General features: G+C 42.1%; 1 long non-coding RNA gene across 1 annotated transcript; it reads left to right on the top strand.

Annotated features, from left to right (window-relative positions):
• The first annotated feature begins 24989 nt into the window (after nucleotides 1-24989).
• LOC129476759 (uncharacterized) lies at nucleotides 24990-31366 on the top strand. Its single transcript, XR_008655067.1, has 3 exons — nucleotides 24990-25091; nucleotides 25442-25564; nucleotides 31259-31366. It is a non-coding gene; the product is annotated as an uncharacterized lncRNA (long non-coding RNA).
• The last annotated feature ends 29582 nt before the right edge of the window (nucleotides 31367-60948 follow it).

Here is a 60948-nt window from a genome sequence, read left to right as displayed (position 1 = left end):
TGATGTTTATTCAGGCTGGCTCACACCTGTCCCCTCCTAGGATCATGTGACTATCCTGTGGATCCCACAGAGAAGAGAGGCAAAAGTTTACTGCTGATACAACTTAATGGATGTCTTCTTCTCTGCTGAGCTGCAGAGACTTGTGTCTAGGCAATGGTGACTTTCATTGTGATGCTAGCCACAGTTCACAAGCAGGCCTGGTGCCCTGATACTAGTGCACACACATTCATGATGCAGTCTCCAGTGTTTGGCTGTCAGGGCTGTCAGCCTGCCTAAGAAGAGGAAAATGATACAGGAAGAGCTGTCTTGGTATTGGGAAAAATACTGCCTGCAAAAACCCATCGTGGGCCCCTAAAATCCTCAACCTCAGGGCACATTCTGTCTCCATGGTCAGTCTTCACTGAAAAAGAGGCATTTCAAGACTGTGAGGTGGTAGCTGAGAACTGTGCTTCTGACTCCATTTCTGAAATAGGCTGTGTGCAAGAATCAAATCCCATGGGGATTGGAATATAGTCTGGTGTGTTGTTTAGGGTTCTTTGGGTGATAGAATCATACCTGAGACCCCAGAAGTGTCGGGGGAATATGGCTTGGGCACTTGACCTCCCACCTTTCTTCATCCTGGGTCTTTCAGGGGTTATCTGGGAAAAGCAGGAAAAACATCAAAGGCAAGTTCAAGGTGGAGCAGTGCCCTAACACCTGGGACTGGCCACTCACTGGTGCAGGTGGGTTTTAGACAGTGTCTAAGAGGCCTTCTGTTGCAATGGCAAGCCTGAAAAGGGTGTTCAGTAGTGCTTTTGAGGGGCACTTTGGATTTCCCATGAAAGCAAAGAAAAATCAAGGCTCACCTGAGAGAACAAACTGTCTTGTGGTGGAGTTCAAGCAAGGTTCAATGATTCCAGTCAGAGAACCCAAATGCCTCCAGCAAAGTGCAAATTACCTCAGCCTCCACAATGAGAAAATGACCCAAAACCTGGAGTGTAGCAAGCCTACCAGAAGTCCCTTTTCATCTCTGAAATCCCTGGCAGCTAAACAATCTCTGGGGAGATGCAGTCTTATCCAGCAACAGCCCAATGAAAAAGCACCTACACAATGAGAAGGCCATGCAGATGAAATGAAACAGAGGCTACATTGCCAGGCAAAAGCCAGACACAACCTCCTGCTTCTTATCCTACTGGAATCATGCCACCCTCTAATAAAAGTGGGAGAATAAGAGTTTTTTTTGCTGGTGGCTGTTACAGGAATTTACAGTTTTAAAATTATCAAAACTGCCAAGTTATTAAAGCATAAGAGTGTTTAGAAACAAGTACTCACGGAACAGATTCCCATGACGGTCATTCTCTGTGAACTGGGAAACATTTATTGTGGAAATCCTTGAGCTAGGTCCAGGAAACTCTAGGCTGAAGGCGAACATGGAAGTCAGGGAAAGAAGAGGCAATTGTAGGGTCCACATCCCACACAGCCGCAATTCATTTCCCTCCCATCTGGCTCTGGGTATGAAAGCCCTCAAATCAGGTGTTTGTTAGGGTTATCCCTATTTGGACTCCAAGGGTTTATTGCACATTGGAGTACTCTTACATGAGCAATGGTCCATTGTGTGGACTGGTTGTACAATTAAGAAAATGCGGGGATGGAATTGGAAGCAGCTTCTGTATCATCTGTCTTCATTTTTCTTTTCAGGTGAAGATGTATCGTCACCCCTATCTGACCTTATTGGTGCTCACACTCTATGTCCCAGGATGAAATCTCAAGACGATGGAGGAGTGCCCCCTCATGATGTGAAGCACCTGCTTGGTTGGGAACCCAATTTGGGGTAAATTTAAGGGGTCTTGGAAACAGGGCTTCTAGTGTCTTTTTCTTGGTTGGTTGCAGGACAATGAAACATTGGGAGATGTCAGTTGTTTGGATTGGATTATTCCTCTTCTTTTTTAGGAGATTGGATTTTTTTGCAGGGAGAGATGCTTTGGAAGCTGGATGGTCCTGGCATGCCTCCCAATTCACCTTGGATTCATGATCCACAGAAGCAAAAAGGACATGGATCCCCAAAGCGCAAGCAGAGCCACAGAGACAGGCCATCAAATAGTTGGGAGATTTAAAAAAAAAAAAAACACTGAAGTGCATTAGCCACATTTTTTTTGAGATGGAGTCTTGCTCTGTTGACTGCTGGGTTCTGAGTGTTTTTCTCTCACATGGGATTCCAGAACACTGCTTCTGGGTTAAGAGTGTTTGTCCCTCACATAGGATTCCAGAACACTGCTATGAGATTGTGAATGTTTGTCCTTCAAAAAAGATTCCAGAACGCTGCTGCTGGGTTCCGAGTGTTTGTCCCTCACTTAGAACTCCAGAACATTGCTGCTGCATTCTGTTTGTTTGTCCCTCACAAATTATTACAGAGCACAGCTGATTGATACTGAGTGGTTGTCCCTCACACAGGTTTCCAGAACAATGCTTCGAATGTCTGAGAGTTTGTCCCACACAAAGGATTTCAGAACACTGCTGCTGGATTCTGCAGGTGTGTCCCACAAAAAGGATTACAGAGTACTGCTCCTGGGTCCTGAGTGTTTGTCCCTCACATAGGATTCCAGAACACTGTTGCTGGGTTCTGTTTGTTTGTCCTCCATAAATTGTTACAGAGCACAGCTGCTTCTTTCTGAGTGGCATTTCCTCACACAGGATTCCACAACACTTCTTCGAGTGTCTGAAGGTTTGTCCCACCCAACGGATTCTAGAACACTGCTGCTGGGTTCTGAGTGTTTTTACCCCACATGGGATTCCAGAACACTGCTGGTGGGTTCTGAGTGTTTGTCCCTCAAATAGGATTCAGGAACACGGCTACGAGGGTCTGAAAGTTTTTCCCTCACAAAGGATTCCAGACCACTTCTGCTGGGTTCTGTTTGTTCCTCACAAAGGATTCTAGAGCACGGCTGCTGGTTTCTGAGTGTTTGTGCCACACAGAGGATTCCAGAGCACTTCTACGAGTGTCTGAATATATGTCCCTTAGATAGGACTCCAGAACACTGCTGCTGGGTTCTGAGTGCTTGTCCCGCACATAGGATTCCTGAACACTGCTGTTGGGTTCTTACTGTTTGTCCCTCACCTAGGTTTCCAGACAACTGCTGCTGGGTTCTGAGGGTTTGTCTCTCACATCAAATTCCAGAACACTGCTGCTGGGTTCTGAGTGTTTGTCCCTCAAATTGGATTCCAGCACAATGTTGTTGAGTTCTGAGTGTTTGTCCCTCACGTAGGATTCCAGAACACTGCTTTGAGTGTCTGAAGGTTTGTCCCTCACATAGGATTCAAGACACTGCAACGAGGGACTCAATGTGTGTCCCTCACATAAGATTCCAGAACACTGCTGCTGGGTTCTGTTTGTTTGTCCCTCACAATTTATTACAGAGCACAGGTTCTGGTTTCTGCGTGGTTGTCCCTCACACAGGATTACAGAACACTGCTTCGAGTGTCTGAAGGTTTGTCTCATGCAAAAGATGCTGGAACACTGCTACTAGCTTCTGAGTGTTTGTCTCATACATGGGATTCCAGAACACTGCTTCTGGGTTCTCATTGTTTGTCCCACACATAGGATTCCAGAACACTGCTATGAGGGTCTGAAAGTTTATCTCTCACAAAGAATTCCAGAACACTTCTGTTGGGTTCTGTTTGTCCCTCACAAAGATTCCAGAGCACTGCTGCTGGGTTCTGAGTGTTTGTCCCTCAAATAGGATTCAGGAACACGGCTACGAGGGTCTGAAAGTTTTTCCCTCACAAAGGATTCCAGACCACTTCTGCTGGGTTCTGTTTGTTCCTCACAAAGGATTCTAGAGCACGGCTGCTGGTTTCTGAGTGTTTGTGCCACACAGAGGATTCCAGAGCACTTCTACGAGTGTCTGAATATATGTCCCTTAGATAGGACTCCAGAACACTGCTGCTGGGTTCTGAGTGCTTGTCCCGCACATAGGATTCCTGAACACTGCTGTTGGGTTCTTACTGTTTGTCCCTCACCTAGGTTTCCAGACAACTGCTGCTGGGTTCTGAGGGTTTGTCTCTCACATCAAATTCCAGAACACTGCTGCTGGGTTCTGAGTGTTTGTCCCTCAAATTGGATTCCAGCACAATGTTGTTGAGTTCTGAGTGTTTGTCCCTCACGTAGGATTCCAGAACACTGCTTTGAGTGTCTGAAGGTTTGTCCCTCACATAGGATTCAAGACACTGCAACGAGGGACTCAATGTGTGTCCCTCACATAAGATTCCAGAACACTGCTGCTGGGTTCTGTTTGTTTGTCCCTCACAATTTATTACAGAGCACAGGTTCTGGTTTCTGCGTGGTTGTCCCTCACACAGGATTACAGAACACTGCTTCGAGTGTCTGAAGGTTTGTCTCATGCAAAAGATGCTGGAACACTGCTACTAGCTTCTGAGTGTTTGTCTCATACATGGGATTCCAGAACACTGCTTCTGGGTTCTCATTGTTTGTCCCACACATAGGATTCCAGAACACTGCTATGAGGGTCTGAAAGTTTATCTCTCACAAAGAATTCCAGAACACTTCTGTTGGGTTCTGTTTGTCCCTCACAAAGATTCCAGAGCACTGCTGCTGGTTTCTGAGTGTTTCTCCCTCACATAGGATTCCAGAACACTTCTACAAGTGTCAGAATATTTGTCCCTCACATAGGATTCCAGAGCACTGCTGCCGGGTTCAGAGTGTTTCTCCCCCACATAGGATTCCAGAACAATTCTATGAGTGTTGGAATATTTGTCCCTCACATAGGACTCCAGAACACTGCTTCTGGGTTCAGGGTGTTTGTCCCTCACAGAGGATTCAAGAACATTGCAGCAGGGTTCTGAAATCGTTAGTGAGGGACAAACATTCAGAACCTTGTAGCAGTGTTCTGGAATCCTATGTGAGGGACAAACACTCTAACCCAGCAGCAGTGTTCTGGAATCCTATGTGAGAGACAAACACTCCTAAACCAGCAGCAATGCCCTGGAATCCCATGTGAGGGAGAAACACTCAGAACCCTGCAGCCATATTTAGAATTCCAAAACACTGCTGCTGATTTCTAATTTTTTGGCCCTCACATAGGATTCCAGAATAATGATGCTGGGTTCTGAGAGTTTCTCCCCCACAAAGGATTCCAGAACACTACTACAGGGTTCTGAGTGTCTTTTCCTCACATAGTATTCACCAACACTGCTACGAGGATATGAATTATTGTCCGACACAAAGGACTCCAGAACACTGTTACGAGTGTCTGAATGCTTTACCCTCATAAAGGTGTGTAGAATATTGTTCCTGGGTTCTGAGTGTTTGTCCCTCACATAGGATTACACAACACTATTACGAGGATCTGAATGTTTTTCACTCACAAAGGAGTCTAGGACACTGATGCAGGATGCTGAGAGTTTGTCACTCAGATAGGATTCTAGAACACTGCTGCTGGGTTCGGAGATTTTGTCCCACACATGGGATTCTAGAACAGTGCTGCTGGTTTCTTAATGTTTGTCCCTCACGTATGATTCCAGAATACTGCTACGAATTTCTGAATGTTTGTCCCTCAGAAATCATTCTAGAACACTGCTGCTGGGTTCTGAATCTTTGTACCTCACATGGAATTCCAGAACACTGTTAGAGGATTTTGAAAGTTTTTTCCTCACAAAGGATTCCAGAGCACTGCTGCTGGTCTCTCAGTGCTTCTCCCACCCATAAGTTTCCAGAGCACTGCTGCTGGGTTCTGAGTGTTTGGCCCTCCCATAGGATTCCAGGACATTTCTACGAGTGTCTGAATATTGTCCTTCAGATAGGATTCCAGAACCAATTGGCTAGGTTGAGTATTTTTCCCTCACATAGGATACCAGAACACTGCTCATGGATTCTGAGTGTTTGTCCCTCATATAGGATTCCAGAACATTGCTACTGGGTCCTGTGTGTTTGTCCCTCACATAGGATTCCAGAACACTGCTTCAAGGGTCTGAATGTTTGTCCCTCACAAAGGAGTCTAGAACACTGCTGCTGGTTTCTGAGTTTTTGTCATTCACATAGGATTCCAGAACACGACTGCTGGCTTCTGAGTGTTTGTCCCTAACATGGGATTCCAGAACACCTCTGCTAGTTTCAGAATGTTTGTCCCTCACATATGATTCCAGAACAATGCTATGAGGTTATGAATGTTAGTCCCTCACAAATCATTCTAGAACTCTTATGCTGGGTTCTGAGTCTTTATCCCTTGCAGGGGATTCCAGGACACTGTTAGAAGTTTTTGAAAGTTTTTCACTCACAAAGTATTCCAGAACACTGCTGCTGGGTTCCGGTTGTGCCTCAGAATGGATTCCAGAGCACGACTGTTGCTTTCTGAGTCATTCTCCCTCACATGGGATTCCAGAACACTTCTAAGATTGTCTCAATGTTTGACCCTCAGATAGGATTCCAGAACACAGTGGCTGATTTCTTAGTGTTTGTCCCTCATATAGCATTCCAGAACACTGCTGCAGGGTTCGGAGTGCTTGTCCATCACATAGGATTCCAGAATACTGCTGCTGGGTTCTTTTTCTTTGTCTCTCACAAAGGAATACAGAGCACTTCTTTTGGGTTCTGAATTTTTCTCCCTCACATGGGATTCAACAACACTGCTTTGAGTGTCTGAAGTTTTGTCCCTCACAAAGGATTCTAGAACACTGCTGCTGGTTTCTCAGTGTTTGTCCCTCACATAGGATTCCAGACCACTGCTGCTGAATTCTGAGGTTTTGTCCCTCAGATAGGATTTCAGAACACTCCTAGGAATGTCTGAATGTTTCTCCATCACAAAAGATTCCACAACACTTCTTCTGGGTTCTGTTTGTTTTTCCCTCACATAGGAATGCAGAGCAATGCTGCTGGTTTCTGAGTGTTTATCCCTGATATGAGATTCCAGAACACTTCTACGAATGTCTGAATGTTTTTCTCTCATGTAGTATTCCAGAACACAGGAGCTGGATTCTGACTGTTTGTCCCTGACATACCATTCCACAACACTCATAAGAGGTTCTGAAACTTTCTCCCTGACAAAGGATTGCAGAACATTGTTTCTGGGTTCTCCTTGTCACTCAGAAAGGATTCCAGAGCACTGCTACTTGTTTCTGAGTGTTTTTACCTCACATAGGATTCCAGGACACATCTACAAGTGTCTGAATGTTTGTCCCTGAGGAAAAATTCCAGAACACGGTGACTGGGTTCTGAGTGTTTGTCCCTCACATGGGATAGCAGAACACTACTGCTGGGTTCTGAATGTTTTTCCCTCACATAGGATTCCAGAATATTCCTTTGAGGGTCTGAAAGTTTTTCCATCACAAAGGATTCCAGAACACAGCTGCTGGGTTCTGTTTTTTTATCCCTCACATAGGAATCCAGAGCAACACTGCTGGTTTCTGAGTGTTTGTCCCTCATCTAGGACTCCTGAACAGTTCTCCAAGTGTCTTGATGTTTGTCACTTAGGTAGGATTTCAGAACACAGTGGCTGGGTTCTGAATGTTTGTCCCTCACATAGGATTGCAGAACAATGCTGCTGGGAACTGAGTATTTGTACCTCTCATAGGATCCCAGACCACTACTTCAAGTGTCAGAATATTTATCCCACACAAAGGAATCGAGAACACCGCTGTTGGGTTCCTAGGGTTTGTCCCTCACAAAGGATTACAGAGTATGGCTGCTGGGTCCTGAGTGTTTGTCCCTTACATAGGATTACAGAACACTGCTTCGAGTATCTGAAGGTTTTTCCCTCACAAAGTATTGTAGAACACTGCTGCTGTCTTCTGAGTGTTTGTCTCTCACATAGGATTCCAGAACTCTGCTACGAGGGTCTGAATGTTTGTTCCTCACATATGTTAGCAGAACACTACTGCGGGGTTCTGAGTGTTTGTCCCTCACATAGGATTACAGAACACTGCTGCAAGTGTCTGAATGTCTTTCCCTCACAAAGGAGTCTAGAACACTGATTCAGGGTCCTGAGTGTTTGTCACTCAGATACGATTCTAGAACACTGCTGCTGGGTTCAGAGACTTTGTCCCACACATGGGATTCTAGAACACTGCTGCTGTTTAAAGATTGTTTGTCCCTAACATGTGATTCCAGAACACTGCTACGAGGTTCCCAATGTTTGTCCCAGAGAAATCATTCTAGAACACTGCTGCTGGGTTGTCAGTCTTTGTCCCTCACTTGGGATTCCAGGACACTGTTAGAAGTTTTTGAAAGTTTTTCCCTCACAAAGGATTCCAGAACACTGCTGCTGGGTTCTGGTTGTCCCTCACAAAAGATTCCAGAGCACCGCTGTTGCTTTCTGAGTGATTCTCCCTCACATAGGATTCCAGAACACTTATAAGATTGTCTCAATTTTTGACCCTCAGATAGGATTCCATAGCAGAGTGGCTGGGTTCTTAGTTTATCCCTCATATAGCATTCCAGAACACTGCTGCTGAGTTCTGAGTGCTTGTCCATCACATAAGATTCTAGAACACTGCTGCTGGGTTGTTTTTCTTTGTCCCTCACAAAGGATTACAGAGTACTGCTGCTGGGTTGTGAGATTTTGTCCTTCACATGGGATTCAACACACTGCTTCAAATGTCTGAAAGTTTGTCCTCACAAAGGATTCTAGAACATTGCTGCTGGTTTCTCAGTGTTTGTCCCTCACATGGGACTCCAGAACACCAGTAAGAGGTTCTGAAACTTTCTCCCTTGCAAAGGATTCCAGAACATTGCTTCTGGGTTCTGTTTTTCCCTCCCAAAGGATTCCAGAGCACCACTGCAGATTTCTGTTTGTTTTTCCCTAACATGGGATTCCAGAATGCCTCTGCATGTTTCAGAATGTTTGTCCCTCACATATGATTCTAGAACAATGCTATGAGGTTGTGAATGTTAGTCCCTTACAAATCATTCTAGAACACTTATACTGGGTTCTGAGTCTTCGTCCCTTACATGGGATTCCAGGACACTGTTAGAAGTTTTTGAATGTCTTTCCCTCACAAAGGATTCCAGAACACTGCTGCTGGGTTCTGGTTGTCCCTCACAATTGATTCCAGAGCTCCGCTGTTGTGTTCTGAGTGATTCTCCCTCACATAGTATTCCAGAACACTTCTAAGATTGTCTCAATGTTTGACCCTCAGATAGGTATCTAGAGCACAGTGGCTGGGTTCTTAGTGTTTGTCCCTCATATAGCATTCCAGAATACTGCTGCTGAGTTCTGAGTGCTTGTCCATCACATAGGATGCCAGAACGCTGCTGCTGGGTCCTTTTTCTTTGTCCCTCTCAAAGGATTGCAGAGCATTGCTGTTGGGTTCTGAGTATTTGTCCCTCACATAGGATTCCAGAATACTCCTACGAAGGTCTGAATGTTTTTCCATCACAAAGGATTCCAGAACACTGCTTCAGGGTTCTGTTTGTTTTTCTCTCACAAAGATTCCAGAGCAACGCTGCTGGTTTCTGAGTGTTTGTCCCTCATATAAGATTCCAGAACACTTCTACGAATGTCTGAATGTTTTTCTCTCAGGTAGTATTTCAGAACACAGGAGCTGGATTCTGACTGTTTGTCCCTCACATATGATTCCAGAACACTGGTGAGAAGTTCTGAAACTTTCTCCCCCACAAAGAATTCCAGAACATTGCTTCTGGGTTCTGTTTGTGCCTCACAAGGGATTCCAGAACACCGCTGCTGGTTTTCTGATTGTTTGTATGCCACATAGGATTCCAGAATATGTCTACGAGTGTCTGATTCTTTGTCCCTCAGGAAAGATTCCAGAACACAGTGGCTGGGTTCTGAGTATTTGTCCCTCACATGGGATTGCAGAACACTGCTGCTGGGTTCTGGTCTTTTTCCCTCACATAGGATTCCAGAACATTCCTGTGAATGTCTGAAAGTTTTTCCAGTGCAAAAGATTCCAGAACACTGCTGCTGGGTTCTATTTGTCTATCCCTCACATAGGAATCCAGAGAACACTGCTGGTTTCTGGGTGTTTGTTCCTCAACTAGGACTCCCGAACAGTTCTACGAGTGTCTCAATGTTTGTCAGTGAGGTAGCATTCTAGTACACAGTGGCTGGGTTCTGAATGTTTGTCCCTCACATAGGATTGCAGAACACTGTTGCTGGGATCTGAGTATTTGTCCCTCACATATGATCCCAGACCACTAATTTGAGGGTCAGAATGTTTTTCCCACACAAAGGATTCTAGAACACTGCTACTGGGTTCCTAGGGTTTGTCCCTCACAAAGGATTACAGAGCAGTTCTTCTGGGTTCTGAATGTTTGTCCCTCACATAGGATTACAGAACACTGCTTCAAGTGTCTTAAGGTTTTTCCCTCAAAAAGTATTCTAGAACACTGCTGCTGGGTTCTGAGTGTTTGTCCCTCACATAAGATTACACAACACTAGAACGAGGGTCTGAATGTCTTTCCCTCACAGAGGAGTCTAGAACACTGCTGCAGGGTTCTGAGTGTTTGTCACTCAGAAAGGATTTTAGAACACCTCTGCTGGGTTCAGAGATTTTCTCCACACATGGGACTCCGGAACAGTGCTGCTGGTTTCAGAATGTTTCTCCCTCACATAAGATTCCACAACACTGCTATGAGGTTCTGAATGTTTGTCCCTCAGAAATCTTTCTAGAATACTGCTGCTGGGTTCTGAGTCTTTGTCCCTCACATAGGATTCCATAACACTGTTAGATGATTTTGAAAGTTTTCCCTCACAAAGGATTCCAGAGCACTGCTGCGGGGCTCTGAGTGCTTCTCCCTCACATACAATTCCAGAACACTGATGCTGGGTTCTGAGTGTTTGTCCCTCCTGTAGAATTGCAGAACATTTCTATAAGTGTCTGAATATTGGTCCCTCCGATAGGATTCCCGAACCAATTGGCTGGGTTGAGTATTTGTCCCTCACATAGGATACCAGAACACTGCTACTCGGTTCTGTGTGTTTGTCCCTCACATAGGATTCCAGAACATTGCTAGTGGGTCCTGTGTGTTTGTCCCTCACATAGGATTCCAGAACCCTGCTTCAAGGGTCTGAATGTTTGTCCTTCACAAAGGAATCTAGAACACTGCTGTTGGTTTCTGAGTTTTTGTTATTCAGATAGGATTCCAGAACACGACAGCTGGCTTCTGAGTGTTTGTCCCTAAGATGGGATTCCAGAACAGTGCTGCTGGTTTCAGAAAGTTTGTCCCTCACATATGATTCCAGAACAATGCTATGGGGTTCTGAATGTTATTCCCTTACAAATCATCCTAGAACACTTCTGCTGGGTTCTGAGTCTTTGTCCCTCACATGGGATTCCAGGACACTGTTAGAAGTTTTTGAAAGTCTTTCCCTCACAAAGGATTCCAGAACACTTCTGCTGGATTCTGGTTATCCCTCACAAAGGATTCCAGAGCACCACTGTTCATTTCTGAGTGATTCTCACTTACATAGGATTCCAGAACACTTCTAAGATTGTCTGAGTGTTTGACCCTCAGATAGGATTCTGGAACACAGTGGCTGGGTTCTTAGTGTTTCTCCCTCATATGGCATTCCAGAACACTGCTGCTGGGTTCGGAGTGCTTGTCCATCACATAGGATTCCAGAACACTGCTGTTGGGTTCTTTTTCTTTGTCCCTCACAAAGGATTACAGAGCACTTCTGCTGGGTTCTGAGTTTTTGTCCCTCACATGGGATTCAATAACACTGCTTCGAGTGTCTGAAGGTTTGTCCCTCACATGGGATTCCAGAATCACAAAGGATTCTAGAATACTGCTGCTGGTTTCTCAGTGTTTGTCCCTCACATGGGATTCCAGGTCACTGCTGCTGGGTTCTGAGGGTTTGTCTCTCAGAGAGGTTTCCAGAACACTCCTATGAAAGTCTGAATGTTTTTCCATCATAAAAGATTCCAGAACACTGCTTCAGGATTCTGTCTGTTTTTCTGTCATAAAGGATTCCAGAGCAACACTGCTTGTTTCTGAGTGTTTGTCCTTTATATAAGATTCCAGAACACTTCTACGAATGTCTGAATGTTTTTCTCTCAGGTAGTATTCCAGAACACAGGAGCTGGATTCTGTCTGTTTGTCCCTCACGTATGATTCCAGAAGACTGCTATGGGGTTATGAATGTTAGTCCCTCACAAATCATTCCAGAACACTTATGCTGGGTTCTGACTCTTTGTCCCTCACATGGGATTCCTGGACACTCTTAGAAGTTTTTAAAAGTTTTTCCCTCAGCAATGTGACAAGGGGCAATTTTACATGACACTGACACCAGAATGCAGCTGATGTAAAATCTTGGCTTGAGCCCTGCCTACAGACAGCACTGTGGCTTTTTTCTAGGTCCATCACATAAGTGAGGTGACTTCTTTCTACTGCCTTGGCACTGTGCTTATGGTGCACTGTGACACATAACTGGGTACTGCACACAGGTAATGTGACTCATTTTTTTGTGGTGTTCTGCCAATAGAAAGCTTTGTAACAAAACACTTGGTTCAGCACCTAAGTGATGTTTTTCTCTCTTGCCTGAGCTCTGAAATGTTGCTGAACCCAGCACCAAAGTGAGGATACTCTCCTGCCTTGGCCCTGCACATAGGGGATATTGTGACATATCTCCAGGCCAATTGCTTAGGTGAAGTTTGTCTCTTTTCCTGCCTAAGCCCTGTCCTTAGGGTGGATTTTGATAAATCACTTAAACCAGCATCCAGGTGATGCGACTTTTTTCCAGGAGTCGTGCCCACAAGGAGGACTGTGATATTTTACTGGACCAGCACCCACTCAGGTGATGTGACTTTCCTTTCTTCTCCTTGCCAACAGGTGAAATTGTGCCATATACCTGAGACAGATCAAAGGAATAATAACAACTTTATACCTGGAGCCAGGATGTGCAGAATAGTGGCTCTCATTCCTGAACATTTCCACCAGTGTTATTGTGACATACACCTTTGTCCAGCTCCTTAGTGATTTAATAATCCTGCCTAATTATAGCCTGCATATGACATTTTGACATGTACCTGCACCTAGAACCTTGGTGATTTGACTCTCCTGTCATAGAGGGTCCTTAGAAAAAATTATAACATATCTATGGGCCCATCATCTAGGTAATGTGATGTTCTCCATTTGTCAGAACCTCCTTTCAGTGAAGAGTGTAGCATTTCTAAACACTGCATCCAAATGACATGACTCTCTTGCCTGGGCCATTTCAACAAGAGGCTTCGTGTCATATCTCTGGGCCCATCATTTTGGTGATATGACTCTGCTCATCTGCCTGGACACTGTCCACAAGAGGCATTATGTGATAGAGCTGGGACTAGAACCAAAATTTTCTGACTTCTCAGTTAGTGCCCTGCTGACAAAGACAAGGTTGTAATACTTCTGGCTTAGAATGTAGGTGATGTGTTTTTTCTGTCTCTTTTATAACCAAAGACGGGATGGTGACAAATAGCTAGGCACAGCTAATAGGCATGATAATGACTCTCTTATGTGGACCCAGCCAATAGAATAAATTTTGCCTCTTATAACTAGGTTTAGGGACATGAGTGATGTAGAATCTCCTTCTGGTAAAAAGGTCACAGAAGATTGCAACACTCACACATATTTTTTAACACGCTTGTGTTGAATAGAGAGTGTCACAAAGCACCTAGCACACAGAATAAATTGTGAGTATTGTATGCAAACTCAGCTGACAGTAAGGAATTTCACCACCACAGGTGGATGAAGGCAACTGTCCTACATGAAAAGAGGACACATGTGGTATTCTAAATCTAATCCCCAGAATTTTATTCCTTCAAGACTGTGGTGTAAATCTTTGCCAATTACCGGTGTGATTTCACTCTTCAGACTGGTTCAAGCCTGCATATGGGATTTTGATATTTACCTGGGCCAACCTTGACATGATGTTATTCTTCCGCCTGGGCCCTCCTCTCAGAATTGTAACATCACTGGATCCAGCACCCAGGTGATGTTACATTCTTTCCTGCACCATGACACATACATTATTGTGACATATTACTGTGTCCCTCACTTAAAAGAAGTAACTCTCCTCTCTAGAATGGGCCCTGCACACAGGGCAGGATAGTGACATATTCCTAGGACTGGCATAGAGATGATGATACTATTTTGAGAGGGCCATGCCCAAAAGAGGGCATTTTGAAATATTTCAGGACCTATCATAGAGATGATATGTCTCTTCTGCTTGGGACCTGCACACTTAAAGATTGACACACACAAAGGGGATGGTACTCTTTTGCCAGGGACATGCTTTAAGGAAAGCTTTGTGACATATTTCTATGCCTATCACCTAGGTGATGTGACTTCCTGCTTGGCCCTGCCCACATGGAGCATTGTGACATAAGTGTGGGACCTGCACCTAGGTGATGTAACTCTCCTGACTGGGTCCTTTTCTAAGGAGTGCTTGCGAATATCTCAGGACCCAGGGCTAGGTGATGTGGCACTTCAGCCTGGATTCTGCCCACTTAATAAATTGCCTAGGTATATGAAATGTACCTAAACAATTGACATATTGTGACATATTGAGCCCACCATTTAGGTAATGTGACTCTCGACATGTTGCCGAACAATGCCCATGAACAGGCCTTTTGCCTTATTTTAGGGCTTAGCACCCAGATGATGTTACTCTTCTGCCAAGGTCATGCATAAAGAGGGAATTATGGCATACTGTTTGGCCCAGCACGCTAATGATGTGATTCTCCTCCCTGTGCCAGAGCCACAGAAAGTATATTGACATATCTTTGGCCCAGTCTGTAGGTGTTATGGCTCTTATCACTTTGCTTGCTTTCTTCCACATGTGGTTGTATCATATTACAAAGCTCCATCCCCCAGTTAATGTGACTCTCTTTACTAGCCCCTGCCTAATGAGGCATTGTGATATATTGCTTTGCACAGAACCTAGGTGATGTTAAACTTCTGCCTAGGTGTTGCCCACCAAAAAAATTGGATTATGACATATACCTTGCTTCAGTACAAGGGCATGATGATCAAGCTTATATTGAGTCAATAGGACATATTTTTCCTCTTGTCACTAGGCTTAGGTCAATAGGTAAGGTCTTTCATTGGATATTTGTACAAAGCTCGCAGAAGGTTACAGTACTAACTCATATCATAAATACTTCTTGTGTGGTACAGAGTTTCATAACACAGCTCATCAAAATATTAAGATTGTGACTCTCAACTACACATTGAGGTGACCATTCTATATTTACAAAGCTCATTGTTGTGGTCCTCAGTCTAACAAGTGAATACAGTACAAAATTAGAATTGTAACTTTCATAAGTGAATCTGGCCACAGGTGGGATGGTGACTCATTTCTGGAGCCAGCTCACAGGCATAATAATGGTCTCATCCCTGAAGCCAGCATATAGGAGAGATGTGGACTGTCATACCTTGGTTTAGGAAAATATGTAATATTGTGAGTCCATAGAAACATGTAGGCCTCAGAATTGTTTGCAATGCTCATGCATGCTGTTTAAAGCCTTCAAATGTTGTAGTTGCCCAGGAATCATGTGAGATTGTGACTCTCATATACACAATGAGCTCACAGTTAATGGTGTCACCCTCAAAGACAAAGAGATTTGCCATATTACTAGGCAGAGTACCAAGGTGTTGAGACATTTTGGCTTATATTTCTTCCCATGGGTGCATTGTGACATATTGCTGGGTTAGAATCATAAAAATGTGACTCTTCTGCTTGGACCCTGCCAAAAAACTATAGTATCACGTATCTCTGGACCTATAAGCTTGGTGATTTGTCTCTTCTGCCTGTGCCCTGCCTCCAGAGGACATTGTAAAATATCATTTGGCTTAACATCTAGGTCATGCTACTCACCTATCCTGTCTGGTTTCTGCTCACCAAGTAAATTGTAACATACTGCTGGTTACAAAACCTAGGGAATATGACTCTCCTTCATATTCTTTGTTAAGAGAGGGGATTATTACATATTGCAGAGTGCAGCACCTAGGTTGAGTGACTCTTCTCTTTTTCTGTCAATAGCAGGATTAATGACACACTATTTCAGTCTGTATCCAGCTGATGTGACTCTTCAGACTACGCCCAGCCTACAAATGTGATTATACTGTATAACTGGCTAAGCATCCAGGTGGTGTGACTCTCCTGGCTTCTTCCTGTTCATAGGTGGAATTGTGACAAATGCCTAGGTTAAGCACTCCTGCATAACAATAACTCTCATAGCTGGACACAGCCAGTATGTTGTGATTCACTCAGGTTTGTGGCAGAAATATTAAAAGGAATTATGGGGAACATTATAAGGAATAGTCACAAAGTTTTTGCAAGGCTGAAAGGTTACATAGCTTGTAATAATTGAACAGGCTTAAGGTGTCCAGTTCTTACTTGAGAATATTAGGTCATAGGGTAAAATTAGGGACAATATAGGCTTCCCCAGTTAAGTCTGTTTATTTTACCTCCATTAACCAGTCTTTGAACCAGATAGCTCTCTCAGTGGGGAGCTCGACCAGGAAAGTTGCTCCCTAATAGTATTTACTTTAGACCATGGTACCTGACCTTAATCATTTGTAGAACTACTTTCTTAACCATGTTAATTATCCACAACTGTGTTTACTCAAAGCTTCTGTTGTTAATTCTATATTAAAGAAATGCCTGGATTGCAAGCTGCTTAGTGCCAAGTTTGTCATTCTTTACAGGACTCTCTTCAGAGTCTCAGTGGCCTAGGACCCTCAGCTTGACTGGCAAATCAAAATATCTGTGTGTCAGTATATTTTATTTTTTTGTCACCAGGTCAGGGGTCTGCAAGGGACAGACTCTCCGCAGCTAGTGCCCCCACAAAAGGAGTGCAGCCTCACCGGAAGAGATATTCTGACTCTTACAACCACTTTGAATCATTGGTAAAGTCCTGGGTTTTTCACTTGTATAAAGTTCATGAAGAATTATAACACTCAGGTATAGCATGTAAAGCCTTAAGGTACAAAGAATGTCATAACAGAGACCAGCAACCAGGTGAGAACATGACTCATGTATGCAAAATTAGCTGACACAATTGTCATTCTCACACATGCACAGGGCCTACTAATTTAGGCCCTGAATCTCACATATAAAAAAGCAGTCAAAAGTTGAAATAGTTACTCTCATAAAGGAATCTGATTCACAGGTGGTTTGGTAACATATGAAACATGATTCAGCATACTGTGGTGCTGTGACTCACCAACTGAAACACAATCTTCAAGTGAGAATGGGCTGTCATATATGAATATGGCTGATTGTTGAGATTGTGACTCCTCTGCTTCAACCCGACACATAGAAAGTGTTTACGCACATACAGGAAACCAGGACTTGTGTGAGATGTGAAACTTATTTTTGAAACTTTTTGAGAATGTGATTGGGAAAGGTAACTTTGCACAGCACATGAATAATTTGGATCTCTTTTATACACCCAGATCACAGAAGAAATTGTGCCATATGTGGAACAAGCATCTAAGCAATATATAACACATTCTTTAGCTCTTTCTGCAAACGGCACTATTATGTATCACTGGGACCGTTACCCAGGTGATGAGAATCATCTGCCTGAAAACTGCCTAAAAGAGAATTGTGTCTTATATCTAGGTCCATCATTAATTGACGTGACTCCCTTCTACTCCTTTGGCCCTGCATTACAGTGCATTGTGACACATAACTGGGTACTGCATGCAGGTGAAGTGATTCTTCTATTATGGTTCTGCCAACAGGATTTATATGACATATTACTTGTTTTACCAACTAGGTAATGTTTCTTTGCTTTTGCCTGGGCCCTGACCAAAGGGAGATTGTGACATATTGCTGGGCCCAGCACCAATGTGAGGTGACTCTCCAGCTTGGGTACTGCACATGAGGGCCATTGTGACAAACATCCGGAACAATTGCCTAGGTGAAATGAGCATCCTCTTTTGCCAAAGTCCTGCCCACATAGGGTGTTTTCTAATGTCACTGATGTGAGCATCCAGGTGATGTAACATTTCTGCCAGGATCCTGCCCACAAAAGGGATTGTGACATCTCACTGGACCCCCCACCCACATAGGTGATGTAACTTTCTTACCTTCTCTCTGGCCACAGGTCATATTGTGCTTTATACCTGAGCTCATAACAAAAGCCTAATATCAACTCATATATCTGGAGCCAGGACATGTGCAGTATGATAAGTCTTATTATTAAACCTTTCCACAAGTTTAATTGTGACATATACTTTTGCCCAGCTCTTAAGTGATTTAATAATTTTGCCTAGGTATAGCCCCAAAATGAGATTTTGACAAATATCTGTGCCAGCCACCTTGGTGATTTGATTGTGCTATCTTAAAAATCTCCTCAGCGGGAATGTCACATATTTATGGACACACCTTCTAGGTTACATGACTCTCTTCTTTGGCCTGTACCCAGCTTCCTTTAGTAATTGTAGCATTTGTAAATACTGCATCTAAAAGAGATGAATGTCTTTTCTGGATCCTGTCAATAGGAGGCACTGTGACATATTTCTGGGCACAGCTTTTAGGTGGTATGTCTCTCCTCTACTGCCTGGTCACTGGCCACAAAGACATTGTGCCACAGAGATAAACCTAGCACACAAGTTTGGAGACATTTCTGAAAAGACCTTGCCTACAAACAGAATATTGGAATATTTTTTGCCCACCATTTAGGTAACATTGTTCTTCTGTCTGCTTCATAACCACAGACGGAATTTTAAGATATACCTAGGCATGACTATCAGGAATGACAATGACTCTTATATGTTGATTCAGCCAATAGAGGATATTTTGACTCTTATGACTAGGTTTACGGAAATGCATGATGTCCTGAATCACCTTCTTGCACAAAGGTCACAAAAGATTACAACATTGACACATATTTTACAAAGTCCTTGGGTTATACAGGAGTCAAAGCAGGTCTCAGAATGCAGATAAAATTGTGAGTCTTGTGTGCACATACAGCTGACAGTAGGACTGTTATCATCTCACATGGATGAAGCCAACTGTCACACTCAAAAAAGGATATGTGGGGTATTGTAAATCTCATATTCGGAATAGTTGGACAGTGTGATTGTGATATCAATGTTTGCCATGTACCTGCATAGTTTGCCTCTCCAGGCTTGTTCCAGCACATACAGGGCTGTTCTCTAAGTACGGATTGTAGTATATCACTGGATCTTGCATCCAGCTGATGTTACATTGTTGCCTGAACCATGGCCACAACAATTGTGACATATGCCTGTGTCCACCTGATAGATGATGTAACTGTCTTCTCTGGAATGTTCTCTGCACAGAGAAAGAATAGTGACATATTGCAAGGCCAGGCACAAAGGCATAGATGCCTTTTGCCAGAGCCATGCCCAAAAAGGGCATTGTGACATATCTCTGAGCCTATCATCTAGGTTATGCTGCTTTCCTGCTTGGGCCCTGCCAAACTGGAGACTGATATATTTCTAGGCCCAATCATACAGGTGATGGTACCCTTTTGCCTGGGCCATACTTTATAGAGGACATTGTCACATATCTCTAGGCCTATTGCCTAGGTGAAGTGACTTGCTTCTTGGGCCCTACCCCTATGAAGCATTGTGGCATAAGCAGAGAACCTACTCCGAGGTGATGTAAGCCTCTTGCGTAGGTGCTGTCCTAAGAGAGCCTCATGACATGTCGCAGGACCCAGCACCCAAATTATGTAGTTCTTCTATAAATCCTATAACAGGTTCTTCTATAAACAGAAGCCAAATTATCTGGTTTCTGTCCTTATGTTACCCTGTGACATATTTCTAGGGAAGCACCTAGGTGATATGACTCTCCTAATCTGCCTGTGCCGTGCCTAGAGGGGCTATTGGGACACATGTCTGAGACCAAGACTGAAGCGATGTGACTCTTTTTTTCTGCCTGGGCCTTCAAAACAAGGATACTGACTCATTGTTGAGCAGGGCACTCAGGATATGTGACTCTCCTCTTTTTCCTGAATGATGTCCACAAAAAGGAATTTTGACCTATTGCAGGGTCCAGCACCCAGGTGATATTACTCTTCTAACTGGGTTCTGCATAAAAAGAAAATTATGGCATATTGCACATTGTTGGACCCAGCATTTTTATAATTTGACTCCCTGCCTGTGCTGGAGTCAATATTTTGATGTATCTTGTGCCCATTAGGTAGGTGCTTTGGCTCTCATAATTTGGCTAGGTTTTTTTTTCCACATCTGGGATGGTGTCTTATTGCTGGATCCAGCACTCAGTTAATGTGACCAAATTTCCTATACCCTGCCTAGAGAAGGTGTTGCCACATATTGCCTGGCATAGCACCTAAGTAATATTACCCTCTTGCCTAGCTTTTGCTCACAAAAGCGATTATGACATATACTTAGGTCCACTTCACAGCCGTGATGATGAACTTTATATTGGGATTCACCCAATAAAACATATTTTGCCTTTCATCATTAGGCTTAGTGCAATAGGTTAAACCCTGGGTTGCATATTTGTACCATGCTCATAGAATCTTTCAACAGTAACTTGCATTGTATAAACTCTTTGTTGGTAGAGAGTTTCATAACAGAGCCCAGCAAAAAGTCCAGATTGTGACTCTCACTTACACAACTGGTTGAAAATTAAAGTTGTCACCATTCCACATTTACAGTGCCCACTGTTGAGATCTTGGGTCTAACAAGTGAATACGGCACAAAGTATGAATTGTGACTTTTATATGTGGATCTCGCCACAGGGAAAATGATGATTCATTTCTGGATCCAGCTCACAGGCTTAATAATTGGTCTTCCCCCTTAACCCTGTCTATAGGAGAGATGTTGACTGTCAAACCTAAGTTCAGGATAGTATGTATGACTGTGAGTCCCTATGAGCATGTAGGCATCAGAGAGGTTTGCAATTCTCATGCAGGTTTCATAAACCCCACGGGTAGAGAGTGTAATATATTGGCCCAGCATACACATGAGATTGTGACACTAATACACATGATCAGCCAAAATTTAAAGGTGTTACCCTCAAAGATGAAGATATTGTGTCATATCACTAGGACTAGTGCCCAGGTTTTGATAATTTTTGCCTCAAATTCCTTTTCATGAATGTATTGTTACATATCACTGGGTCAGAATCATAATAATGTAATTCTTCTCCTGAGCCCTGCAAACACTGGATGTTATCAAACATCTCTGTATCTTTCAGCTAAGGAATGTGTCTCTCCTGCCAATGTCTTGCCCACAGGGAACATTTTGACATATTGCTAGGTGTAGCATCTATGTAATGTGCCTCTTGCCTCCTGACTGGATCCTTCCCATTGAAGAAGCTGTTGCAGAACACTGATCACAAAACCTAGGTGATATGATGCTCCTCTTAGTTATGGACACTGCCAAAAGAGAGAATTATAACATGTTATTGAGCCTAGCACCTAGGGGATGTGACTATCCACGATTTATTCAATCCTGTATACAGTGGACATATTGACATATTACTTGAGACTGTACCCAGGTGATATGACTCTTATGACTGGGTCCTGCCTAAAAGGAGATTATACTGTTTCCCTGATTCAGGACCCAGATAATGTGACTCTTCTCTTTTCTCTGCCCAAAGGTGAAATTGTAACCTAGACCTGGATTCAGCTCATATGCACAATAATAACTCTCATGCCTGGACACAGCCAGGGGATTTATTTTTATTCCCTTAGACAGTCTTTCTACCACGTTTAAATTCCTCAATCTCACATCTGTAAGAATTCATAGAAAAGTGTCCTACTCTGTCATATCACATAAAGTCTGAATGGTACAAAGGATGTCATAAGAGACACCAGCGACCAGGTGCTATTGAGAATTTGGACACACACCCAGCTGAAACAGTTGTCATTCTCACACATGAACAAAGCCTACACATCAGATATTAAATCTCACACACATAAGCAGTAGAAATTTTTGTTACTCTCATACATGAATCTGATCCACAGGTGGTTTGGTGACATTCAAAGCATGACTCAGCAGACCTGTGGTGCTTTGACTATGCTACTGGAACACAATTTTCAAGTGGGATTGGGGCTTTTTGTTGTTGTTGTTTTGAGACAGAGTTTTGCTGTTATTGCCCAGACTGGTGTGCAGTGGTGCCATCTTGGCTCACTGCAACCTCCACTTCCTGGGTTCAAGCGATTCTTCTGCCGCAGCCTCCTGAGTACCTGGGACTACAGACACCTGCCACCGTGCCTGGCTATTTTTTTGTATGTTTAGTAGAGGTGGGATTTCACCATGTTGGCCACTCCTGACCTCAAGTGATCCACCCACCTCAGTCTCCCAAAGTGCTGGGATTACAGGCATGAACCACAGCACCTGGCCAGAGTTGGGGCTCTTATACATGGATCTTGCCCATTGTTGAGATTGTGATTCCCGTAATTTGTCCAGAGTGATAGGAGGTGTTAACTCTCATTCCTGAAAGCAGGAGTAGTGTGGGACTGTGAAACTTACTTTTGAACATTTTTGAGTGTGTGATTGAGAAACATGGCTTTGCCCAGCCTATGAGGGTTTTGCATCTCTTATCTAGGCCCAGAGGACAGTTGAAATTGTGACATACATTCACCAAGCACCTAAGCAATGTATAACACCTTTTTGGCAATGCGACAGAGCACACTTTTGCATATCTGTGGGACCAGCACCCAGCTGATGTAAAATCTTGACCTGAAACACACCTACAAAGAGCATTATGGCTTTTATCTAGCTGTAACATGTAAGTGATGTCATTTCCTTCTACTGCCTTGGTTCTTCACTTATGGTGCCTAGTGACACATAACAGGATACTGCACCCAGGTGATGTGACTCATTTTTGGGTGGAGTTCTGCCAATAGAAATATTTGTAGCATATCACTTAGCTCAGCACCTAGGTGATTTTTTTCCTCTCTTGCCTGAGCCCTGACCACCAGAGAGATTGTAACATATTGCTGAACTCAGCACAAAGGTGAGGTCATTCTCCTGCATTTTCCTGCCCATAGGGACAGTTGTGACATAATATCCAGCCCAGTTGCCTAGGAGCAGTTTTTCTCCTCTCCTTCTTATGCCTTGTCCACAGGGGGAATTTAGATATATCACCGAAATTCAGCATATATCACTGAAATCAGGCAATGTGAAACTTCTTCCCGAGTCCTGCCCACAAGAAGGATTGTGAATTTCACTGGACCAGCACCGACTCTGATGATGTGACTTTCCTCTCTTCTCCCTGCCCACTGGTGATATTGTGCCATATATTTGAGAGAATATAAAAATTCTAATAACAACTCTGGTACCTGGAGACAGAACATTTGCAGGAAGGTGACTTTCATCCCTGAACCTTTCCAAAGGTGTTGTAGCATACACCTTTGCCAAGCTGCTGAGTGATTTCATAATCCTGCCTATTTATAGCCCAGAGATAACAGTTTCATATATATGTTGTCCAAAAACCTTGGTGATTTGACTTGCCTGTCTTAACAGTGTCCTCAGAAGGGATCGTAACAAATCTCTGGACCCATCATTTAGGTTATTTGACTTTTCTCTCCTGCCTGAACCCTGCTTCCAGTGAAGAGTGTAGCATTTCTAAGCACTGCATTTAAATGACATGACCCTCTTGCCTGGGCCCTTTCAACAGGAGGTATTGTTACATTTCTCTGGGCCCATCATTTAGATTATATGACTCTCCTCTCCTGTGTGGACACTCTCCAGCAAGGACATTATGCCAATGACCTGTGAAATTTACTTTGACCTATGACCAAATTTTGTGGCTTTTCTCTTATGGCCCTTCCTGCAAATAAAATATTGGAACATTTTTGGCTCATGGTTTAGGTGATGTGTTTTTTCTGCCCATTTAATAACCACAGAGGGCATGGTAGCATAAACCTAGGCACAACTAACAGCTATGATAGTGACTCTCATATGTTAACCCAGCCAATAGGAGAAATTTTGACTCTTATAACTAGGTTTAGGAACATAAGTGATGTCAATGATCTCTTCCTGGTAAAAATGTCATAGAAGGTTACAACACTCACACATATTTTGTTACACCCTTGTGTTGATAAAGAATGCCATAACAAGGCCTAGCATACAGAGAAAATTCTCAGTCTCATATGCAAACCCAGCTGACAGCAGGAACTTTCACCATCATAGATGGATGAAGGAAACTCTTCTACATGAAAATAGGACATGTGTAGTATAGTAAACCTAATTTCTAGAACTTTATTCCATCGTGACTGTGATATAAATCTTTGTCAGGTACCATTGTGATTTCATTCTTAAGACTGGTTCAAGCCTACATGTAAAATTTTGAGATCTCCCAGGGCCAACCTTGAAGTAGTTTGACTCTTCTCCCTGGGCCCTGCTCTCAGTAAGAATTTTGACATCACTGGATGCAGTAACCGGGTAATGTTATATTCTTGACTGCACCATGACACAGACATCATTGTGATATATTACTGTGTCCATCATTTAAAAGATGTAACTCTCCTCTCTGAAATGGGCACTGCACGTAGGATAGGACAGTCACATATTCATAGGCCAGGCACACAGGTGATGATACTTTTTTTTTTTTTTTGCCAGGGCCATGTCCAAAAGAGGGCATTTTGACATATCAAGGGGCCTATAATTCAGGTAATATGGCTGTTCTGCTTGGGATCTGCCCACTTGAAGAGTGACATATTGCTAGGCCAGACACAAAGGTGATGGTACTGTTTTGCCAGGGAAATGCTTTAAGAAAAGCTTTGTGGCTGGGTGTGGTGGCTCACATCTGTAATACCAGCACTTCGGGAGGCTAAGGCAGGCAGATCATGAGGTCAGGAGATTGAGACCATCCTGGCTAACATGGTGAAACCCCATTTCTACTAAAAATACCAGAAATTAGCCAGGCGGCATGGCAGGTGCCTGAAGTCCCAGCTACTCGGGAGGCTGAGGTTGGAGAATGGCATGAACCCAGGAGTGAGAGCTTACAGTGAGCCGAGATCATGCCACTGCACTCCAGTCTGGGCAACAGAGTGAGACTCTGTCTCAAAAAAAAAAAAAGAAAGAAAGAAAAGAAAAAGCTTTGTGACATATCTCTATGCCTATCACCTAGGTGACGTGACTTCTTGCTTGGCCCTGTCCACATGGAGCATTGTGACATATGTGTGGAACCTGCACTTAAGTGATGTAACTCTCTTGACTGGGTCCTTTTCTAAGGGGGGCTTGTGAATATCTCAGGACACAGGACCACGTGATATGGTATTCAGCCTTGTTTTTTCCCACATATTAAAATGTGACATATACCTAAAGAAGCACCGAGGTGATATGATTCTTTTTCTGCCTGATCCCTGCCTACTGGTGACATTCAGCCATATCTCTGAGCACATAACGTATGTGATGTGACTCTCTTATTCTGTCTGTGCTTTGACAATAAGAAGATTGTGAAATGTTGATGAGCCCAGCGCTTGAGTAATGTAACTTTTTTCTGGTTGCTGAACAACCCCCACAAACAAGACTTTTGCTGTATTTCAGGGCCCAACACCTGGATGATGTTACTCTTCTGCGTAGGTCATGCATAAAGAGGGAATTAGGGCACATTGCTTGCCCCAGTCCCCTAATGATATGACTCTCCTGCTCGTGCCAGAGCCACAGAAGGTATGTTGATATATCTTTTTTCCCTTTTTGTATGTGTTTTGGCTCTCATAACTTTGCTAGTATTCTTCCACATGTTGTTGTATCATATTGCTGGTTCCAGCCCCCAGTTAATGTGACTCTCTTTCCTAGGCCCTGCCTAGATAGAGTATTGTGACATATTGCTTGGCACAGCACCTAACTGATATTAACCTTCTGCCTAGATTTTGCCCATAAATGGGATTATGACAGATACCTTGATTCAGTTCAAAAGCATGATGCTTATGTTGGGATTCAGCCAACAGGAGATATTTTGCCTCACATCGCTAGGTTTAGATCAATAAGTTAGTCCCTTCATTGCATATTTATACAAAGCTCAGAAAAATTTACACCACTGATTCATATCATAAAACCTCCCTGGGTGGTACAGAGATATTTATAACAGATCCCAGCAAAAAGTTGAGATAGTGAATCTTCACTATACATTCAAATGAAAGTAAAAGTTCTTATCTTCTCACACTTACAAACCTCATTGTTAAGGTCCTGAGTCTAACAAGGGAATCCAGGACCAAGTTGGAGTTGTGATTTTCAAAAGCTAATCTTGTCACTGGTGGGATGGTGACTCATATCTGGTCACAGGTCACAGGCTTAAAAATGGTCTCATCTCTGAAGCCAGCCTAGAGCAGAGATGTTGAGTGTCATACCTTGGTTTAGGGCAATATGTAAGATCGTGAGTTCCTATAAGCATGTGGGCCTCAGAGAGGTTTTCAACTCTCATGCATGTTGTATAATGTTCTCAGATATTGCAGAGAATGTCGTACAAGGGTCAGCACACACATGAGATTGTGACTGTCATATAAACAACTAGATAACCATTAATCGTGTCACCCTTAAAGGTGAAGAGATTGTGTCATATCACTTGGCATCATACCCCAGTGTTGAGCTATTTTTGTTTAAATTCCTTTCCAAAAGGGCATTGTCACATATCACTGGGTCAGAATAATGATAATGGGACTCTTCTGCCAGGGCCTTGAAAACAAGGGATATTTTCACACACCTCCAAGCCTATTGTCTGGGTGATATGTCTCTCCTGCTAGTGCATTGCCCACAGGGGACATTGTGATTTATCACTAGATACAGCATCTAGGTAATACTCCTGCCTGGAATCTGTCCACCAAATAAATTGCGACATACAACTGAGTGCAAAACCTAGGTGACATGACTCTCCTATTTGTCCTGGACTCTGCCAAGACAGGGAATTACTACATATTGCTGAGCCCAGCACCCAGGTGTTGTGATTCTTTTTTTTTATTTTTATTTTTCATCAAATCTGTCTACATTGGGCATGGTGACATGTTACTTGAGGCTCTACCCAGGTGATGTGGCTCTTCAGCCTGATTTCTGCTCACATGTTAGATTGTGACATACAACTAGGAAAGCACCTAAGTATATGACTCTCCTTTTCAGCCCATGCCCTGCCCTGCTGGGAGAGTGGGATCTATCTCTGAGCTCAAGACCTAAGTGAAGTGACTCTCTTCTTCAGCTTGGTCTTTGCAATGAGGGCATTGTGACATATTGCTGAGCCCAGCACTCAGATTTATTGACTTCTATTTCTCTTGAACCATGCAAACCAACAGAAATTTTGACTTATTGGAGGGCTCAGCACTCATATAATGTTATTCTTGAGAGGTGACAGTGTGCTGGCAGTCCTCGCAGCCCTCACTTGCTCTCAGCGCCTCCTCTGCCTGGGCTCTCACCTTGGCGGTACTTGAGGATCCCTTCAGCCCACCGCTGCACTGTGGGAGCCCCTTTCTGGGCTGGCCAAGGCGGGAGCCAGCTCCCTCAGCTTGCAGAGAGGCGTGGAGGGAAAGGTGCGAGCCGGAACCGGGGCTGCGTGCGCGCTTGCAGGCCTGCTGGACTTCCGGGTGAGCGTGGGCTTGGCGGGCCCCACACTTGGAGGAGCCAGCGGGCCCTGCCGCCCCGGCAATGAGGGGCTTAGCACCCAGGCCAGCGGCTGCCGAGGGTGTACTGGGTCCCCCAGCGGTGCCGACCCACCGGCACTGCGCTTGATTTCTCATTGGACCTTAGCTGCCTTCCCTAGGGGCAAGGCTCAGGACCTGCAGCCTGCCATGCCTGAGCCTCCCACCCCCTCCATGGGCTCCTGTAGGGCCGGAGCCTCCCCGACGAGCGCCACCCCCTGCTCCACGGCGCCCAGTCCCATCAATCACCCAAGTGCTGAGGAGTGCGAGTGCGGGGGTGCGGGAGTGGCGGGCAGCTCCACCTGCAGCCCCAGTGCGGGATCCACTGGGTGAAGCCAGCTGGGCTCCTGAGTCTGGTGGAGATGTGGAGAACCTTTATGTCTAGCTCAGGGATTGTAAACACACCAAGCAGCACCCTGTGTCTAGCTCAGGGTCTGTGAATGCACCAATTGACACTATCTAGCTGCTCTGGTGGGGCCTTGGAGAACCTTTATGTCTAGCTCAAGGATTGTAAATGCGCCAATCAGCACTCTGTATCTAGCTCAAGGTTTGCAGACACACCAATCAGCACCCTGTGTCTAGCTCAGAGTTTGTGAGTGCACCAATTGACACTCTGTATCTAGCTGCTCAGGTGGGGCCTTGGAGAACGTTTGTGTTGATACTCTGTATCTAACTGATCTGATGGGGACGTGGGGAACGTTTATGTCTAGCTCAGGGATGGTAAATGCACCAATTAGAGCCCTGTCAGAACAGACCACTCAGCTCTACCAATCAGCAGGACGTGGGTGGGGCCAGATAAGAGAATAAAAGCAGACTGCCCCAGCCAGCAGCGGTAATCCACTCGGGTCCCCTTCTACACTGTGGAAGCTTTGTTCTTTCACTCTGCAATAAATCTTGCTACTGCTCATTCTTTGGGTCCACACTGCTTTAATGAGCTATAACACTCACGGTGAAGGTCTGCAGCTTCACTCCTGAGCCACCGAGACCACAAACCCACGAGAGGGAAGAAACTCCGAACACATCCGAACATCAGAAGGAACGAACAACTCCAGATGCACCACCTTAAGAGCTGTAACACTCACCGCGAGGGTCCGCGGCTCCATTCTTGAAGTCAGTGAGACCAAGAACCCACCAATTCCGGACACACTCTTTTGCCTGGATTTTGCATACACTGAGAATTATGGCATATAATAATATATAATAATAGCACACTAAAATGTGACTATGATGCTTTCCTGCAGCTACAGAAGGCATTTTGATATACACTGAGCTTATTCTGTAGGTGTCTTGGCTCTGATTTTTTGCCCGTTCTTCTTCTACATATGGGATTGTGTCATATTGCTGGGTCCAGTACCCAGTTAATATGACTTTAATTCCTATACACTGCCTAGAGATGGCATTGTGACATAATGCTTGGCACAGCACAGTGATGTTAAACCCCTGCCTAGTTTTGGCCCACCAATGGGACTATGGCATATACCTTACTTCAGTTCACAGGCACGATGGTCTAAATTACACTGAGAATCAGCCAAAGGAGATATTTTGCCTTTTATCACTAGAACTAGGGCAATAGGTGAGGTTGTGTGTTACATATTTGTACCAAACTCAAAGACCTTTACAACACTAACTCATAATGTATAAACATGTGGAGTTCAGAAAATTTCATGACAGGGACTAGCAAAAATTCAAATTGGGACTCTTGATTACACAACCAAGTAAAAGCAAACATTGTCACTATTCCATATGTCCAAACCTCACTGTTAAGGTCTTGAGTCTAACAAGTGAATACAGTACAAAATCGGAATTGTGACCTTCGTATGTGGATCTGGCCATAGGTGGGTTGGTGACTCATTTCTGGATCCAGCTTACAGACATAATAAAGTGTCTCATCCCTGAACCCAGACTACAGAAGAGATGTTGACTGTTATACCGGAGTTTAGGGTAATATGTAAGATCATGAATCCATACAAGCATGTAGCCTTCAGAGTGGTTTACAACTCCCATGCATGCTGTATAAAGCTTTCAAATGTCATAGAGTGTCAATCAGCCCAGGAAACACATGAAATTTTTATGTTCATATACACAACCAGTTCACAGTTAATGGTGTCACCCTGAAAGGCAACAAAATTTGGTGTATTACTAGGCCATGTACCCAGCTGTTGAGACATTTTGGCATAAATTCTTTCCCACGGGTGCATTGTGATGTATCACTTGGTTCATATCATTACAATGTGACTCTTCTGTCTGGACCATGCCAACAGGGGATATTATCACTTCTAGACCTACAAGTAGGGGAATTTTTCTCTCCTGCATGTTCCCTGCCCCCAGAGGACATTGGAAAATATTAACTTAACATCTAGGTCATGTGACTCTACACTCCTGCCTGAGTCCAGCTCACCAAAGAAGTTGTGACATACTGCTGATTGCAAAATCTATGTGATGTGGCTTTCCTTCATATTCTAGACTCTGCCAAGCCAGCAGATTATTACAGTTTGCAAAGCCCACCACTTAGGTAGAGTAGAGTGACACTCCTCGTTTTCTTTTTTTCCTGTCAATAATGTGCTTGGTGACTTAAACTTTGAGGCTGTCACATCACCAAGATTATATTGTATCACTGGACCAGCATAAAGCTGACACTTCTGACTATGTCCAGCCTTCAAATAATACTACACTGTATAAATGGCTCAACACCCAGGTAATGTGACTTTCCTTTCTTGTCCCTGCTCACAGGTCAAGTTTTAACATATATCTGGGTTAAGCACACATGCAGAATAATAACTCTCATACCTGGACGCAGCCAGTAGAGATAATTGACTCTTATAGCCAGTCTCATGACAGTGGGTTATGTCCTGGGTTTTTCAATTGTATAAAGTTCACAAAGGATTATAACACTCAGGTGTATCATATACAGCCTTAACTGTACAATGAGTGTCATAAGAGAGATCAGAAATGAACTGAGAATGGGACTTTTAAATGCACACCTAGCTGACATGACTGTCATTCTCACACAAGAACAGGGCCTAGGAATGAGATACTAATCTCATACATAAAAAAGCAGTCAAATGTTTAAATAATTACTCTTATACATAGATCTGATTCACAGGTGGTTTGGTAAAGTTTGAGCCATGATTCAGCACACCTGTGGTGTTGTGTCTTCCCTACTGGAACACAATCTTCAAGTGGGATTGGGGCTCCTATACATGAATCTTGACCATTGTTGAGACTGTGACTCCTCTGCTAAGGTCTACCTCATAGAAAGCGTTGACTCGTACAGGAAACCAGGTGTTGTGTGGCAGGTGAAACTTATTTCCAAACATTTCTGAGAGTGTGATTGGGACAGGTAACAATGTCCAGCACATGAATAATCTGACTCTCTTTTCTAGGCCAGAACACAGATAAAATAGTGCCACATGTTGAACAAGCACCTGAGAAATATATAATACCTTCTTTGGTCTTGCCTGCAAAGGGCACTTTCATATATCACTGGTACCATCACCCAGGTGATGTGAATTATCTGCCTAAAACCTGCCTAAAAGAAGAATTGTGTTTTAGATCTGCATCCACCAGGAATTGATGTGACTCCCTTCTACTGCCTTGGCCCTGCACTTACAGTGCATTTTGACACATAAGTGGAAACTTTGTCCAGGTGATCATTGTCCTTTTTGGGTTCTGCCAACAGGAACATTGTAGCATATCACTTAGCTCAGAACGTAGGTGATGTTTCTTTGCATTTTCCTAGGCCCTGACCACGGGGAGATTGTGACATATTTCTGGATCCAGCACCCTTGTGAGGTCACTCTCCAGCCTTGGTAATGCACATAAGAAGCATTGTGACAAATAGCTAGGCCAATTGCCCAGGTGAAGTGAGTCTCCTCTCTGGCAAAAATCCTGCCCAGAGAAGAGGTTTTGATATTTCACTGATACCAGCATCCAGGTGATTTGACTCTTCTGCCAGGGTCTTGTCCACAAGGTAGACTGTGACTTCTCACTGAATCCATACCCATGTGGCTGATGATATTTTTTTGTCTTCTTTCTGGCCACTGCCGATATTGTGCCTTATACAAGAGACCATAATAAAAGCCTAATAACAACACATATATCTGGAGCCAGGACATGTGCAGAATGGTGACTCTTATTCTTAAAGCTATATACAAGTGTAACTGTGACATATACCTTTGCCCACCTCCTTAGTGATTTAATAATTCTTCATAGGTATAGCATCAAAATGAGATTTTGACAAATCCTTGGTATAAGCATCTTCATAATTTGACTGTGTTATCTTAATAATATCCACAGGAGTGATTGTAACATATTTCTGGCCCATCACATAGGTTACATGACTGTTCTCTCCTTCCTGTACATGATTTCCTTTGGTAACTGTATCATTTCTAAACACTGCATCCAAATGATATGACTCTCTTGCCTGGGCCCTGTCAAGAGGAGGCATAGTAACATATTTTGGGGGCCATCATTTAGCTGATATGGCTCTCCTCTCCTCCCTGGACACTTCCAACAAGGGACATTGCTTCACAAAGCTGTATCTAGCACACAAGTTATATGGCATTTCTACAGGATCCTGCCTACGAGGAGAATATTGGAATATTTCTGGCCAAGAATTTAGGTGATGTGGCTATTCTGCCTGCTTTATAACCACAGGGAGTACTTTATATATATATATAAAGTCTGAGACAGACTCACAGGTGATGTTACTCTTTGACAGAGCTATGCTTCATAGAGGTTATTATGACATATCCCTGTGCCTATCACCTCAGTGAAGTGGCTCCCAAATTGGGACCTACAGACATGGAGCATTTTGGCATAAGCAGAGAACATGCACCTAGGTGATGTGAGACTCTTACCTGGGTGCTGCCCTTAGATAGCCTTGTGACATACATCAGGACCCAGCCTCCAGTGATGTGGCTCTTCTGCCTGGCTTCTGTGCACAGGTTACACCGTGACATATTCCTACAAAAGCACCTCGTTGATATAATTATCCTCATCTGCCTGAGCTCTGCCTGCTGGGGACATTGGGACATATCTCTGAGCTCATGGCCTAAGTGATGTGACTCTCTTTTACTGCCTTGGCCTCACAATAGGATTATTTTGACACATTGCTGAGCCCAGCACTCAGGATAAGTGATTCTCCTCTTTTTCCCAAACCATGTCCCCCTAAAAAGAAATTTTGACCTATTACAGGGCCCAAAACCCAGATATTGTTACTTTTCTGCCTGGTGTCTGTAAAAAGAGGAAATTATGGCATATTTCCTATTGCTGTGCCCAACACCATTATGATGTGACTCTCCTGTCTGTGCTGGAGACACTGAAGGTATATTAACATGTCTTGGGTCCATTATGTATGTGTTTTGGCTCTCATAACTTTTCTGGCTTTTTGTCACATGTAAATGGTGTCATATTGCTGGGTCTAGCACCCAGTTAATTTGACCCAATTTTCTTTACCCTGCTTAGAGAAGGCACTGAGACATATTGCTTGGCACAGCATCTAACTGGTGTTACCTTTCTGTTTATTATTATTATTTTTATTTCTTACAAATGGGATTATGACATGTACCTTGATTCAGTTGACACACATGATGATCATGTTTATACTGGAATTCAGAAAATAGGAGATATTCTGCCTCTGATCCTTGGATTTAGGGAAATAGGTAAGTCCTGGGTTGCATATTTGTATGAAGCCCAAAGAAGATTACAACACTAACTTATATTGTATAAATTCGTTTGTGGTAAAAGCTTTCATAACAAGGCCCAGTAAAAGTTCAGATTTGGACTATTGATTACACACCCAGGTAAAATTAAAAGTTGTCACTATCCTACATATAAAATGCCCACTGTGGAATACGGCACAAAGTTGGAATTGTGAATTAATATGTGGATTTGTCTGGAGGTGGGATAATAATGGGTCTTCTCCTTTAACCCTACATATAGAAGAGATGCTGACCATCAAACCTGAATTGAGGGCAATATATAAAATTATGAATCGATATGAGCATGAAGGTCACTGAGAGGTTTACAACTCTCATGCAGGTTTTACAAAGCCCTTGGATGTAAAGAGTGTCATACGTTGGCCCAGCATACATGTGAGATTGTGATTCTAATATTCAAGCTTAGCTGAAAGTTAAAGGTGTCACGCTAAAAGATGAGGAGAGTGAGTCTTATCACTAGGCCCGGTAACCAAGTGTTGAGAATTTTGGCTTAAATTCTTGCCCATAGGTGCATTATGAATTATCACTGGGTCAGAATCCTAATAATGTGAAACTTCTTCTTGGACCCAGCCAACAGGGGATATTATCATATATCTCTGGGCCTATCAGCTAGGTGATGTGTCTCTCATGCCAGTGCCCTGCCACAGAGGACACTGGGACATATCACTATCACAGTATCTAGGTAATGTGGCTCTCCACTCCTGCCTGGATCCTGGCCACTGAAGAAATTATGACATATCACTGAGTGCAAAACCTAGGTGATGTGACTCTCTTCTTTGTCTTGGACCCTGCCAATGAGCTTTGTCTTGGACTCTGGTAATGAGGAAATAATAACATATTGCTAAGCCCATCACCTAAGGGCGTGACAATCCTCTGTTTTTCAACCCAGTGTTTAGTGGTCATGATAATATTATCTGAGACTGTATCCAGGTGATATGACTGTTCTGACTGGGTCCTGGCTGAAAAGGAAATTATAATGTATCCCTTGCTCAGCACCCAGATAATGTAACTCTTCTGTCTTGTCTCTGTCCAAAGGTGAAATCATGATATATACCTGGATTCAGCTCATATGCACAATAATAGCCCTCATACCTAGACCTAGCCTGTGGGAGATATTTGACTTTCACAGGGAGTCTTAAGGCCATGAGTAGAGTCCTAGATCTCCCACCTGTAATAATTCACAGGAAATTATACTACTCAGGCATATCATATAAAGCCTGAATGTTACAAAGAGTTTCATAACAGGTACCTGCAACCAGGTCCTATTGTGACTCTTAGATGCATACACAACTGACACGATTTTCATCTGCACAAATGTACAGAGCCTACAAATAAAGTAGTAAATCTCACACACATAAGCAGTTGAAGCTTGAAATTGTTACTCTCACACATGAATCTGATCCATAGGTGGTTTGGTGATGTTTGAACTATGATTTAGCCAAACCGTAGTACTTTGACTTTCATACTGGAACACAATCTTCAAGTGGGATTGAGGCTTTTATATGTGATCTTTCCTATTTTTGAGATTGTGACACCTGTACTTCAACCCAACTTATAGGAGGTATTGACTCTCATACCCAAAGCCAGGACTTGTGTGGGACTGTGAAACTTATTTCTGAACATTTTTGAGTGTGTAATTGAGAAGTGTAACTTTGCACAGAATCTGAGTGCTTCGACTCTTCCTTCTAGGCCCAGAGCACAGTTGAAATTGTGACTTATGTGCACCAAGTACCTAAGCAATAAGTAACATCTTTTTTGATAATGAAACATAGGGCACTTTTACATATCACTGAGACCAGCAATTGGCTGATGTGAAATCTTGGCCTGAAGCCTGCCTACAGAGAGCACTGTGGTTTTTATTTAAGTTAATTACTTATGTGATATGACTTCCTTCTACTGTCTTGGTCCTGCACTTCTGGTGGATTGTGACACATAACTAGGTACTGCACCCAGGTGATAATGACTTTTTTGGGGGATGAAGTTTTTGCCAATAGGAAGCTTTGTAACATATTACCGGCTCAGAAACTAGGTGATGTTTCTTTTCTCTTGCCTGTGCCCTGACGGCCAGAGAGATTGTGACATATTGCTGAACCTAGCACCAAAGCGAGCTTATTACCCTGCCTTGATCCTACACATAGGGGCCATTGTGATATATATTCAGGCCAATTGCCTAAGTGAAGTTTGTCTTCTCTCCTGCCTAAGTTCTGCTCAAAGGGGGTATTTTATATATCACTGAAACCAGCATCCAGATGATGTGAATATTCTTTCAGAGTCCTGGCTGCAAGGACAATTCAGACGTTTCACTGGACCAGCATCCACTAAGGTGATGCAACTTTCCTTTTTCTCTCTGCCCACAGGTGATATTGTTCCATTTACCTGAGACCAGATAAAAAGCCTAATGATGATGCTTGTCCCCAGAGCCAGGACATGTGCAGGATCATTACTCTCATCCCTGTGTACTATTGTGACATACGCCTTTGCCCAGCTCCTGAGTGATTTAATAGTCCTGCCTTGTTATAGCCCACAGATGACATTTGGACCTATACCTTTGCCAAGAACCTTTGTGATTTTACTCTTGTGTCCTAATAGGTTCTCAGAAGTGATGATAACATATCTCTGGAGCCATTGTCTAGGTTACATGACTCTCCTCTTCTGCATGAACCCTGCTTCCAGTGAAGAGTAGCATTTCTAAGCACTGCACCCAAATGTCATGAGTCTCTTCTCTGGGCTTTTTAAGAGGGGAGGCTTTGTGATATCACTCTGGGCCCATAATTTAGGTGACATGACTCTCCTCTACTGCCTGGACACACTCCACAAAGGGCATTATGCCATAGAGCTGAGCCTAGCACCCAAGTTTTGTGACATTTCTGTTAGGTCCTTCTCTACGAAAAAAAAAAAATGGAGTATTTCTGGCTTAGGATACAGGTGATGTGGTTTTCTGCCTGTTTAATTACCACAGATGAGATGGTGCCATATATGTAGACACATCTAAAATGCATGATAAGGACTCTCATATGTGAACCCAGCCAATAGGAAGTCTTTTGACTCTTATAACTAGGCTTAGGGAGATAGGTGATATCGAGGATCTCCTTCTGGTAAAAAGGCCACAGAAGATTACAAGATTCACACATATTTTATAACATCCTTGTGTTGTATAGAGAGAATCATAACAGGGCCTAGCACATGGAGAAAATTGGGATTCTCATATGCACATTCATATGACAGTAATGGCTTTCACCATTACAGATGATGAAGGCAACTGTCCTACATACAAATAGAACATGTGTGATATCGTAAATCTAATCCCTAGAATTTTATTCCATCATGACTGTGATATAAACCTTTGCCAAGCAACTGTGTGAGTTCACCCTTCAGACTGGTTCCAGCCTACCTATGGGATTTTGATATCTACCTAAGCCAACCTTGAAGTGATGTGACTCTTTTGCCTGGACCCTCCACTCAGAATTATAACATCATTGGATCCAGCACACAGGTTATGTTACCTTCTTGCTTGTGCCATGCTCGCAGATATCTTTCTGACATATTACAGTGTTCATCAGTTAGAAGATGTCACTCTCCTCTCTGGAAAGGGCCTTGAACATGGGGCAAAATAGTGACAAGTTTCTAGGCCAGGCACACAAGTGATAATGCTCTTTGGCCAGGGCTATCCCGAAAAAGGGCATTTGACAGATCACAGGACCTATCATGTCGATGATATGGCTCTTCTGCTTAAAACTTGCCCAATTGAATAGTGACATACTGCTAGGCCAGGCACAAAGGTGATGGAACTCTTTTGCCAGGGCCATGCTTTCAAAAGTGCTTTGTCACGTATCTCTGGGCCTATCACCAAGGTGATGGGACTTCCTGCTTGGTCCTGCCCACATGAAGTATTGAGATATAAGTGTGGGATCTGCACCGAAGTGATGTAACTCTCTTGCCTGGGTCCTTTTCTAAGGGGGACTTGTGAATATCTCAGTACACAGGACCATGTGATGTGGCTCCTCAACCTGGCTTTTGCCCACATATTAAATTGTGACATATAGCTAAAGACGTATCTAGGTAATATGACTCTTCTTCTGTCTGAACCCAGCCTACTGGTGACATTGGGCCATATTTCTAAGCCCATGACCTAAGTGATGTGACTCTATCTTTGTCTAGGGCTTTACAATGGTAAGATTATGACATATTGATGAGCTCAGCACTTAGGTAATGTGACTCTCGTTTTGTAACTGAACAATGCCCACGAACAGATCTTTTGCCATATTTCAGAGCCCAGTACCCAGATGAAGTTGCCCTTCTGCCTAAGTTGTGCATAAAGAGGAAATTGTGGCATATTTCTTGGCCTAGAACCCTAATGATGTGACTCTCCTGCTTGTGCCTGGACAACAGGAGGTATTTTGACATATCTTTGGCCCATTTTCTAGGTGTTTTCGCTCTTACCACTTTGCTGAATTTCTTCCATGTGTGGTTGTATTATATTGCTGACTCCAGCCTGCAGTTAATGTGGCCCTCTTTCCTAGGCTTTGCTTACAGAGGGCATCATGACCTATTGCTTGACAAAGAACCTAAGTGATGTTAACATTCTGCATAGGTTGCTAACAAATGGCATTATGGCAAATACCTTGCTTCAGTCCAAAGGTATGATGATCAAGCTTATGTTGGGATTCAGCCAATAGGAGATATTTTTCCTCTCACCACTGGCTTTAGGTCAAAGAGTCAGGTTATTCATTGCATGTTTCTACAAAGCTTGCAGTAGTTTACAACACTAACTCATGTAATAAAAACTTCCTGGGTGATACAAAGAGTTTCTTAACAGTGCGCAGCAAACAGTTAAGATTATGATTCTTGACTACACACTCAGATGAAAGTAAGTTTTTACCATCCTACATTTACAAAGCCCATTGTTGAGATCCTGAGTCTAAAAAGTGAATACACCTCAGAGATGGAATTGTGACTTTCACAAATGAATATGGTCACAGGTGGGATGGTGACTGATTTTTGGAGCCAGCTCTCAGTCATAGTAATGATCTCATCCCTAAAACCAGCCTATAGGAGAGACGCTGACTGTCATACCTGGGTTTAGGGCAATATGTATAATCATAATTCTGTAAATGCCTGTAGGCCTCAGAGAGGATTGCAACTCTCATGCATATTGTATAACATTCTCAGGTATTATAGAAAGTGTCATACAATGGCAAGCACACACATGAGATTGTGACTGTCTTATATGCAGATACCTAACATTTAATGGTGTCACCCTTAAAGATGAGGAGATTTTGTCAGATTTCTTGCACTAGTACCTGGTGTTGAGAACTTTTAGTTTAAATTTCATTCCATTAGGGCATTGTTACATATCACCAGATCAGAATCAAAATAATGTGACTCTTCTTCCAGGGCCCTGCAAACAGAGGATATTTTCCGATATCTCCAGGCCTATTGGCTATGTAATATGTCTCTCCTGCCAGTACCTTGCCCAGAGGAGACACTGTGACATATTGCTAGATTTAGAATCTAGGTAATTTGACTCATCCCTCCTGCCTGAATCCTCCTCACTGAAAAAATTGTGATATACCATTGAGTGCAAAGCCTAGGTGATGGAAGTCCCCTTTTCTTCCTGGACTCTGTCAAGAGAGGTAATTATTACATATTGGTGAGCAGAGCACCCACGTGGTGTCATTATCTATTTTTATAAGAAACCTATTTATACCGGGGATGGTGACATGTTACTTGCAGTTGAACCCAGGTGATGTGGCTCTTCTGCCTGGTTTCTGCCCATAGGTAAGATTTTGGCACATAACTAGGGAAGCATTTAGGTGATATGACTCTCTCTTTCTGCTGGGCCCTGTTTACTGGGGATACTGGGCTATATCTCTGAGCCCATGAACTAAGGGAAGTGACTCTCTTTTTCTGCTGGGTCTTTACAATGGAGAGATTGTGAAATAATGCTCAGCCTAGCAATCAGGTTATTTGATTCACCTCTTTTTTTAATCAAATCATGCCCACAAACAGAAATTTTGGCCTATTGCAGGGCCCAGCACCAGATAATGTTACACTTTTACATGGGTCCTGTATGTAGAGAATATTATAACATACTGCTGGGCCCAGTACCCTGAAAATATAAAACTCATGACTTTGCTGTAGCCAGAGAAGGTATTTTCACAGATCCTGGGCCCTTTATGTAGGTGTTTTGGCTCTTATCTTTTTGCTGTTTTTTTTTTTTCATTTTTGTTTCTGTTTTTTTCCACATAATGGATTGTTCCATATTGCTGAGTCCAGAACTCAGTTAACATGACTCTAATTCCTATCCACTACCTAGAGAGGGCATTGAGACATATTGCTTGGCACAGCACCTAAGTGATGTTACCCTCTGGCCTACATTTTGCCCACAAATGGGACTATGACTTCAGTTCACAGGCATGATGGTCAAATTTATATTGAGATTCAGCCAATAGGAGATATTTTACCTTTCATTGCTAGGCTTCGGGCAATACATAAAGTCTGGGTTGCATATTTGTACCAAGCTCACAGAGCTTTACAACATTAACTCGTAATGTATGAACTTCTTTGGTGGTATAGTTTGGTGATAGGGACCATTGAAGAGTTCAGTTTGAGATTCTTGATTACATACCCAGGTAAAAGCAAGTGTTGTCATCATTCTACATGTCCAAAGGCCACTGTTAAGAACCTGAGTTTTACAACTGAATGCAGTACAAAGTTGGAATTGTGACCTTCATATGTGGATCTGGCCACAGGTGGGATTGTGACTTATTTCTAGATCCAGCTCACAGGCATAAAAATGAGTCTCATTTCTAACCCAGCCTATAGAAGGGATGCTGACTATTATGCCTGGGTTTAGGGGAATATGTAAGGTCATGAATCCATATGAACATGTAGGCCTTAGCATGGTTTGAAACTCTCATGCATGATGTATAAAGCTTTTGAATATTGTTGAGAGTCATGCAACAGCCCAGGATACTTGTGAAATTGTTACTCTCATATACACACCCAGCTCAGAGTTTATAGTGTCACTCTCAAAGGCAAAGGGATTTAGCCTATTAATAGGCGTAGTGCTTAGGTGTTGAGACTATTTGGCTTAAATTCCTTTCCTCCGGCGGATTGTGACATATCACGGTGTTATAATCATAATAATGTGACTCTTCTGTCTGGACCCTGCCAAAAGGGGATATTATCACATATCTATGGGTCTATAAGCTAGATGTTTTGTCTCTTTTGACAGTGTCCTGCACTGAGAAGACATTGTGAAATATTGTTTGGCTTAACATCTAGGTAATGTGACTCTCATCTCCTGCCGGAACCTTGCTCAGCAAACAAATTGCAACATACCGCTGATTGAAAAACCTACATGATGTGACTCTCTTTCACATTCTAGACTCTACCAAGAGACAGCGTAATTACATATTGCACTCTCCTCTCTTTTTTCTTCCCTGTCTATAGTGGGTTTCATGACATATTATTTGAAACTGTACCCAGGTGAAGTGACTCATCTGACTAGGCCCAGCATACAAATGACATTATGCTGTATCACTAGTTCAGTGTCGAGGTGAGTTGACTGCCTTTCCTTCTCCCTGCTTTCAGGTGAAATTTTGACCTATACCTGGGTTAAGCACGCGTGGACAAACATAACTCTCATATCTGGACCCAGCCAGCAGGAATATTTTGATTCTCGTAGCCAGTCTCATGGCTGTGGGTAAAGCCCTGTGTTTTTCACTCATATAAGAGTCATGAAGGATTATAATACTCAGGTATATCATATAAAGAGTTAATGGTGCAAAGAGGGTCATAACAGAGACCAGCAACCAGGTAAGAATGTGTCCTCAGGGAATGTTGTAACATATTTCTGTACCCTTCATCTAGGTTACATGACTCTTCTCTCCTGCCTGTACCCTGCTTCTTTTGGAGATTGTAGTATTTAGAATCCATGCATCCAAATGATATGACACTTTTGCCTGGGACCTGTCAACAGGAAGCATTTTGACAAAATTTTGGGCCCACCATTTACATGATATTTCTCTCCTCTCCTACCTAGACACCATCCACAAGGGATACTGAACCACAAATCTGGACATAGCACATAAGTTATGTGATATTTCTGAGAGGGCCCTGACTACAAAAATAATATTGGAATATTTCTGACCCAGCATTTATGTGATATGGCTGTTAGGCCTCCTACTTAACCACAGAGTGAATTGTAACATATATCTATGCATGGCTCACAGCCACGATAATGACTCTCATATGTGGACTCAGACAATACAGGATATTTTGCATCTTATAACTCACTTTAGGGACATGCGTGATGTCCTGGATCTCCTTGTACAAAGGTCACAAAATATTACAACACTCATACATATTTTACAAAGTCTTTGGGTTATACACACAAAGTCAAATAGGGCTCAGGACACAGATGAAATCATGAGTCTTGTTTGCACACCCAGCTGAAAGTAGGAACTCATTATCCCACATGGATAAAGGTAACTGTCACACATGAAACAGGACATGTGTGGTAAGATGGTAAATCTCATCTTTGGAATTTTCTGACAGTGTGAGTATGATATAAATTTTTGCCAAGCACTAGTGTAATTTGATGCTCCGGACTTGTTTTAGCTCATATGTGGAGTTATGAAATCTACCTCAAGGTGACATGACTTTCTTGCCTTGTCCTATCTCTCAGTAAAGATTGTGACATATCATTGGGTCTAGCTCCCAGGTAATGTTACATCCTTACTTGCACCCTTCCCACAAAAATTATTGTGACATATTTCTGTGTTTACCTCATAGTTGATGTGAGTCTCCTCTCTGGAATGGGCACTGCACAACAGAATGATAGTGACATAATGCAAGGACCGGTGCACAGGCAAGGGTGCTCCTTATCCTGTGGATGCTTGGAGGGCAATGTGACATATCTCTGGGTCTATCACCTACATTATGTGGCTCTCCTGCTACGGTCCCTCCAACCTTGAAAGTGACACTTTTCTAGGCCAGGCACACAGCCAATGGTACCCTTTTCCAGGGCTATGCTTCACACAGTACATTGTGACATATCTCTGGGCCTGTCACCGAAATGAAGTGACTGTCTCCCTGGGTCCTAACCAGATGAAGCATTGTGTCATAAGCAGAGAAACTTCACCTAGTATGATGTATCTCTCTTGGCTAGGTGCTGTGTTAAGAGCAATTTGTGACATATCACAGGACCCAGCACCGAAGTGATGTGGCTCTTCTGCATAGTTTCTGTCCACATGTTAAATTGTGACATATTTTGATGGAAGCACATAGGCGATATGGCTGTCCTCATCTGCCTGAGCTCTGCCTAGCTGAAATATTAGGACATATCTCTGAGCCCATGAGCTAAGTGATGTGACTCTCTTTTTCTCCCTGAGCCTTCACAATAGGAGGGTTTTTTCACATTTCTGAACCCAGGACTCAGGATATGTGACTCTCCTCTTTCTCCTGAACCATGCCTAAAAAAAAGAAATTTGACACTTATTATTGCCCAGCACACAGATCATGTTACTCTTCTGCATGAGATCTGCATATAGAGATAATTATGGCATATTGTATATTGCTGGGCCCAGCACCCTTAAGATGTGATGCCCCTGCCTTGCTGCTGATATCGAATGTATTTTGGCATAGATTTGGCCCATTATGTAGGTGTTTTGGCTCTCATAAGTGAGCTGGGTTTTTTACACATGTGAAATTGTGTCATATTTCTCGGTCCAGCCCCCAGTTAATGTGACCCAATTTCCTACACCCTGCATACGGAAGGCATTGTGACATATTGCTGGGCACAGCATCTGAGTGATGTTACCATTCTGTGCAGTGTTTTGCCCACATATGTGATTATAACATATACCCAGTTTAAGTTCACAGCCATGATGATCAAACTTATATTGGAATTCAGCCAATAGAAAATATTTGCCTTGCATTGTTAGGGTTGGGGCAATAGATAAGGTTCTGTGTTGCATATTTGTACCAAGCTAACAGAAACTTACACAACTAACTTACATTTTATAGACTCTTTTGTGGTAGAAATTTTCATAGCAGGGGCCAGCAAAAAGTTCAAACTGGGACTCTTGATTACACACCCAAGTGGGATTAAAAGTTGCCACCACCCCACATTTACAAAGCTCACAGTTGAGTCTTATACCTAAACCTTTCCACAAGTGTAATTGTGACATATATTGTAGTTCAGTTCCTGAGTGATTTAGTAATTCTGCCTAGATATAGCTTACAAAAGAGAGTTTGACAAATATCTGCATCATGCACCTTGGTGATTTGACTGTGATATCTAAAAAGTGTCCTCAGGCAAAATAGTCACATATTTCTGGACCCATTATTTAGGGTATATGACTCTCCTCTTTGACCTGTACCCTGCTTCCTATAGTAATTGTAGCTTGTCTAAACACTGCATTCAAATGACATGACTCTCTTTTTTGGAGAAACTCTCCTGTTGAGAGGTATTTTGACACATGCTTGAGCCCAGTTTTTAGGTCTTATGACTCTCCTCTCCTTCCTAGACACAGCCCAAAATGAACGTTGTGCAACAGAGTTGGATTATCACACAAGTTATGTGATATTTTGGACAGGACCCTTCCTGCAAGAAGAATACTGGAATATTTCTGGCCCAGCATTTAGGTGATGTGGCTGTTAGGCCTGATTCATAACCACAGAGAAAATTGTAACAAATACCTAGGCAGGGCTCACAGGAATAATAATGACTCTTATATATGGACTCATCCAATAGAGAATACTTTTACTCTTAAAATTCAGTTTAGGGACGTGCGTGATGTCCTGAATCACTTTCTTGTACAAATGTCACAAAAAATTACAACACTCACACATATTTTACAGAGTCTTTGCTTTATACAGAAAGAGTTAAAGCAGGGTTCAACTCAGATGAAATTTTGTGTATTGTATACACACCCACCTGACAGTAAGGACTGTCATCATCTCTCATGGATGAAGGCAACTCTCACACATGAAAACAGGACATGTGTGGTATTGTAAATCACATCTTTGGAATTTTCTGACAGTGTGATTGTGATATAAATCTTTGCCAAGCACCAGTGTAATTTGACTCTCCAGACTTGTTCCAGCCCATATACGGGATTGTGATATCTACCTAAGCCAACCTCAAGGAGATATGGGCCCTTCTCTCAGTAAGGATTGTACATATCACTGGATCTAGCATCCAGTTGATGTTCACATTCTTGTCTGTGCCATGCCAACCAATATTATCGTGAACATATTTGTGTGTGCACCTCATAGGTGATGAAACTCTGATCTCTGGAATGGGCTCTGCACAAAGGAAGGATGGTGACATATTGTGAAGCCAGGCATGCAGATGTGGGTAATTTTTGCCAGAGCCATGGCATTGTGACATATCTCTGCACCTATCACCTAGGTTAAGCGGCTGTCCTGCTTGGGCCCTGACAACCTGGAGAATGACATATTTCTAGGCCTGGCACACAGGTGATGGTACTCCTTTGCTAAGACTATGCTTCACAGAGGACTTTATGACCTATCTCTTGGGCCAATAAACTAGTTGATGGGACTGAATGCTTTGGCCTCACACACATAGAGCATTGTGACATGAAAGTGAAACCTGCCCCAAGGTGATGTAACTCTTTCACCTTGGTTCTGAACTAATGGGCACTTGCAGCATACCTTAGGACACAGCACCCAGGTTATATGGCTCTTCTGTCTGGTTTCTGCCCATTTGTTAGATTGAGACGTATACCTAAAGAAGCACCAGTGAGACATTACTCTACTCTGCTGTCTGAGTTCTGCCTACTGGGCACATTGGGACATGTTTCTAAGCCCATGACCTAAGTGACATGACTCTCTTCCCCTGCCTCAGCCTTTAAAATGTTGAAATTGTGATGTATTTCTGAGACCAGGATTTAGGTTATGTGACTATTTCTTTTTTCTGAATCATGCCCACAAAGGGAAAATTTCACCTATTGCACTCAGATGATGTTACTCTTCTGCTACAGTCTCGAATAATGAGGGAGTGATTGCATAATGATAGGCCCAGCACTCTAATGATGCTTCAGTCCTGCCAGCGCCAGAGCCAAAGAGAATATTTTGACATATCTTCAGCCAAATCTGTAAGTGTTTTGGCTTTCATCCCTTGGTTGAATTTTTTTTTTTTTTTTTTGGCAAGTACAATTGTGTCATATTGCTAGGTCAAGCATCCAGATAATGTGGCCCTGCTTTCTAGATTCTGCCTAGAGATGGCACTGTGACATGCTGTGTGCTACAGCACCTAAGTGATGTTACTCTTTTTTGTAATTTTTTGCCCACAAATGGGATTATAAAATATACCTTGCTTCAGTTTACAGGTATGAAAGTCAAAATTACATTGTGATTCAGCAAATAGAAGATATTTTGCCTCTCATCGCAAGGCTCAGGGCAATAGGTAAAATCCTGGGTTGCATATTTGTACTAAACTCACAGAACAATAATTAATATTGTATAAACTCCTTGGGTAGTACAGAGAGTTTCCTAACAAGGCCCAGCAAAAAGTTAAGATTGTGATTCTCAAGTACACACAAAGTTGAAAGTAAAACTTGTCACCACCGCTCATTTAGAAAGCCCATTGCTGAGATACTGAGTCTAACAAGTAAAACAGTACAAAGATGGAATTGTGACTCTCATTTGTTGATTTTGCCACAGGTGCAAGCATCACTCATTTTTAGACCCAGCTCACAGGCGTAAAAATAAGTCTCATTCCTGAACTAAAAATAAATGAGAAATGTTGACTGTCATATCTGGGTTTAAGGCAATATATAATATTCAGAGTCAAAATGAGCATGTGGACCTCAGAGTAGTTTGTGAATCTCATGCATGTTGTATAAAACTCTTGGCTGTTCTAGAGGATGTCATACAATGGCCCAGCACACATGTGACAATGTGACTTACATACATAGGAGTTAGCAATTAAAGGTGTCACCCTAAAAGATGAGGAGATATTGTCATATCATTATGCCTAATACTCAGGTGTAAAAACTGCTTTAATTGTTTCTCATGTGTGCATTGTGACGTATTGTTGGGTCAGAGTCATAATAATGTGACTCTTTACTACTTGGTCCTGCCAAGTAGGGATATTATCACATGTATCTGAGCCTATTTCTTGGGTGATTTGTCTATTTTGCTCGCGCTTTTTCACCAAAGAACATTGTGACAGCATTGGGGATAACATCTAGGAAATGTGACTCTTCTCTCCTGCCTAGGTTCTGCCCACTAAGAGAACTGTGACATAATGCTGACTGCAAAAACTGGGTAATGCAACTCTCCTCTTTATTCTGGAGTCTACCAAAACAGGGGATTATTACATATCGCTGAGCCCAGCACCTAGGTGATGTGAGTCTTCTCTGTTTCTCTAAGATTATAATGTATCCTGAGTTCACCATCCAGGTGATGAGACTCTCCTGCCGTGTTTCTGCCCACAGGTAAAATTTTGTCATATACCCAGCTTCAGATACCATGCAATAATATAACTATCATACCTGGACCCAAAAATGAGAGATATTTTAATTCTCAGATCCATTCTTATGGCCATAAGCAAGGTAATGTTTCTCATAGTGGTATAAAGTTCACACAGTATTGTGACACTCCAGCATATCATAAAATGTGAGTACTACAATGAGTATTGTAACAGGGAACAGCAACCCAATGCTATCGTGATTATTGGATCCACACCCAGCTGACACAACTGTCATTCTCTCACAAGAACAGAACCTGCAAATAAAGTACTAAATCTCACCAAAAGAGCAGTAAAAGATTAAAATTGTTCCTCTCATACGTGGGTCTGACTCACAGGTGATTTGGGGATGCATGGTTCAGCACACCTGTGAGGCTGGGACTCTCCCCCTGGAACACAGTCATCAATTGGGATTGTCATCTTCTACATGGACTAGGCCCATTGTTTAGATTGTGTCTCCTCTGCTTTGACCCAACTCACAGGAGGTGTTTACTTATGTACATAAAGCCAGGACTTGTGTGGGACTGTGAAACTTCCTTCTGAATATTTCCTGGTGTGGGATCAGGACTTAAAAGTTAGCCCAACTCCTGAGTAATTTGACTCTCCCTTTTAGGCCATAACCCGAGATGAAATTGTAACATAGGTGGACCAAAAAGCTAAGCAATGGTGCCTGGGCCTGCCTACAAATGGCACTTTTACATATCACTGGGACGGGCACCCAGGAGATGTGTATTATTTGCTTGATTCCTGCCTATATAAAGCATTGTGGTTTTTATCTAGGTCCATCATGTAAGTGATGTGACTCACCTCTACTGCCTTTGCCCTGTAATTATGGTGCATTGTGACACATAACTGGATACCATACCCAGAAATTGTGACACTCCATTCTGGGTTCTACAGACACAAACTTTGTAACATATCACTTGGCTTAGCACCTAGGTGATGTTTCTACTCTCCTACCTCACCTTGACCACAGGGGAAATTGTGACATATTGATAAACCCACCTCCAAGGTGAGGTCATTTTCATACTTTGGTTGTGCACCTAGTGGCCTTTGTGACATATATCTAGGCCAACTGCCTAGATATAGGTAAAGTGATTCTCCTCACCTTCTTAAGTCCTGCCCAACAGAAGAACTTTGGATATACCACTAAAACCAGCTTCCAGGTGATGTGCCTCTTCTTCCAGGGTCCTGGCCACAAGAAAGACTGTGACATCTCACTGGACCAGCACCCTCACAAGTGATGTGACATTTCGGCTTGCTCTCTGTTCATAGATGATATCATGCCATATACTTGAGGGCAAATGAGAGGACTACTCATGACTCTTAAACCTGAAGCCAGGTCACATCCAAGATGGTGACTCCCATTCCTGAAACTTTCCATCGGTGTTATTGTGACATATTCTATTTCCCATCTCTTGAGTGACTTAATCATCTTGCCTAAATGTTGCCCACAAATGAGATTTGGACATATTACTCAGCTGAGCACCTTGGCAATTTGACTCTCCTGTGTTAAGAATATCCTCAGGAAGGATTGTAACATGGCTTTGGACCTATCATCTAGTTGTCTTACTCTCCTCTGCTGTCTGAACCCTCCTTCCACTGGGGAGTATAGCATTTCCAATCATGCCATCCTAATGATATGACTCTATTACCTGGTGCCTTCAACATGAGACACTGTGACATATCTCTGGGCCTAGCATTTAAGTGATAGGAGTCTCTTCTTCTGTCTAGACACTGCCCACAAGGGGCATTGTGCCATATATCTTGTTATAACCCCCAGTTTATGCAACTTTACTGCCAGGAATATGCCTACAAGGAGAATATTGGAACATTTCTGGCTCAGCATTTAGTGTACTTGGCTGTCATGCCTATTTCATAATCCACAAAGTAAATGGTTACATATACCTAGGCACAACTTACAGGCATGATAATGACTGTCATATGTGGACCCGATAAATAGGGTTAATTTTGAGTCTCATAACTTGCTTCAGAAACATGAGTGATTAAATCACTTTCTGGTAAAAAAGAAGACAAAGAAGATTATAACAGCCTCAGATGTTTTATAAAGACCTTCACCCATACAAAGAGTTTTATAACAGAACCCCAGAGAAAGGTTAAACTGTGACTCTAATATGTGCACTCAGCTGACAGCAAGTACTGTCACCATCTCACATATATGACACCAACGGTCAATCATGAAAACAGGACATGTGTGGTATTATAAATCTCATCCTCAGAATTTTCTGCCAGTGTGAGTGATATAAATCTTCACCAAGCACCTGTGTGATTTTATTCTCCAGACTTGTTCCAGTCCACGTATGTTATTGTGATATCTACCTGGGTCAACCTTTAGGTGATGTGAAGCTCCTGCCTCAGCCCGGCTGTCATTAAAAATCATGACATATCACTAGATCCAGCACCCAGGTCATGTTACATTTTTGCCTGAGTGGGTGATAGTGACATATAACTGGGCCAGGCACAGAGATGACAAGGACTTTTTTGCTAGTACCATGTCCTAAAGAGGGCATTGTGACAAATCTCCTGTCCTATCACCTAGGTGATGTTGTGCTCCTGCTTGGGTACTGCTTACTTGGATAACAACATAATGCACAGAGGTGATGGTACTTTCTTGCTAGGGCCATGTCCTAAAGAGGGAATTGTAACAAATCTCTGGGCCTATCAGCTAGGTGATTTTGCTCTCCTGCTTGGGTGCTGCTTACCTGGATAGTGGACATATTGCTAGGCTGTGCACATAGGTGATGGTGCTCTTTCATCAGGGCCATGACTCAAGGAGGACATTGTGACATATCTCTGGGCCAATCCCCTAGGTGATGTGCCTCTCTGCTTGTGCCCTGCCCACATTGAGCATTGTGATATTTTTTGTACTTATTTTTTGTAACCCTCTTGCTTGTGTCCCGTCTTAAGGAAGTCTTATGACATATCTTAGCACCCAGCATCAAGGTGATGTGACTCTTCTGCCTGGCTTCACCTCACATGTTAGATTGTGTTATATACCTAGGAAGCACCTAGGTGATATGACCCTTCTCTTCTGCATGAGTCCTGCCTACTTGGGACATTGAGCCATATATATGAGCCTGTGTCTTAACTGATGTGAATCTTCTTTTCTGCAAGAACCTTTAGAATGGGGTGATGTGACATATTGCTCAGCCCAATACTTAGGTAAGATGACTCCTTTTTTCCTGAACTATGCCCACGAAAAGGAACTTTGATGTATTGCTGGACCCAGCATGAAAATGACATTTCTCTTCTTACTAGGTCCAGCATCAAGAGATAATTATGGCCTATTGCTGGGATCCCCACCCTGATGATGTAACTCTTTTGCCTGTGCCAGAATAACAAAGTATTTTTACATACCATGGGCCTATTCTATAGGTAATATTGTTCTCATCATTAATATGCATTTCTTTTTCCTATATTTTCTACATTTGGGTTTGTGTCTTATTGTTGGGTCCAGCACCCAGTTATCATAACCCCAATTTGTAGACCCTGCATTGAGAGGGCATTGTGACATATTGCTTGGCACAGCACCTAACTATGCTACCTTTCTGCAAAGTTTTTTTTTCTATAAATCATATGAAATTTTCATTGCCTCATTTCAGATGCATTATGATCAAACTGAAATTGAAATTTCATCAATAGTAGATGTTTTGCCTTTCATGGCTACACTTAGAACAATAGGTAAGGTTATGAGTTACAAATTTGTATAAAGTTCACAGAAGGTTACAACAGTAACACATAATCTATAAACTCCTTGGTTGGTACACAGAGTTTTATAACAGGGCCCAGCAAAATTAAGGTTTTGACTCGTGATTACACATGCAGGTGAGAGAAAAAGTTGTCAACATCCCACATTTACAAAGCCCACTGTTGGAGTCTTGAATCTAACAAGTAAATAAAGTACAAAGATGGAATTGTGACTTTCATATATGGATCTTGCTACAGGTGAAATGGTAACTCACTTCTGGACCCACATCAGGGGCATAATAACGTGTCTTCTTTCTGAACCTAGCCTATAAAGAGGGATGTTGCCTATCATAACTGAGTTTAAAGCAGTATGTAAGATTGTGAGTCAATAGAAGCATGTAGGCCTCAGAATGGATTGCAACTCTCATGCATGTTGCTTAAAGCCTTTGCATGTTGTAGAGTGTGTCATAGGATCACCCAGAATACACATGAGATTATTACTGTTATATACTCACCAAACAAACAGTCAAAGTTGTCACCCTAATAGATGAAGAGATTGTGCCATATCACTAGGCCTAGTACCTCTAGGTGTCGAGAATTTCAGGCTTAAATTCTTTACCATGGTTGCTTTGTAAAACATCCCTGGGTTAGAATCATAATAGTTTAACCATCTGCTTGGATCCTGACAATAGGGGATATTATCTCATGTCTTTAGGCCTGTCAGCTAAGTGGTGTGTCTCTCCTGCCAGTGCCCTGCCCACAAAGGACACTGTGACATATCACTAGATAAAGCATCTAGGTAATGTGAATCTCCTCTCCTGCTGAATCCTGCCCACTGAAGAAATTGTGACATACCACTGAGTGAAAAACCTAGGTGATGTAACTCTCCTCTTTGTCCTGGACTCTGCCAAGAGAGTCCCAGAATATGTGCTGAGCCCAGTCCCAAGAGAATTTGACTATCCACTTTTTTTAAACCCTGTAGGGTTACCCCCCAGTAGGCATGATGACATATTATTTGAGACCGTAGCCAGGTGATAATGACTCTTCTGACTGCATCTGCATCTACAGTGCAGATTAAAATGTATCCCTGGATCAGAATCCAGATGATGAGACTCTTCTGTCTTGTCTCTCTCCAAAGGTGAAATCATGACATATACCTGGATTCAGCTCATATGCACAATAATAACTCTATGGCCATGGGTAAAGTTCTGTATCACCCACCTGTAAGAATACACAGAAAAGTATTCCACTCAGGCGTATAATATAAAGCCTGAGTGGTACAAAGAGTGTCATAACAGGCACCCGAAACCAGGTGGTATTGTGACTCTTAGATGCACACCAAGCTGACACAATTGTTATTCTCACACATGAACACAGCCTACCAATGCAGTGCTGAATCTCACACACATAAGCTATTGAAGCTTGAAACTGTTACACTTTTACATGAATCTGATCCACAGGTGTTTGATGACATTGCAATCATGATTAAGCACAACTGTGGTGCTGTGTCTCTCTTATTAGAACACAGTCTTCAAGTGGGATTGGGGCTCTTACACATGGATCTTCCCATTGCTGAGATTGTGACTCCTGTACTACGACCCAACTCATAGAATCTGTTGATTCTCATACCCAGAGCTAGGACTTGAGCGGATTGAAAATTATTTCTGAACCTTCTTGAAAGTGTGATTGGGTCATGTAACTCTGCCCAGCACATGAGTAATTTGATGCACATTTCTAGGCCCAGACCACAGATGAATTTTTGCCATATGCAGAACAAGCCCCTAATCAATATATAGTATCATCCTTGTCTCTGCCTACAAAGGGCACTTTTATATATCACTGGGACCATTACCCAGGTGATGTGATTTACCTGCCTGAAAACTGCCTAAAAAGAGAATTATGTCTTATATTTAGGTCCATCATGTAAGTGATGCGACTCCCTTCTACTGTCTTGGCTCTGCAGTTACAGAGCATTGTGACACAAAGCAGGTTACTGCACCCAGGAGATGTGATTTTTTGGGGTGTTCTGCCAACATAGTAACATATCATTTGGCTCAGCACCTAGGTGATGTTTCTTCACTTTTCATTCTGTCCTGACCACAGGGAGCTTGAGACATATTCCTGGGCACAGCACCAAGGTGAAGTCACTCTTTAGCCTTGTTACTGCAGTTAATAGTCATTGTGACATAATCTAGGCCAATTTCCTAGATGAAGTGAGTCTTCTGTCATGCCAAAGTCCTTCCCACAGAGGGTTTTTTTTAATATATCACTGAAACCAGCATCCAAGTGATCAGACACTTCTGCAAGGGTTTTGTCCGCCAGGTGGATTGTGATATCTCACTAGACCTGCACCCATGTAGGTCACGTGAATTTCTTGCTTTCTTTCTGGCCACAGGTGATATTGTGTCATATATCTAGACCAAAACAAAAGCCTAGTAACAACCCATATGTTTGGAGCCAGGACATGTGCAGGATGATGACTCTCATTCTTAAATCTTTCCACAAGTGAAATTGTGACACATACCTTTGCCCAGCTCCAGAGAGATTTAATAATTCTCCCTAGGTATGGCCCACAAATGAGATTTGGACAAATACCTGGCCAAGTAACTTGATGATTTTACTGTGCTATTTTAACAATGGCCTCAGGAGGGATTGTATCATATTTCTGAACACATCATCTAGGTTACATGATTCTCCTCTCCTGCCTGTACCCTGCTTACTTTGGTAATTGTAGAATTTCTAAACACTGCATCTAAATGATACAACTCTCTTTCCTGGGCCCTGTCAACAGGAGGCATTTTGACATATTTTGGGGCCTATCATTTAGGTGATATTACTCTCCTCTTCTTTGTGGACACTGCCCACAAGGGACATTGTGCCACAGAGCTGGACCCAGCACACAAGTCATGTGGCATTTCTGACAGGACGCTGTCTAGAAAGATAATATTGAAATATTTCAGGCCCAGAATTTAAATGATGAGGCTGTTCTGCCTGCTTCATAACCACTCATGGAATTGTAACATATACCTAGACAAGCCTCACATGAAAGATAATGACTCTTAGATGTGAACTAAGCAAAATAGAGAATATTTAGGCTCTTATAATTAGGTGTAGGTACATGTGTGATATTATGGATCACATTCTTGTACAAAGGTCACAAAAGATTACACATTCACACATACTTTATAAAGTCTTTGGGTTATACAAGCAGGACCAATGTAGCACTCAGTACACAGGTGAAACTGTGAGTCTTGTATGCAAACCCAGCTGACAGAAATAACTGTCATCATCTCACATGGTTGCAGCCAACTGTCACACATAAAAGCAGGACATGTGTGGTATCATAAATCTCACCTTTGACATTTTCTGACAGTGTGATTTTGATATACATATTTGCCAAGCACCTGTGTAGTTTGACTTTCCAAAATGGTCCCAGTTTACATGTGAAATTGTGATATCTACCTGGGTCAACCTCGAGGGGATGTGACGCTCGTGCCTGGGCTCTTCTCTCAGTAAATGTTGTGACAGATCACTGGATCTAGCAGCCAGGTGATCTTACATTCTTGCCTGTGCCATGTCCACAAAAATTACTGTGACATATTCCTGTGTCCACCTCATAGGTGATGTAACTCTCATCTTTGGAATGGGCCCTGCCCAAAGGAAGGATAGTGACATATCACAATGCCAATCACACAGGTGAGGCTATTCTTTTGCCAGAGCCATGCTGAAAGTAGGGCATTGTGACATACCTCTAGGCCTAAGTTATGTGGCTCCCCGGCTTGGGCCCTGCCAACCTATTTCTAGGCCAGGTACACAGGTGAGGGTACTCTTTAGCCAGGGCTATGCTTCATAGAGGACATTGTTACATGTCTCTTCAGCTATCACCTGGTTGAAGTGACTCCCTCTCTGGGATCTACTCACATGGAGCATCGTGGAATAGGCAGAGAATTTGCACCTCGTTTATGTAACTCCCTTTGCTGGATGATACCCTAAGACAGTCTTGTGACATATCTCAGGACCCAGCACCAAAGGGATGTGGCTCCTCTACCTTGTTTCTGCTTACATGTTACATTCTGCATATTTGAAGGGAAGCACCTAGGTGATATGTCTTTCCTCGTCTCAATGAGCCCTTCCTACTGGAAACATTTGGACATATTTCTGAGCCCATGATCTAAAAAGGTGACTGTATTTTTCTGCCTGGGGCTTCACATTAAGAGGATTTTGGCACATTGCTGATCCCAGCACTCAGAATATGTGAGTCTCCTCTTGTTCTCAAACCATACCCACAAAAAAAATAATTTGGACCTATTGCAGGGCCCAGCATCCCAGTGATGTTACTCACCTGCCTCGGTTTTGCATAAAGAAGAAGTTATGGCATATTGCATATTGATAAGCCCAGCATCCTTATGATATGACTCTCCGGCCTGTGTTGGAACCACTGAAGGTATTTTGACATATCTTCGGCCCATAACGTAGATGTTTTGGCTCTCCTAACTTGGCTGGGTATTTTCCACATGTGAGATGTTTTCATATTGCTGGCTCCAGCACCCGGTTATTGTGACCTAATATCCTATACTCTGCCTAGAGAAGGAATTTTGACATATTGCCTGGCACACCATATAAGTGATGTTTCCCTCCCACATACTTATTCGGCCACATATGGGATTATGACATATATCTTGCTTTAGTTCACAGGCATGATAATCAAACTTATTTTGGGATTCAGCCAATAGGAGACGTTTTATGTGTGTGTGTATATATACATATATATTTATGATTGTCAGGCTTTTCATGATTTATTGGAATCTTAAGTAATTTTGTGGAGTTTTTTCTATTTTTGGAAAAGTAAAATTAAAAATTGAAAAGGAGTGTGTTGCAGGTGTCGGTCACTTTAAGCAGTATGGGCATCTTCATAATATTTTACCTTCCAACCCTTGAAAAACAGCATGCTTAAAAGTGCATTCTTGTATGGGTGTGTTGGTTCATACCTCTATTCCCAGAATTTTTGGAGGCTGAGTAGGGTGCATAGAGAAGTCAAGAGGTACAGACGATCCTGGCCAACATAATGAAAGCCCGTCTCTACTAAAATACAAAAAATTAGCTGGGTTTGGTGGTGCATGAATGTAGTCATAGCTACTGTGGAGTCCAAGTCAGTGGAATTACTTGAACCAAGGAGGTGGAGATTGCAGTGGAGCTGAGATTGTGCCACTGGACTCCAACCTAGCTCCAGAGTGATAGTCCGTCTCAAAAGATAAAAAAAAAAAAAAAAAAGAAAACTGTGTTGCTTAATTTTTATATTTTTGGAGTTTTTCTGTTTTCCTTTTGTTACTAAATTCTAGTTCCATTCCATTTGGGCTATAAATAATTTTCTGTAAAATTTCAAGTAAAAATAATTAAGATTTCTTTTGTGGTGTCACATGTGATTCATCTAGGAAAATGTTTTATGCGCTATTGAAAAGGATGTCTATTCTGTTGTCTCTATACATTTCTTAGGTGTGATTATTGTACAGTTCATTCAAGTTTTTTCCCTTATTGATATTCTGTCTTGCTTTATTTATTACTGAAAGTGGGGTATTGATGTCTACTTCCATTATCTGATGCTGCCTATTTTTGATTCAATTCTGTCAATGTTTGATTTATGTGTTTGGAATAACTGTCCTGCATTTATAAGTTCTCTGTGAATGAACCCTCTTACTATATTTGAATGTCCTACCTTGTCCCTGGTGAATTTTGACATAAAATAGATTATATAAATATAACAGTTTTCAACTTAATAAGTTGTTATCTCTTCTCTCATTTGATTAACACTTGCATGGAATGTATTTTTATACTGTTATATTCAGTCTAATTTTTATTACATCTGAAATGAGTCTCTTAAAGACATGACCTGGTTACATCCTGATATATAGACTACAATATAGCCACATTTTTTTTTTTTCATTTGGAAGGATACTTTTGCAGGCTATAGTATTCTTTCTTAGGCTTTTTATTTCAGTGTTTTAACTGTGTCATCTTAATCCCTTCATGCCCAAAAGATTGACATTCATAAATTTACTGGTAATCCTGCAGAAGCATATATATGAATAACACATCTACTTTTTCTTTCTGAATTCCAGATTCTCTTCTTTTCTGTGACTTTCAAAACATTGCTTATGTTTTGTCTTGTTAGAAGTCTCTTTGTGTTAACCTTAGTTGAAAGTGTCTGAGCTTCTTGATTTTCTTAAAATTTTTTACAAATGTTGAGGTGCATATTAGTCTTTTTCTGTACTTCTACTGAACAATTTTCATTCCTTTTTGTGATTTTTATCTTTTTGTTGGTTTCATTTATTTATTTTTATTTTTTTCTTTATTTCTATTTTATGGATTAAGCATCATTGAGATGGTGATTTTAATTTTTTAGCATTTTTTTAAATAGATCTAAACTAACCCAAATTGCCTCTGGTAATTTTTATATCTCCATTTTTTATAACTGATTCCTGGATATTCATTTTTATCTTTGATTGAGACATATCATCTTGATGTTTTGTATATGTTGTAATCTTAGGTTGCAATTTGCATAATAAAAAGCAACATTTCAAAATCTCTATTAAGTGGCTTTGGGGGAATATGATACCAATTTCTTAGGCTAGAGATTCTTGGAGTCTCTCAAGCCTGTTCTTTGGATGTTTTTTCTGATCTTGTGTGTTTTTTAGTTAAAAAAGATTCCCCATGTTTTTTTCTTTTTCCTTTTTATTATTTATTTATTTATTAATTTGAGTTGGAGTTTCACTCTTATTGCCCAGGCTGGAGTGCAATGGCATGATCTTGGCTCACTGCAACCTCCAACTCCCAGGTTCAAACAATTCTCCTGCCTCTGCCTACTTAAGAGCATGGCTAACTTTTGTATTTTCAGTAGAGACAGGGTTTCACCATGTTGACCTGGCTGGTCTTGAACTTCTTACCTAGGTGATGCACCCACCTCAGCCTCCCAAATAGCTAGAATTACAGGTGTGATCCAATACTCCCAGCCATTCCCCATATTTCTCATTGAGATCCTGCCGTCAGCTGGATACCCATAGTCTGTCTATGATACTGAAGTCTTTCTTTTTTTGTAACAGTCATTTGTCTTTAGTCTCAGTCAAAGTATACCATCTTTCCTTCCAACACTGTCTTGGAATATAGGAATTTGTCTTTGGTAAAAACTCAAAAAGCCAGAAGCATGGACATGTCACTGTTTTATTTATTTTTGAAGGGGAAAGACAGGAGTTGTCAGTCTCTGTACTTTTCATAGGATAAAAGATGTCTGTAGTGGGTAAATATGAAATACTTTTATTACACTTCTATGTGGTTCTTGGCATTTTGTTCACTTGGTGCTGCAAATGACTAACTGATTCTTGGACTTCTCACAAAGGCATTTTGGTTAAGTATATTATGTTAAGTTTATGTTTATAAAGGAATTAGGCCCTGTGGTATTTTATTGTCGCCCTGTTAATGTGTGCTTTGTATAATTACACATTTGTAAAGTGTATTCACCTGAGCCTAATGAGGGAGAAATTCTGTCTTTTTTTGTTCATTTGTTTCAGCTGGGTGTTTTCATTTTACTACAGAGATATTGATGGAGCACAAAATAAAAGATTCATTCCAAAAAGTGACTCTGATAAAATATGAAAGCTGTGACTTTAATAACTTACTTTTAGAGAAACACTACCAAAGTGTGGGTTATTGCAAGGGCAGAAAAGCAGTTTTAATGTCTTTCCTCAATGTTTGTCCTCTACCCATAGCAAAACAAATGCAGCAAACCTTTTGAGTTGTGCTCAAACTTCAGTGAATATAAAAAAAAATAGTTACTGGGAGAAATGCTACAAATGTGAAGAACATGGCAAAGACTGTACATTGTTCTCAGATTTTAGTATAAAAAAGGGAATTCATATTGCAGAGAGATGCCACAAATGTGAAGAATGTGGAAAGCCTTTGAAAAGTTATCAAGCCTTACTGAACATAAGAAAGTTTATACTGGAGAGAAATCTTACAAATATAAAGAATGTGACAAACCTTCACCTGCTCCTAAACCTTTATTAATCACAAGAGAAATCATGCTGGAGACACATCCTAAAAATGCATGGAATGTGTCAAAGCCTTTAAGTGCTTCTCAGACCTTACTAATCATAAGGGAATTCAAACTGGAGAGAAACCCTACAAATGTGAAAAATGTGGACAAGCATTGACCTCGTTCTCACACCTCATTAGACATAAGAAAATTCATACTAGAGAGAAAGTGTACAAGTGTTAAAAATGTGGAAAAGCCTTTAACAAGTCCTCATATTGTGTTCGACATCAGAGATTTAATACTGAACGAATGCAATATAAGGGTAATGACTGATGAAGACCATTTATTTAACATCTTGGGGGGTCTCTAAGAACTTGGTTTATAATCTGGATGTTTCTGTTTTGGGTGCATATATAGCACCTTACTCTTACGTAATGTTCTTTTTTGTCTTTTCAAAAAGTCTGTTGACTTAAAGTCTGTTTGGCTAGAAACTATGATTGCAACAGCTGCTTTTTTTCTGTTTTCTATTTGCTTGGTAGATTTTTCTTTTTCCATTTATTGTTATTTTAGTTGAGTGTCTCAATTACAGCATACCATTAGATATTAACTCTGCATTCAATTTGCCACTCTGTTTTTTAATTGGGATATGTAGCCCATTTACATTTAAAGTTAGCATTTTTATGTGTGGATTTGATTCTGTCTCTGTGATCTTAGCTGGCTCTTTTGCACATTTATGTAGTTGCTTTATAGTGCCAGCTGTTTATGTACTTTTGTGGTTTTTGTTGTTGTTGTTGTTGTTTCTGTAGTGTCTTGTAATAGTCTCTTATTTAATGCTTTTTTCAGAAGTTCTTGTAAGGCCAGTCTTGTGGTAACAGGGTTGCTCAGTGTTGGCTTATCTGAATAGGAATATATTTATTTTTCACTTCTGTAGCTTACTTTGGTAAGATATAGAATTCTTGTTGTGAGAAGTCAGGGACTCTGAATGAAGGGACCTGCTGAAGCCATGGCAGAAGAACATAAATTGTGAAGATTTCATGGACATTTGTCAGTTCTCCAAATGAATATTTTTATAATTTCTTACGCCTGTCAATACTGCAGTCTCGGAACATAAATTGTGAAGATTTCATGGACATTTATCACTTCCTCAATCAATATTCTCAGAATTTCCTATGCCTGAGTTTACTTTAATCTCTTAATCCTTTCATCTTCATAAGCTGAGGATGTATGTCGCCTCAGGACCCTGTGATGATTGCGTTATCTGCACAAATTGTTTGTAACGCATGTGTATTTGAACAATATGACATCCGGGCACCCTGAAAAAGAACAGGATAACAGCGATGTTCAGGGAACAAGAGAAATAACCATGAGGTCTGACTGCCTATGGGGCCAGGCAGAACAGAGTCATATTTCTCTTCTTGTAGGAAGTGAATAGCAGAAGTATCCCTGAATTCTTTTCTCAGCAAGGAATAGCCCTGGGAAAAAAGGGCATTCCCAGGGGGAGGTCTCTAACATGGTCACTCTGGGAGTGTCTTGTGTGGTTGAAGATAAGGGATGAAATACGGCCTGGTCTCCTGCAGTGCCCTCAGGCTTGCTAGGATTAGGAAATTACAGCCAGGCAAATTCTAGTCAGATCCATTGTCTGTTCTCAAACCCTGTTTCCTGTTAAGATATTTATCAATAACAGTGCATGCCCAGTGGGAGATGGACCTTCATCAGTAATTCTAATTTCACCTTCGCCTTGTGATCTTGCTCTGCCCCCTTGCCTTGTGATCTTTTATTGCCCTGTGAAGCATGTGAACTCTGTGACCCACTCCCTATTCACACACCCCTCCTTTTTTGAGATCCCTAATAAAAACTTGCTGATTTTGTGGCTCAGGTGGACACCACAGAACCTACTGACATGTGATGTCACTCCCAGAGGCCCAGCTGTAAAATTTCCCTTTTTTTCTTTTTTACTCCTTCTCTTTATTTCTCAGACCAGCTGACACTTGGGGAAAATAGAAAAGAACCTACGTTGAAATACTGGGGGCTGGTTCCCATGATAATTCTTGTTTGGAATTCTTTTTTTAAAGAATGTTGAATATTGGCCCCTAGTCTCTTGCGAGTTGTAGGATTTCAGCTGAAATGTTTGTTGTTTGTCTGATGGTCGTCTTTTAGAGGTCGCCTGGCCTTTCGCTCTAACTGCCTTTAACACATTTTTTTCTTTCATTTTGACCTCGGAGCATCTCATGATTTTGTGTATTGAGGATGACCTTCTTGTAGGGTATCTTACTGGAGTTATCCACATTTCCTTCATTTGAATGTTGACCTCTCTATCTAGGCTGAAAAAATTCTCATGGATGATATCTGGAATTATGTATTTCAAGTTGTCTTCATTCTTCCCATCGATTTCAGGCATTCTTTTTAATCATAGATTTGGTTTCATTACATAATCCTGTATTTCTTAGAGACTTTGGGTCATTTCTCTTTAT

Source organism: Symphalangus syndactylus, chromosome Y (genome assembly GCF_028878055.3).
Source record: "Symphalangus syndactylus isolate Jambi chromosome Y, NHGRI_mSymSyn1-v2.1_pri, whole genome shotgun sequence".
Lineage (NCBI taxonomy): Eukaryota > Metazoa > Chordata > Mammalia > Primates > Hylobatidae > Symphalangus > Symphalangus syndactylus.
Note: the sequence above shows the minus strand (reverse complement) of the source record. Positions and strands in the feature narration are given on the sequence as shown.